The sequence below is a fragment of the Notolabrus celidotus genome, unplaced genomic scaffold (genome assembly GCF_009762535.1).
Source record: "Notolabrus celidotus isolate fNotCel1 unplaced genomic scaffold, fNotCel1.pri scaffold_205_arrow_ctg1, whole genome shotgun sequence".
Classification (NCBI taxonomy): domain Eukaryota; kingdom Metazoa; phylum Chordata; class Actinopteri; order Labriformes; family Labridae; genus Notolabrus; species Notolabrus celidotus.
In genome coordinates, this window is record NW_023260060.1 from 1 (window position 1) to 70404 (window position 70404).

The following is a 70404-nucleotide window of genomic DNA, read 5'->3' on the forward strand; positions in this document are numbered from 1 at the left end:
AAAAAGGGTCCCCGTAAACCACCTTCACCAGTCCGTACACACACACTGAGGGAAAAGGCTCATGAGAGCAAACACACTCAGAAGCAGAGAGCTAAAGAAGGAGGAAGGGACAGAACAAGAGCTTCTCTGGATGAAGCCAGAACCTATAGAGCGCCCCCTGCTGACTGGCTGCAGTATAGCACATGAAGCCCTCCTCCTCCATTGAAACAGATGGAACATGAGTCAAACTAGAAAATTAAAATACACATTAAATAAATGTTTCTCAATCATGGTTTCTGTCATTACAGTTAGCTCTTATCATGATGAGTTACGCCCCATTGTTCTTTCCTTTAGAAGTTTAGTTTAAATTATTTCTTCAATGTTAAAAAAATGATGCCATCGCTCACTAAAAGAAAAAAAAGAAGAAGTGGTAAAATTATAAAAAGCATGATTATAAATAAAATACTTAAAAAAAAATCAACACAGTTAAATTAAAACTATAAAATAAGTAAGAGTGGAAAGAAAAATTTAAAATAGGGTAGTGTTAACAAGATCAGATGAATACAAGAAATAAATAAGATAAATAAATGTTAAAGCAATGATTCAAATAATAATAAAAATAAGGAGTGTTTACTGTTCTTATAAAACTCAGAAAAACAAACAACTACCTTTAAAGTATGTCACAGTTTTAATATTTCAGTGCGTTATTCTTAAGTTAGTTTGAAACAGCTTGTTTCAACTCAAGTCCCGCCTCTGACAAGCAAATAGCCAATCAGAGCTCAGGGTTACTTCATGAGTGTTAGAGTGAGGATAATAACACTTTACTACTTTAAATACTTCTAAGTATATTTTCCTAACTACATGTGTGTCCTTCAGAGGGTCTGCTGACTTCTACATCAGATCCAAAGAGAGAAGAAATCACAGGAAGAGCTGCAGATTGAAGCAGTGAGTCACAGCGGCCACCAGGGGGCAGCACAGTGTCAGTGTAACAGCAGCTGGTATAATGTGATGGTGATGATGATGATGATGGACGTGAGAACAAATCAAACTTATATTATTGTGTCTTTGTCTCCTGAGAGGGGAAACCACGGAACACTTTTACCATTTCTGAAACAAATTAGCATTTCATTTTTAAGGAAAGGGAGTGTACCACAGGAAGTGATCCTGAAGTGATGGAGTGAGGGGTCATTTAGTTTGTTTTGATGGAGAGAAACCAAACAGATGGACATGGTTTACATATGTAGACATCCTTGGGTTTCAGAGAGAGGTGTTAGACCTCAGATGAAAAAGCATCATATCACCGCAAAACCTTCATCATGTGTCGGACTCCAGATGAGACGGCCTCAGACCAAACAGAGTCAGACTAAACGGTAAAAGTGTTTCATCTTTTGTAAAATTGTTTCCTTAAATGTAAATTTGTTTTGGTCTTGGTGAAAGTGTTTTGCTGATGTAATTTTGTTTTATAAAATGTAAAAAAATGTTCTCCAAAATGTAAATTTGTCTCCAACTTTGTAAAAGTGTTTCATCTTTTGTAAATGTGTTTCCTTAAATTTAAAATTGTTTCCTTAAATGTAAATGTAAATTTGTTTTGGCCTTGGTAAAAGTGTTTTGCTGATGTAATTTTGTTTACAATAAAATGTAAAAAAATGTTTTCCAAAATGTAAATTTGTCTCCAACTTTGTAAAAGTGTTTCATCTTTTGTAAATGTGTTTCCTTAAATTTAAAATTGTTTCCTTAAATGTAAATGTAAATTTGTTTTGGCCTTGTTAAAAGTGTTTTGCTGATGTAATTTTGTTTTATAAAATGTAAAAAATGTTTTCTAAAATGTAAATTTGTCTCCAACTTTGTAAAAGTGTGTCATCATTTGTAAATGTGTTTGTCCTTCAGGGCCACCGTAGTAAAGCACATTGAATTGCTCTTTGTATGAATGGTGCTTTATAAAAAAAATCTTGCCTTGCCTTTTACATAAAAGTAGATTTCTATTATTTTAGTTTCAATTTATTTTTTATTCACTAAAAACATTTTTTTTACATTTCATATGAACTTACTCCTTCCTTTAAGCATCTCTTAAATCTTCTAAATTATGAACATATTTTTTCTTTTTGTTACATTCTTGTGTTTATCATTTGTTTGTTTATTTGTTTGTTTATTTGTTTGTTTGTCTCTCAGGTCTTAATCACTGAATCACAGCCGTGTTCCTGGAACTTCCCCCCCTGCATCATTTACAGTCAGCACGGACCACCTTCTTCCGCCCGCCTCCGCGAAACGAAATAGTCCCCATGTTTCACGCGTGATTTCGCTCCCTTTGTGGACCAGTTGTTTTTAAAAGTGGCTCATGCTTATCAAAGGGACATTAGGTTATTTATCAGACTGATTTTAACACCTTAAAGGGGGTTTTATGTGTACTACGTAGCTCACATTTGGCGCCAAAACAGAGTAGTGCGGATGGATATGAAAGAGGCAGGAGCTGCAGTTTTAAATGTCCCCTCAGCTGCAGCAGCTGGTGGAGCTGATTCACTCTGAGCAGGCAACACATCACCATCAGAGGGGTGGACAGTGAAGCTTCTTACATTACTCACGGATCATCCACTAAGACTTTAGACTTATTCAGTTTTATAAACTCCACTCTGAAGATTTCTCCTCCTCTCATCATCACTGCAGGCTCCCTCTGTACCTCTCATCACGGTGAGTTCACGGTCTCTCGTCTTTTTCAGCTTTCTTCACTTCTCCTCGGGACACTTTGATCCACATCACTCTGAAAGCTGTGCCGAATTGTTCCCTGGACTCACCTTTAACTATTCCTAACACTTTATTAAGATATCTGAAACTGAACATGGTGAATTTAAGCTGTAAATATAAAACTGCATATTTTCATAATGGGATTTGGTGGCTGTGGCTCCACCTGTCAGTGTTAGAGCAAACTTTAACTTGACACTGTATCATCACATTCAAACATGATATTAACATTATGTGTAACATACTAAGTGTCATGTTTTATTTACATTCAGAGGTTTTATTTTGCACATCACTTGAGTCTTCGCCTGGAGCTGTACACAGCTCCAGCAGCTTATCAGATGTGTTTTGGTTATTCAAACAAACTTTGTAAAGAGTTATTGTGTGCCGAATTGTTGACCCTTGTGTTCAAATGTTAAATCTTCATATTTTAGTGTAATTTTTTTGTATTTAACATTGACTACCACCACAAGAGCTCTTAATGTTCTGTTTCTTGCATGAGGTTTGGTCTGGCTGGATTTATAGATGTTATTTTACTTCATGTGTAAAGCTGAGCTTTGTTCACTTTAAAAACTGGATGAATGAAGTTAACTCAAAGGTCAAACTGCATCCTGAGAGGTGACATGAAGGTTTTAAAGTGACCTTTGTGTGTGTGTCAGTAATGTGACGGTGTTCATGTGAAGTTGTTTTATGATGAGAGTTGTGATATTGATCCCTGATGGTGGCTTTAAAAGTGATCCTGATGTTTTGTCCCCTCACAGGCAGCCTGATGCCGCCGGTGTTAACCATGCCCAGCATGAACTATGATTACGACTATGACACGGTTCAGCCATACTTCCTGCTGGATGGTGAGGAGGAGGACTTCTACCCGCCCCCTCGCTCCCAGCTCCTCCCAGGCCCCGGTGAGGACATCTGGAAGAAGTTTGAGCTCCTGCCGACGCCCCCCCTGTCGCCGAGGCGCAGATCCTCCTTCTGTGAAGTCCCGCTGTCCGCCGCTGAACACCTGGAGGCGGTGTCTGACCTGCTGGATGACGACTGCGACCCCTCAGCTGCCCTTCTCCAGTCCTTCATCATCCAGGACTGCATGTGGAGCAGCAGCTTCGCGGCGGCCGCCAAGCTGGAGCGGGTGGTGTCCAAGAGGCTGGCCGCGCTGCAGGCCCGGCGAGACTCCTCCACAGACCGAGCAGCCGCTGATGAGCAGGTGTGCAGCTCTCAGGTGAACTCAGAGTACCTGCAGGATTTCCACACGGCAGCGACGGACTGTATCGACCCCTCCGTGGTGTTTCCGTGTTCCACGCTGAGCGAGAGGAGCGAGGGGAGCGAGGACGGGGCAGACGTGGAGGTGACATCAGAGCTGTGTCTGGACACGCCGCCTCTCAGCAGCAGTGACAGCGAATCAGGTGAGACACGGGCTTTTATTCTGAAAAGTTATCACTGACTTTAATGAGATCTTATTCTGACAGTTTGAGTTTAGAGTCAGTTATTTAAAGGGACATGCCAACAATTCAAAGTAAAAACATCTCCTTCATTTTACCCTCAGAAGAAGAAGAAGATGAAGAGGAGGAAGGCGAGGAGGATGGCGAGGAGGATGAAGAGATCGACGTGGTGACGGTGGACAGGCGGAAGTTGTCCCAGCGGTCAGACGGCGGCAGCAAACCGAGCCCGTCCCCTCTGGTCCTGAAGCGCTCTCACATCGACGTCCACCAGCACAACTACGCCGCCGCCCCCCAGCAGCCTGCGGGGAAACGCTTCAAGCCCCAAGGCGTCTGCTCGCCGCTGAGGCAGACCCGCAAGTGCCACAGTCCTCGGTCGGACGGCGAGGACAACGAGGACAAACGCAGGACTCACAACGTGCTGGAGAGGCAGCGCAGGAACGAGCTGAAGAGGAGCTTCCTGGCTCTGAGGGACCAGATCCCGGCGCTCGCCAACAACCAGAAAGCCTCCAAGGTGGTGATCCTGAAGAGGGCGACGGAGTTCGTGGAGGAGGTGAGGGAGGACGAGAGGAGGCTGCTGACGATGAAGGACGAGCTGAGGAAGAGGAGCAGAGAGCTGAGGCACAGACTGAAGCAGCTGAGGACTTTACCGTGACACCGGAGCTGCTGCTGACTTCTTTAATGAAGAATCTGAAAAATATTTATTAAAGTAAATATGAAAATAAAGACTCACCTGAACGCTGGAACTACAAGGACCATGATGCACTGCTCCACAGGCTCTATACTCTGTCACACTGTGTGTGTGTGTGTGTGTGTGTGTGTGTAAATATTGATGTTATGACAGTTTTTGCACTATTCCTCTAAAAACTGATTTATTTAAGTTTACACAGAATATGAATACTGAGGAGTCGGTGTGTTTCATCCTCCGGCTGACTGTAATCATGTCCATCAATAATTTAATCATAGTTTAACATTCCCGAAGGCGTGGACCTGTTATTGTATTTTTATATTTTTGTATTGCCTCCTTTATCAGAAGTGTTTCAAACCCTTCAAAATAAAAGCCCTTCTTCCAAAGGAGGTCCTTCAATCTCATGACAGAATGAAACATGTCTTTATTTATGAACAGTCCACGATCAACAAAGACCCAACATCAAGACCGGATCAGATCCAGTCCCATCTTCCAGACAGGACTCAGTCTGATCTCATCTTAATCCACCATGAGCAGAGCACTTTGCAGCATTTAGCAAGTTACAGTGGCAAGGACAAACTTCCTTTAACAGGCAGAAACCTCCAGCAGGACCAGACTCATGTTAGACACACATCTGCTGAGACCGTGTTGGAGAGAGGGATAGAGGGAGATGAAGAGAGAGAGAGAGATGATAGTGGGGAGACGGATAGTAGTAGTTGTAGCAGCTGGAGTCTGGACCACGTCCACAGCAGCAGAGATCCAGAGGAACCTACGAGACAAGGGAGCTCAGGGACTCCAGAAAGGTCTAAGAAAAGAGAGAAGAGAGGGAGACCAGAAGAAAGAAAAAGGAGAATACATGGGGAAGGAAAGGACGGAAGGAAAGGATGGGATAAGGAAAGGAGACAGGAAAGAAGGAATGAAAGAATAAAGGAAAGAAAGAAAGAAAGAAAGAAAGAAAGAAAGAAGGAAGGAATGAAAGGAAAAAGGAATGAAAGAAAGAGAAGGAAGGAAGGAAGGAAAGAAAGAAGGAATAAAAAAGAAAGAAGTAAAGAAAGAAAGGATGAATAACAGACCCCCAAAAAGGAATCTACAGCAGAGATCCAGAGGAACCTACGAGACAAGGGAGCTCAGGGACTCCAGAAAGGTCTATGGTTAGTAACTTTAATGGGACAGGAAGAGTTAAAGTGAGAGACAGACAGAGAGAGGAGAGAGAGGGAAAGACAGGATCCCAGTGTGTCAGTCTAAGCCTATAGCAGCAGAACTAAGACCCGGTCCAAGCCTGATCCAGCTCTAACTATAAGCTTCATCAAAAAGGAAAGTTTGAAGCCTACTCTTAAAAGTGGAGAGGGTGTCTGCCTCCCGGACCCTGACTGGTAGATGATTCCAAAGGAGAGGGGCCTGATAACTGAAGGCTCTACCTCCCATACTACTTTTAGAGACTTTAGGTACGATGAGCAGGCCTGCATGTTGGGAGCGTAGAGGTCTAGAGGGGTAACAGGACACGATGAGGTCTTTAAGATATGAAGGTGTCTGATCATTCAGAGCTTTGAAGGATTTTAAATTCTTGTCATTTAGAAAAGATCCTCAGACATCAGTCAGAGGACAGTTAGAGGACGTCTCCCTCTCATGCTCGCCTCAGTTAAAGTTCTTGTTCTGGTCTCTAAGAGTCGGACAGAAAGGATCCCTACAGAGAGAGAGCTTTCTGAGGATGAGGATGACCGCCTGTTTCACTCCCACTACCTCCAATATTTCTCTCTCATCCCAAAAAAAGAAAGAAAAGAAAGAAATGGAAAAGAATCTGATGAGTCACAGATTCTCTGCTGAGTCATGCACAGACCATGCGGACCATCCAAGACAGTGAGTGAGTTAGAGCCGAGGGATTTCCTGTTTCTGCTGTCACCGTCACTGTTTCCAAAATCATCATCACAGAGTTAGGAGAGGAGTTCAGGGATTTAAAGGAGAGCCAGGTGATTGTCCACAGGTCATCATGGACACCAAAGACTCACAGGGGATCTCAGGCTGCTGTCTTTAAAACCTTCATTCCAGCTACTGTCTCTTTAAAGGGATATTTCAGTGTTTTTGAAGTGGGGTCGTATGAGTTACAGTACACTAGTGCTCCTGGTAGCCACAATGAGTGCCGGTGAGCTCTTCCCCTTTAAGGAGAAAACTCCCAGAGGTAAGCTAGGATATTATCTCAAGAGGATCCCTCTATGAACCAGAGTTTACAGAGGAAGAACTCCAGATGCAGACCCAACGTACCAACGAAGAAGAGAGGGGAGAAAGTTCTGTGCTAACGAGTGAGCAGGAGAGATCCCACGTTACCTGGTGGTGCCGGTGTGTAAACTGTGAGCCCATGCCAACCAACCCAGAGAGCTTCTGCTGTCAGGAGAGGGACTTAGTGACAACTACAGGACCTTTCTGAATCAGAGGATCCCAGCGGCTCACATGAGGCTCCAGTCTGCATCACTCATCATCCAGAGTTCCCTGCCTTACAGGAGGTCTGCTTGTTTGAACAGCCGGGATAAAGACAGGAACGTCTCCATCTTTTAAATGTGCAGAAAAGTGAGTTTAATTCACTCTAAAGACCGAGACCGCTACTTGATCCTGCTACGTGCTTGTTGATCCAAACAGCTGATCGGCGTGTATCTGTGCTCATGCAGCGGAAGAACACCGGTCTACGAGGTGCGTCTGAAAATAGTCCCAAAACAGAGACTGACAGCAAACTGAAGAGCTTCATGTTTTCTACTGGTGCATGCATTTGCACCGTGATGAGTGCCTGGACCATATTTTCTTAACTTTAGTGAAATCACGTGAAATAGGCGACCCCGTCTGCAGAGAATTGTAGCCTAGCTTACCTGCCGGTCCTCTGGGAATGTTCTCATTAAAGGGGAAGAGCTCAGCGGCACTCATTGTGGCTACCAGGAGCACTAGTGTACTGTAACTCATACGACCCCACTTCAAAAACACTGAACTATCCCTTTAAGGCCCTCTGGAAGCCTCCTCTAATGTTGCCATGATAGAAAGTGACCCGCTGTTTCTCTTTTTAGGACCAAACCCATTGAATTTTCTGCTAACTAAGCGTCGGACGTTTCCATGTTGGATCCTGTTCATCAACATGATGAAGGAGCAGGTGAGAGAAACTGTAGGTTAGTGATCTTAGGTCAGCAGGTTCAAAGTTGTGCCATGAGTTTCTTTTTAAAGGTGTGTGAACCTCAGAGCTCAGAGAAGAAGGAGAACTGATTCTTCAATATTCTGAGTTTAAATTACCCGTAGCTTCAACTCTGAGTGCCGATCAAAATAGACTTTGTCGAAACCTCAGAACTGATCTTTCTCACTGAGGTTCACGTCTGTACTCTCCCCACACAACCTGCTAACCCCCCCCCCCCATGGGACGCCATGATGGTCTCCCCCTTTAACACCACCCACTCTGCACCCTGCCTCCCCTCTCTCGGCGTGTCTGCCGCAGGGTTTCCCCTCGCGTCGACTTCCTCCCACGCCGAGCGGAAAGAGAAACTGGTTCCTCTGCAGACCCCGAGAGAGACGAGCTGCAGACCACGGAGCATCACGGCGCATCACGGCGCATCACGGCGCTCACTTTCCAGACGGCTGACGGGGAAGCGAGCGAACGGGAGACGGCTGGACAGGAACTTTAAATGTTGTGTGTGTTTATGTTTCCTACATAAAGCTACTCCATGATAATGTCTCTGTTCATGCAGAGTAACTGTGCATGCAGATGAGCTCTGTGATGATTATTTGCAGTCGTGCATGCGGCTAACGCTACGGCCAAACGGGCCGTTCAATAACGGTACGTCATGGCTAACGGTCCCGTCTGTGTAACGGCTGGACGTGCAGACAGGCCCTGAACTCTACCTGTAACATGTTATCTCATTAAAACCCTGTTTTCAAGACTTCATGCATGCCTCCATTTTGTGTCTGTACTGTGGGTCCTGACCTGGATTCATTATGCCAGTCTTAGAGGCCTTAAGAAATCCTTCTCCTCTAAAGAGAAGTTGTATTGTGTAAGAATCAGAGAAGGAAACAGACTGTCAGAACAATGAATGTTCAAAAAGGGAAACATAAAATCAAGTTAAAAAAAGAGGAATATAAAGCTGAGTTTGAAATAAAGGCCTGGTCCTCTACCAACCTGAGGCTCCAACAACATTTTCAGACTTCTTTAGAACAACAAAGAAGAAGAACACATGAAGAGGTGAAGTGTCTTTGATCGATCAGTGAAAGAAACGTCACAGATGGAGGATTTCTGTCAGTGGGAGGACGTGCGAGGGGACTTTCCCCCCCAGACAAAAAATAAACCTCAAGAGAAAAAAAAAGAACGTGCTGTAGAGTGTGGAAAGTTTAAAAGTGTCAGAAAACACAGAAGTGTGAGTCACCCTGTCAGATCCCTCTGTGCTCACCTCCATCCTGTCCTGCAGCTGGTCTGAAGACTCTCTGAACATCACTCTTGATTTGAGGCTCACGTCTTTAATAACTTCATCATGTTGGGGGTTTCAGGAGTTAGGTTCATGCATGAATAAAGCACTAAACACATATTTAGCCCTGATTATTATTTTATAAGATCTGAATTCAATCAAGAGTCTCCAGATGAAGGACTGACAGAAGAACCAGACTTGTCCATAGCGGTCCTTCAGGTATCACATGACGACACTTCGGCTTTTATCAAACAGGCGAACACACCGCTCTCAGTCGCCTCTCAGCACCAGCAGAAGTTGTTGGATTGCATTTTCAGTGAAACCCTGATCTTGTCTTCAGTCCTAATCAGTCATTTTGGGCTTAGACCAAAGCTGGGCAAAGGTCTGCTTCTACCTGAGGTCTGTAATGACGGCCAAATTCCACCAGATCTGTGTCCGATCCGTCACAGCTCCGGATCTGATAGGTTTCTATTCTAGTCAATGTGTTAACTTCCACTGGATCCGCTCCGTTGTGTTCTGGCTGCGTCTCTGATCCGGCAGGTCGGAGTCCTCCGGATCAGATACACAAGACTTTGATCTTTGACCATTACTAGAAACCTCAACGGCAGGCCTTCATACTCCTACGAGGACACAGACTGAAGCAGATTTAATTTCAGTTTCTATAAGTGTTCCACAAAGAGTCACAAACTGACCTGATAGCCAAAAGTTTGCATGACACTAAGCATGCACAAATAAAAGCCCATAATTCAGGTCAAAAGAAAGAACACGCCGACTTTTAAGCATCATGAAAAACACGGACACCAGCTGGTTCTCGGGTACGTGTGAATACGGACACACCAAACTTTGAAAGAAGCAGGATGTACGAATGAAACTGTCTGCATTGAAGCAACAATATTAGATCTGTGTTTGGTCCATCTCTAGGTCTCTATTCTAGTCAATGTGTTAACTTCCACTGGATCCGCTCCGTTGTGTTCCGGCTGCGTCTCTGATCCGGAGGACTCTGACCTGCCGGATCAGATACACAAGACTTCTATTGTTCCCGGATGCCGGAGCACAACGCATCAATCTCAAGAGTGTTTGGGCTTGAAATGCTAACCTAGTATTTGAACGTCTCTGGTGTTGAATCCAATGCAACATGAGTTAGGGACAAATTCCACCAGATTTGTGTCTAGTCCGTCTCCGATCCGTCACAGCTCTGGATCTGATAGGTTTCTATTCTAGTCAATGTGTTAACTTCCACTGGATCCACTCCGTTGTGTTCCGGCTGCGTCTCTGATCCTGCAGGTCGGAGTCCTCCGGATCAGATACTCAAGACTTCTATTTGTGCCGGATGCCGGAGCACGACGCATCAATCTCAACAGAGCAGATGGAGCGGGACAGGAAGTCAGGTTTCACCAAAACCAAATGAAAACATCCGGTTAATTTTCAGAATAAAAGACTCTGTGTTATCACCAGATCGTATTTCACTTAACTACAACAACAAACCAAAGTCATGATGAGCGGAGCCAGGCCTGGAGTCAACAGGTCAGAGGTTTTCAGAGGACCAGAAAGACAACATGGATGAGGAGAGGAGGAGGAGGAGGATCCTTGATTCAGGGATTACAGAAGGGGAAACCTCGGTCACATGACTCCAGCTGTCCGGCGGTCCTGCTCCGTGCTGTGGAGACGGACCGGACACAGATCTGGTGGAAGTCCGGCGTGTTGTATCAAAACAGGTTCTAGCATTGTCTGATTTTCATTGGTATCATATTGACGTTCAAAATTCTGGCATCCTGACGCCCTGACTCGTCGACTCGAGTCATCAAACCTCAGGATGATTTAGTTTTATCACAGCTCAGGTCTCAGTTTGATATTCAAAGCTGGACCAGAAAGACAACATGGATGAGGAGAGGAGGAGGAGGAGGATCCGTGATTCAGGGATTACAGAAGGGGAAACCTCGGTCACATGACTCCAGCTGTCCGGAGGTCCTGGAAACTTAACCGGTGGGTGTTGACGGACGAGAGTGCACGGATCAGAGACGGACTGGACACGGATCTGGTGGAAGTCCCGTGTGAGTCCTGTAAGAGTTTGATTCAGTGGTGCAAAGTGAACAGAAGACTCAGTTCAGTTTTTGCGTCATGCATGATCACAGAGGCTGCAGCTTCAGGTTCTTCTCTTCTTCTTTCTTCTTCTCCTGCCAGCAGCAGGTGAAGAAAATGAAAGCCAGAAATGAAAGGTCATTGGGTTCAAGGACATCAAACAGAAGCTAAAAACACAGCAGCATGTCTTCAGCTTCAGCTTCAAACGCAGCACCTCGTGTTTTCTGAGAAGCGCGGCTGTCCTTTCACAGAAACGTCTCGGCTGTAGTTTCGGACGGAGACTCAGGTGGTTCTCAGGTGAGTCAGCCGACTGGAGGCTGTTTCCTTCAGCTGGTCGTGACAAAGATCATTCTCCTGACTCTCTGAGTCTGAGCCCGGCCACCATGAGGGTGGGAACATGGACTGGCGGCTCCTTCACCGCCTGTGGATCTCAGGATTCATTTTAACATATATCGACAGAATATAGAGTCCTAGATCTGTCCCCATCAAACGTTGGATTCCCTCGTGTTTGGTTGATTGCTTTGTTTCTGTGAAGTGTTTCAAAGCTTTCATCTGAAGCAGTGTGTCCCAGCTGTGAGCCGTGTGTCTGACAGACGTCAGTGCTTTGAACAGACAGACTTGTAGGTTTGAGCCTGGACATGAGGTTTGTTGACTTTAAGAAACAGAGGACTTGACCCTGATGAAGTACTTTAACAATAGTGCTGCAGGACTTCCAAATGAAATACATCCCGTCAGGAGACGGGAGTCAGCCTGAGTTAAAGCTGCATGTCTGCAGCAGAGGAAGCAGCAGTATTAGTTCTGTGGTAATCTAATCAGACAGCTGCCGTCTGGTTAACCATCAGAAGTAAAAGTAAAGCTCCACCTGTGACAGCTCAAACTGCTGAGCTGATAAGGCTTCAAGCGCGGCCCCTGTTTACCCACGATGCCAAGCGGCGTTATCAATTGAACAGAGGAGTGGCTTCCTGCTTCCTGATGGCAATAAACCTTCTGATCGAGGAGGAAGGAAGCACCTTATATGGGCAGGGGGTGTTAGTGTAACAGAGTAATGGTTCATGTTAAAAGGTATGTTTCAGATGATTCAGATTCAACAGGGTCCGTTCACAAAGATATGCAGTAAACAGGTCCTAAATAATGAGACTTCAGAGGTCCCAGAGTCTGTGCTCCAGCCCCCTGTGGATCATGACGGTACTGCAGGTGATCCATGAAGGTTATTTTACACTTATTTGGTTGCTTTTCAGAAACAAGTGAATAAAGAGTTCTTAATGTTCATGAAGAATGTCTCCATCAATCCACGGTTGATCTGAGCTGTGTGAAAATAAAGAGTTTATTTTTGGAGTGACGCTGTACGATTCAAACTTTTTAATGTACTGATAGAAATAAAGACAGTTTAAGTCTGCTCATATAAAAGTCATTTATTTAGAGTTACTTAGTTAGATTGATTAGAAGTCAGGTAGATATTATTCGTTATGTTAGTTAGTTAGTTAGATAGTTAGTTAGTTAGTTAGTTAGTTAGTTAGTTAGTTAGTTAGTTGGTTAGTTAGTTAGTTAGTTAGTTAGTTAGTTAGTTAGTTAGTTAGTTGGTTAGTTAGATTGATTGATAGTAAGTTAGCGAGTTAGTTAGCCACTTAGCTGTTCGGCCGGTAAGTGAGACAATAACTTTGTCTTTTTTTGTTTGTTTGTTTGTTCATTCGTTAGATTGATTGAGTTATCGTTCGTCTGCCAGTTAGTTAGCCACTAAGCTATTCAGCCCGTAAGTCGAACAATAACTTTGTTCATTAGTTTGTTCGTTCATTCATTAGCTAGTAAGTTAGCCACTTAGCTATTCAGCCAGTGAGTGAGACAATAACATTGTTGGTTGTTCGTTTGTTCGTTTGTTCGTTTGTTCCTTCTTTCTTTCCTTCATTTGTCATTCGTTCGTTTCTTTGTTTTATTGTTCGTCCATTAATTTGTTTGTGGGTTCATTAGTTAGTTAGTTAGATTGATAGTAAGTTAGCCAGTTAGTTAGCCACTCACAGCAAGTGAGACAATAACATCGTCCGTCCGTTCGATCGTCCGTCCGTCCGTCCGTCAGTCCGTCCGTCCGTTCGATCGTCCGTCCGTCCGTCCGTCCGTTCGATCGTCCGTCCGTCCGTCCGTTGGATCGTTTGTTTGTTCATTGGTTAAATTGATTGTTAGTCAGCGAGTTAGTTAGCCACTTAGCTATTCAGCCAGTGAGTGAGACAATAACATTGTTGGTTGTTCGTTTGTTCGTTTGTTCGTTTGTTCCTTCTTTCTTTCCTTCATTTGTCATTCGTTCGTTTCTTTGTTTTATTGTTCGTCCATTAATTTGTTTGTGGGTTCATTAGTTAGTTAGTTAGATTGATAGTAAGTTAGCCAGTTAGTTAGCCACTCACAGCAAGTGAGACAATAACATCGTTCGTCCGTCGGTCCTTCCGTCCGTTCGATCGTCCGTCCGTCTGTCCGTTGGATCGTTCGTTCGTTCGTTGGTTAAATTGATTGTTAGTCAGCTAGTTAGTTAGCCACTTAGCTATTCAGCCAGTAAGTGAGACAATAACTTTGTTCCTTTTGTTCATTTGTTTGTTTGTTTGTTTGTTTGTTTGTTTGTTTGTTTGTTTGTTTGTTTGTTTGTTTGTTTGTTTGTTCGTTTGTTGAGTTATTGAAAATCCGACAATTGTTTTGCCACTTAGCTATTCAGCCACTGAGCCGAACAATAACTTTGTTAGTAAGTATTTTTGTTTGTTTGTTTGTTTGTTTGTCTGACGCAACATTTTTCATTAATCTAATAATTTGATCTTTTAGTCAGAAAGAGATTATTTGAGATATTCAGTTAGTTACCTGGTTAGTGAGGTTTATAACGAGTTATCTGTTTGGTTGGTGTGTAATTTGTTTTTGAAGTTCTGAGTAATTTAAGGAAGTTAGCTCGATGGTTTGATGTTAGAGAGTTTAGTGATCAGTTCTTGTCAGGTGATTGAATCAGTAAGTTTGTTGATTCCTGATTGATCTGTTATTCTCATGAGTTAGTTAGGTAAAGGTAATTATTATTGATTGGTTAGTGGGTCAGTTATTTGGTATTAGTTAGTAAGTGATATGTTTGGTTATTCAGGCATGGACACTGACTGAAGTGAAGAGTCTGTTTTGTTTCTCTGATCAGTGGAGTCTGTTTCATGGAGTCCGACTCTAATAAAAGATAGTCAATCATTACAGATCAAAGAAACCTGTGATCTTTATATTCACCACCTTCACCAGATGCAGCACTGAGGGTTCGAGTACATCACACAGCTCGCTCTACATGACGAGGGTACGGTGGTCTGCAGGGACAAACAAAGTCAGTGAATCTTAGGATGAACACTCAGAATAACTCAAACAGGTCAGATAATATCACCACACAGGATCTCCTTCACCTGTGTCTGTTGGAAAAAACAAACTGTGCCTTTAATCTGACACACAGATAACTAAACCTTCACCCAGGTGGACCCCCTCACCGACTCTCCACTTCCTGTCACCTGCTCCAGATCCTTTAAATAAACACACAGCGGTTAATGTTCAGTGTTTAACGTGACCTCTTTCTTTCTCTCTCTCGCTCTGTCGTTCTCTTTATTCTTTCTTTATTGTTCGGTGGAGGAACAGCTCTGATGTGATGAATAATCTGCTGCAGCAGTAACTCAGTGTTTACTGTTTAAAGGATGTTATAGAATAATGACTCAGCAGCTAAAATACAGAAAGGTACAACAGTTAAAATACTCTGTTTGTAGAAAAGTTGAATTTATCATGGAGTATTAATGATGTTTGTTTGAAACGTTTACTGAGATATGCTGAAATAATTTAATTTTTAAGCATTTGTTTTATTTGAATCTACATGACTCATTAAATACGTATTTAAAAGAGTTCACATTATTTCTCACATCATTTTTTTTGTCTTTTCAAACATTTTTGTTCAAGTCTTTGAAGAGGAGGAAACTGTAGAACAATTATATTTCTTCATGCAGAGCAAAGGTCTTTATGATAATATTTGAAATGATTGTGTTTGAATCCAGTGCTGCATGGAAGGCCCCAATACTGGACCTGGACTTACTTGAAACCCACATTAACCAATCTTAGTGTCATAATGGACGATGATTTTAAATCAGATAAACAGATCAATGAAAAAGCTAGCAAAGCTACACTCCCGCAAGGTCTCTCAGGTCTACTCGTCACAACTTATTTTATTATTATTTTTTTTTTTTTTTATTAATTATTTAATTATTTAATTATTTTTATTTTTTTTAAATTTATTTAATTATTTATTTAATTTTTTTATTTATTTATTTATTTTTATTTATTTTAAATTATTTATTTATTTATTTAATTTTATTTATTTATTAATTTTTTTATTAATTTATTAATTAATTTATTTATTTATTTAACCAGATGAGACCCATTGAGATCATGACCTCTTTTAAAGGGCGACCTGGCCAAAAGGTCAACACACGTGAAAATAAATAGTACAGTTCAATAGAATGGAGCATATATGCAGACAGTGGATATATATATATATTATTTTTTTTATTAGTACTTGATTTTTAGTGTCTGTCTGTTTATGTTTGTACAGGGAGTACACAAAAAAAAGTCAAATTCTTAGTATTCTTGAGCTACATTGTGAATAAAGTTCTTTCTGATTCTGATTCAGTGTGTAGAAACAATCAATAACTTAAAGTGTAATTCATAAACACAAAACAGCATGTTTTAAAAACACAGACGTGTTCTGTGGTCTGTCTTTCTTTTAAGGTGGAGCCCTAAGACCAGGCTGAATACCAGGGGTGGTGGTGCCTTCTCGGGCAGTGGCCCCCAAACTCCTTGGCTTTTAACCCCAGAGCTGTGTGGTCTCTGTCTCTGTCTTATCTTTTATTGGATATTTATTTGCTCTTACTGTTTTTTTTAATGATTTATTATTATTGTTATTTTTATTTTCTTTATTCTATTTTTTGTGTGTTTTTTAACTATTTTTTAAAAAGTGTTTTATGTGTTTTTATAGGATTATTTTTATTTTATTCTATTTTATGTTCTGTGTGTTTTAACTTGTTTTACCTCACTGTGCAGCACTTTGCTAAATTTGATTGTTTTTTAAATGTGCTGTTTATAAATAAAGTGGATTGGATGAAAACTTAATGTTTCTGATGAACTTAAAATCATTGGAGAACAATAAACGGCACATTAGTATTTTATTTTTCCCTATTGGCCTCAAAACAGTAAAAAAAAACAAAGCCACAAAAACACCATTTCTCTGAGTTGTCCGCCTTGTTGTGATAAAGCTCGGACAGACTCTGAGCGTCATCAGCAGGACGTGGGCGAGCGGTCGTTACAGCAGGTGACATTGTTAAAGAAAAGCTCCGCCCCCAGCTTCCTTTGATCTCAGGTGAGACACACCTGTCCCATAGATCTGTCAGTGAGACACACTGCAGGAATCCAACACACTCACACACTCACAGAGTTCCCGCTCCGTTTATGGCAGCGTGGACGTAACTTTCACAAACTTATAAAGATAAGATTGACCTTCAGATGTCCCAGTCATGATAAGATGAAACACCTTCAGATCTTAAAGAGCTCATAGTCCCTGTTACCCCTCTAGAACTCTACGCTCCCAACATGCAGGCCTGCTCATCGTACCTAGAGTCTCTAAAAGTAGTATGTAACACACACACTGTGAAACACACACTGTGAAACACACACTGTGAAACACACACTAACACACACTGACACAAACACACACACACACACACACACAGTCCTCTGATTCTTTGGAAGTGAGTAACGTCAGGGAAAACATCTGACAGGAAGCATCAGACTCCCTCCAGTGTGTGTGAAAATGGAAAGTTCTCCATGTGTTATCTCAAACCTCGGGGTGTTTGCTATCTTAGTGAGGACCGATTCCAGTTTGGTGGGAGTTGGCATCCAGATACCATCGTGTCGGCTCCACTCTCGCCTCCACACCGAGAGTAACCTCAGCATTCAGAAATTTGGGATTCCCTGTCACAAAGCCGACCCAAAGCTACTTCTGGTTTGCTCTCTCGTCCGTCAACACCCACCGGTTAAGTTTCCAGGACCTCCGGACAGCTGGAGTCATGTGACCCAGGTTTCCCCTTCTGTAATCCCTGAATCAAGGATCCTCCTCCTCCTCTCCTCATCCATGTTGTCTTTCTGGTCCTCTGAAAACCTCTGACCTGTTGACTCCAGGCCTGGCTCCGCTCATCATGACTTTGGTTTGTTGTTGTAGTTAAGTGAAATACGATCTGGTGATAACACAGAGTGTTTGATTCTGAAAATTAACCGGATGTTTTCATTTGGTTTTGGTGAAACCTGACTTCCTGTCCCGCTCCATCTGCTCTGTTGAGATTGATGCGTCGTGCTCCGGCATCCGGGAACAAATAGATGTCTCGGGTATCTGAGTGGATCCAGTGGAAGTTAACACATTGACTAGAATAGAGACCTATCAGATCCGGAGCTGTGACGGATCGGAGATGGACTAGACACAAATCTGGTGGAATTTGTCCCTAACTCGTGTTGCAGTGGATTCAACACCAGAGACGTTCAAATACTAGGTTAGCATTTCAAGCCCAAACACTCCTCGATCGTCACAGGCATCTAATCGGTGATTATTCAGAATCAAGCCTCCTCTAGTCTCCACCTTTATGTCGGTGTTTCTGAATCTCACACCACTACACACGTATTTCCAGAGACTGTCTCTGAAGTTTTCTTCTTCTTCTTCTTCTTCTTCTTCTTCTGTTACTTAAAGCTGCTGTGAGGAACTTTTGATTTGTATAGGTTCTGGCGCCCCCTTGTGGACAAAGTGATACCTCTTATCTCTTGTCCTAAATATGCAAAAGTAGTGTTTTCAACAAAAACCTCATCCTGTTGTCTTTTAACAGTCAACATTATCAGGCAGTGTGATTATTTTCAATGAAAACAGTCAAATAAAGGCTGATTCTGAAGCAAGAGGTCTATCATGTGGTCTGACACCGACCCCCCTCAGGGCGGCTTCAGGCATTACAAATGACAACAGAGAAGGTGTCAGTGTTGCTGCTGATGGTCTTGTTTGCTACTGAAGGTCATAAAGAGGCATCAGGATCCTTTTCAGTCTGTTTCTCAGACAGTTCAAAACTCCTCACAGGGCCTTTAAGGCGGTTAGCATCAGCTTTAAGACGCTCTTTAGCCACCCTATGGCGGAATAACGTATTACAACCAGGCACCGGGAAAAACAATGAAAAACTGTACTTTAAAAAGAGATTATATTCACATTAACTCTTTGGTGGAATTTGGCCGTAACTTGTGTTACATCGGATTCAACAGTACGCAATCGTCACTGGCATCTATTCACCGATTATTCGTAATCAAGCCCCCGTCTAGTCTCGGCCTTTACGTCCGTACACACGTATTTCCAGAGACTGTCTCTAAACGTTCTTCTTTCTTGCTGTTTAATGAAGTTAGCATTCTTCTTCTTCTGTTACTTAAGGCGGTTAGCAATCAGCTTTAAGACGCTCTTTAGCCACCCTATGGCGGAATAGCGTATTAAAACCAGGCACCGGTTAAAACCATGAAAAACTGTATTTTTAAAGAGATAATATTCACTAATCTTGTGTATCTGACCCGGAGGACTCCGACCTGCCGGATCAGAGACGTAGCCAGAACGCGACGGAGTGGATCCAGAGGAAGCTTTTTTTCGTGTTGTGAAATAAAACACCAACATACTGGATACTTGGAAGGACATTGGCAATCTTTTGGACACCGTGTACGATCCACTCTCCCCGTGCCACGTTTTTTTAATATGAGTTTTGAGTTTTGTAAAGTTGACCAAGTCACTACAGAGACTACAGACTCGTGCTATGACCTACGGCGTCCCTCCTCAGATCTAAAACCACAATCAGATTTATAAATAAACACACAGAGTCAGCAGAGACAGCAGACAGAGTCCAAACAATCAGTCACAGAACATCGTGTCTGTGTGGAAAAGAAGAAGTGAAACAATGAGTGTAAATAAAGTTTAAAATACCAACATGAGGAAGAGCTGACGACCACAACTGTTCCACAGGAACAACAGAACACTGATCGATGGTGTCAGGTGACCAGTCAGGAAAAACAAACAGAGACAGAGTTCTTTCTTAAAAATGTAAAAACTTTATTTGGCCAACACAGACATCATTAAAGAACACTTAATGCCGTACACTCCCTGACGCTGCAGCTTCCACACCACAAACTAAAAGCTTTGATTCCAGTCAGCAGTCCCACTGATCACATCCAACGCCAGCCTCTCCTATCAGTACCGTTTCTCTACGCCTCCTCGCCAAGATTCAAATATCACTCCACGAGTCTTCAGATCCACAAAGGAAATGTAAGACAGAAACAGGAAGGTTAAAAAATGCTTTGACGTTTTACTCTGTTTCATTTCCCAAAGCACTGCCGCTTTAAGAAGTTAAATAACATCGGACTTTTAGAAAACAGGGCCCAGAGGTTCACAAAGTTACTAACCCAGATTACATGAGCTCTGAATGAGACGACGTAATGCATGCTGTGTCCAGAGGGGGCGCCAGAATCCACGCAAAGTGACAGTTTTACGAAACACGGTTCAAATGTAATATTTACGTTATCATTCGGATTATTTTACGTGGACTTAAACCCTGAAGTCGTTCTTCTAACGTCTACTTTATGACTTTAAAGTAACGTCACAACTAGAGTAAGTTATAATAATGTGATCATTTAAACATCCGGATGCCGATAAAGAGGAGCAGGAAACGTTTTGGTCGTTGATTTATACGTTAACGGCGTTTTTCTGAAAATGGCGCCCCTCCTGTCGCCGTGTTAACTAGCAAAACGTGGACACTGAAAACGATGACATCACAGCACCATTCGCACGAGCATCTGCTGTTCTTAAAAAGGTATACCGCCACCTACAGGCCTGGCATGCTTACTGCAGCTTTTTGTAATCACGAAAAGAACAATTTTCAGTTCTTAACAGGGACGTTATTTTTGTTTTTGGATCAGTTATCCTTAAAATGTTTTGATCAGGTTTAAAAACTTTACATAACTTAATCTAATTTTACTCTACGATCTCTTTTTCGCCCGAACCTGATGTAACTTTTTTTTTTAATCGTCATTTCACGACTTTTAATGCATCAAAGTTGAATACTTGACTCTGATTGGTCACAGTTCCATAACAACAAATCCTGGACAGCCTGATCACATATGTCCAATCAAACCAGATTAGAAAGTAGTCCGACACGTTTCACATCTGCCCGTTGACACTGAGGCAAAAACGATCTCTGGGGACTTTTTTTTCGGTCGGTTAAAAACGTCATTTTTAGCCACAAAATCATCTTTAAATTTAAGTTGTTGATTTTAATCTTAGCAAGTTTCTCCTTCTAGTGGACAGTGTGAAAACGATGACACCACAGCCCTTATTCGTTGTTAAAGATCGCCTTCATGCACGGGCATCTGCTGTTCTCCAGAAGTTACACCGCCACCTACAGGCCTGGCATGCTTACTGCAGCTTCTTGGAATGACCAAAAGAACAATTTTCAGTTCTTAACAGGGGACGTTTTTTTTGTTTTTGGATCAGTTATCCTTAAAATGTTCTGATCAAGTTTAAAAACTTACTTAACCTCAATTTAATCTACGATCTCTTTTTCGCCCGAATAACCTGATGTAACTTTTTTTTTTATCGTCATTTCACGACTATTAATGCATCAAAGTTGTGTTGAATACTTGACTCTGATTGGTCACAGTCCCATAACAACAAAGATAAATCCTGGACAGCTAAGAGTTTCCAGGAACAACCCGATAACCTGATTAGAAAGTAGCACGGCGTATTTCACCTCTGCCTGTTGACACTGTGGCAAAAACGAAGCGTTTAAATCAGAGGGGACTTTTTTTCAGTTGGTTAAAATTGTCATTTTTAGCATCTTTAAATCAATATTTTGTGCCGACTTGTTCATAAAGTTGTTGATTTTAACCTCCTGCTCATATAAAGGGTATTTCACCTGATCACACGTCTGTAATCCAATCAGATCACTTTTGAAAACCTGGGCCCCGTACTTTAAAGATCAATCAGTGACGTTCAGCTGTGTACCCTCTGCCACAGAGACTGTAATCTGAGGTAGGATCTGCAGCAGAGGAATCAAACCAGAACAAGGTTCCTTAAGCGATGATCTATCAAACACTGAAACAAACGACAGCGAACACATCAGTGCTTCTTAAAAATCCTCCACGCTGCGTTCACGTCACATCAGAGGACAAATAAACCCTGTCCCAGAACGGTCAGATCAAAGCAGACCCAGCTGCTCCTGATGTTCGTACTCCGGTGAGGAACAGGACCGGACAGATCTGAAACACGCCTGACCTGAACTCCTGAAAACTCCCGACGTCATTTCATGGATCAGGTTTGTGTTTTTGTGAATCTGACGCCACGTGAAAGCAGCTCAAGCAACTCTCTCTTGGATCAACCAACCAAACGTTTCCTCTTTTTTAAACAACAAAAAACAGCTTTTCTTAAAATCAGAGTTTGAAAAAACAACAAAAAACAACTGAGGTTAAAGACAAATTATTATAGCTACAAGTATGTTCAGTAGTTCTTTGGAAATTTGGACCACAACACTCTCTCTTGTCTCCCTGTATCGCTCCAGTTCCAGTCTGAAGAAGCGGGGAGTTAATTCGGCTGCAGCATGCTCTTGATCTGCTTGGAGGTCGCCTCATCGTTCAGATGTTTGGTCGTATACCTGCAGGGGCAGAGCGGGACGTTTAGGAACTACAGTGTGTGTGTGTGTGTGTGTGTGTGTGTGTGTGTGTGTGTGTGTGTGTGTGTGTGTGTGTCACATACCTGAGAGCATTGAGTAACCCCTCCACACTGCTCGGCGGCTGCTCCTTCAGCACTCTGATGCAGCCTTTCATCTGAAAACGACCAATCACAGAGTTCACAGTCAGACATGACTCTGTAGTGGAAGTCACTGCATTAAACACAGACATGACTCTGTAGTGGAAGTCACTGCATTAAACACAGACATGACTCTGTAGTGGAAGTCACTGCATTAAACACAGACATGACTCTGTAGTGGAAGTCACTGCATTATAAACAGACATGACTCTGTAGTGGAAGTCACTGCATTAAACACAGACATGACTCTGTAGTGGAAGTCACTGCATTAAACACAGACATGACTCTGTAGTGGAAGTCACTGCATTAAACACAGACATGACTCTGTAGTGGAAGTCACTGCATTAAAAACAGACATGACTCTGTAGTGGAAGTCACTGCATTAAAAACAGACATGACTCTGTAGTGGAAGTCACTGCATTAAACACAGACATGACTCTGTAGTGGAAGTCACTGCATTAAACACAGACATGACTCTGTAGTGGAAGTCACTGCATTAAACACAGACATGACTCTGTAGTGGAAGTCACTGCATTAAACACAGACATGACTCTGTAGTGGAAGTCACTGCATTAAACACAGACATGACTCTGTAGTGGAAGTCACTGCATTAAAAATAGACATGACTCTGTAGTGGAAGTCACTGCATTATAAACAGACATGACTCTGTAGTGGAAGTCACTGCATTAAACACAGACATGACTCTGTAGTGGAAGTCACTGCATTAAACACAGACATGACTATGTAGTGGAAGTCACTGCATTAAACACAGACATGACTCTGTAGTGGAAGTCACTGCATTATAAACAGACATGACTCTGTAGTGGAAGTCACTGCATTAAACACAGACATGACTCTGTAGTGGAAGTCACTGCATTAAACACAGACATGACTCTGTAGTGGAAGTCACTGCATTAAACACAGACATGACTCTGTAGTGGAAGTCACTGCATTAAACACAGACATGACTCTGTAGTGGAAGTCACTGCATTAAACACAGACATGACTCTGTAGTGGAAGTCACTGCATTAAACACAGACATGACTCTGTAGTGGAAGTCACTGCATTAAACACAGACATGACTCTGTAGTGGAAGTCACTGCATTAAAAATAGACATGACTCTGTAGTGGAAGTCACTGCATTATAAACAGACATGACTCTGTAGTGGAAGTCACTGCATTAAACACAGACATGACTCTGTAGTGGAAGTCACTGCATTAAAAACAGACATGACTCTGTAGTGGAAGTCACTGCATTATAAACAGACATGACTCTGTAGTGGAAGTCACTGCATTATAAACAGACATGACTCTGTAGTGGAAGTCACTGCATTAAACACAGACATGACTCTGTAGTGGAAGTCACTGCATTAAACACAGACATGACTATGTAGTGGAAGTCACTGCATTAAACACAGACATGACTCTGTAGTGGAAGTCACTGCATTATAAACAGACATGACTCTGTAGTGGAAGTCACTGCATTAAACACAGACATGACTCTGTAGTGGAAGTCACTGCATTAAACACAGACATGACTCTGTAGTGGAAGTCACTGCATTATAAACAGACATGACTCTGTAGTGGAAGTCACTGCATTAAACACAGACATGACTCTGTAGTGGAAGTCACTGCATTAAACACAGACATGACTCTGTAGTGGAAGGCACTGCATTAAACACAGACATGACTCTGTAGTGGAAGTCACTGCATTAAAAACACTAACATGACTCTGTAGTGGAAGTCACTGCATTAAAAACAGACATGACTCTGTAGTGGAAGTCACTGCATTAAACACAGACATGACTCTGTAGTGGAAGTCACTGCATTATAAACAGACATGACTCTGTAGTGGAAGTCACTGCATTAAAAACAGACCTGACCTGGAAGTGTGTGTGTGTGTGTGTGTGTGTGTGTGTGTGTGTGTGTGTGTGTGTGTGTGTGTGTGTGTGTGTGTGTGTGTGTGTGTGTGTGTGTGTGTGTGTGTGTGTGTGTGTTGCTAACATACGTCTATATTGGCGGTCTTAACGAAGGCTCCAGCCGGATGAACGTGGTCGTACAGGATGATAACCCCGACCATCACTCGGAGGCAGAACAGCACCGTCTCCTCACTGGTGAAACGACTGCGGTACTCCCTGCACACACACACACACACACACACACACACACACACACACACACACACACACACACACACACACACACACACACACACACACACACACACACACAGTGTTAGTTCATGTTTGTTTATGCAGGTGGTTGTGATGGTGCATTCAGGGGCGCGTCAGGACTCACGGTGTTTCCAGCATCACTTTACAAACGCTGGCCATCGTGCTCAGACAGTCTGTCGTGTTTTCAGTCGGGGTCTCCGGATTCTACGACAACAAAAACCGGACAATGAAGCTTCATCCAGAACCACAACAACTCACACTACATGATCCTAAACCCAACAGAGCAGGGTTTACTTTTGATAGTTTATGAAATTATTACAAAAATCCTGCAGTAACTTTTTTGCTCAGGAAAAATCCCGTTCATCAAAGTCCAAATATGTAAAATTCTCCTTTTTAAAAAGAGATTTATCATTTGTGACGGCTTGAAGAGGAGATGTGGACTTATTGCGCTCTGTTTATATCTTTGTAAGAAGAGGATTTATTTTTATCTGCAGACTTACAGGACTACTTTAAGAACTCTAGAGTTCATCAAACTCTGGGAGCATTGTAATAAAAGCAGGCGAGGGCGCCCTCTGCTGGAGCTTCATGTAGAAACAAGAAAGACTATCACTGCTGACCTCTGCTGGCTGAAATATGTATTACACTTATAACATATTTTTACACTACACTACACACTGATAACTTTCCTCCCTTCTTTTGTTTCTTGCATATTTTAAAAGCGTCACGAGAAGACCAAAATTAAACATATTCATAATTTCTTCACATCCGCAAGTAACACAGAAATAAAATATTGAAATATAGAGACTGATATAAAAAATATTTGGGACTGATTGAAACCCAATTAAATGTATTTACATATAAAGAATTTTCTAAATGAATCCAAAATAACCATTTCATTGTATTCATATATATCTATGTATTTTTAACATTTAAGGTTTAAATTATTTTAAATATTTTTGCACTTTATTGTCTGCTCAGCATTTGAAGGAAAAACCACCCACACCAGCTGATTGAACAAAAAAGAGAGAAGAGATAAAATGAAGAAGAAGAAGAAGAAAAGGATGAAGGGATTCATTTTCGGTTATTAAAATTGAATACATTATTAAATAAAAACATTATTTAAAACTTAAAAAAAAAACTAATGCATTTATAAAAATATATACATACTCTTTTAAATACTTAAAAAAATATATACATAATTAAAAATAACTAAATAAACAAAAATAAATCTGCATTTTATTTATTTATTAAATAACTTTTATTTATGGAATTATTTTTCAATAACTTATTTTCTATGTATTTTTTTTTGAATAATCCTAAACTTAACCTTTTAAGAACAATTTAAGTGCACAAAAAATGTTATAATATTGTCAAAATTTATATTTTTTCTTAAATTTCTACACTCATTTAAAGAAAATATTTTTATTTCCACAAATTATATTTTTCTTTTTACTTAAAAAAAACATTTGTTCATGTGAATGTTTTAATTTATTGTATGAATGTTTGATTGGTGTTTTTTCTTAAATAAATAAATATTTTATTTATTTATTAAATTCTTTTTTATCATTATTATTTAAAAATTCAAGTTTTTTGTTCTATTTTTAAATCATCCTAAACTTAATTTTTTGAGAACATTTTATGTACATTAAAAAAATAATAATAATATTGTACATTTTTATATTTTTCTTAAATTTCTACACTCATTTTTCAAAAATCTTTTTATTTCCACAAATTATTTTTTAATTTTTACGATGAAAAAACATTTGTTCATGTAAATGTTTTAATTTATTATATTAATGTTTGATTGTTGAATTTTTTAAATGCCTAAATAACAGGGTATATTAAATAATTGTAAACATGATATAAATCTCCGTCTGGACTCACATCTGAGACGAACTTCGACGTAGCATCACTTAACGTCTTCAGCATCGGCGTGGCGCTGGCGTAAAATAGAGACATCCGATTGGCCAGTTCGTTGTTGACCTCATTTCCTGCGTCGGCCTTCAAACAGAAACATGAGACCAGGTTTTATCGGGACTCTTCTGCCCTCAGAGGAGACGTTTAAAAACAGAAGAACATAACGTACAGAGAGGTTGTTGATCCGCATCCGGCTGATCGTTCGTCTGTAGTAACTGAAGTCGTTCTGGATCGCCGGGTTCGTCATCTGGAACAGAGAGAAGAGGGACGTGAAGAGGAGGAGGAGAAAGAGATGGAGAACACGGAGGGGGGGAACAGTGAGGAGGAAGTGAAGGTGGTGCAGGAGAGGGGGAACAGTGAGGAGGAAGTGAAGGTGGTGCAGGAGAGGGAGAACAGTGAGGAGGAAGTGAAGGTGGTGCAGGAGAGGGAGAACAGTGAGGAGGAAGTGAAGGCAGTGCAGGAGAGGAGGAACAGTGAGGAGGAAGTGAAGGTGGTGCAGGAGAGGGAGAACAGTGAGGAGGAAGTGAAGGTGGTGCAGGAGAGGGAGAACAGTGAGGAGGAAGTGAAGGTGGTGCAGGAGAGGGAGAACAGTGAGGAGGAAGTGAAGGCAGTGCAGGAGAGGAGGAACAGTGAGGAGGAAGTGAAGGTGGTGCAGGAGAGGGAGAACAGTGAGGAGGAAGTGAAGGTGGTACGGGAGAGGGAGAACAGTGAGGAGGAAGTGAAGGTGGTACGGGAGAGGGAGAACAGTGAGGAGGAAGTGAAGGTGGTGCAGGAGAGGGAGAACAGTGAGGAGGAAGTGAAGGTGGTGCAGGAGAGGGGGAACAGTGAGGAAGAAGTGAAGGTGGTGCAGGAGAGGGAGAACAGTGAGGAGGAAGTGAAGGTGGTACGGGAGAGGGAGAACAGTGAGGAGGAAGTGAAGGTGGTACGGGAGAGGGAGAACAGTGAGGAGGAAGTGAAGGTGGTGCAGGAGAGGGAGAACAGTGAGGAGGAAGTGAAGGTGGTGCAGGAGAGGGAGAACAGTGAGGAGGAAGTGAAGGTGGTGCAGGAGAGGGAGGAACAGTGAGGAGGAAATGAAGGTGGTGCAGGAGAGGGGGGAACAGTGAGGAGGAAGTGAAGGTGGTGCAGGAGAGGGAGAACAGTGAGGAGGAAGTGAAGGTGGTGCAGGAGAGGGAGAACAGTGAGGAGGAAGTGAAGGTGGTGCAGGAGAGGAGGAACAGTGAGGAGGAAGTGAAGGTGGTGCAGGGGAGGGAGAACAGTGAGGAGGAAGTGAAGGTGGTGCAGGGGAGGGAGAACAGTGAGGAGGAAGTGAAGGTGGTGCAGGAGAGGGAGAACAGTAAGGAGGAAGTGAAGGTGGTGCAGGAGAGGAGGAACAGTAAGGAGGAAGTGAAGGTGGTGCAGGAGAGGAGGAACAGTAAGGAGGAAGTGAAGGTGGTGCAGGAGAGGGGGGAACAGTAAGGAGGAAGTGAAGGTGGTGCAGGAGAGGGAGAACAGTGAGGAGGAAGTGAAGGTGGTGCAGGAGAGGAGGAACAGTAAGGAGGAAGTGAAGGTGGTGCAGGAGAGGGAGAACAGTGAGGAGGAAGTGAAGGTGGTGCAGGAGAGGAGGAACAGTAAGGAGGAAGTGAAGGTGGTGCAGGAGAGGGAGGAACAGTGAGGAGGAAGTGAAGGTGGTGCAGGAGAGGGAGTCCTGTGGGCAGACCTTGAGCTCGTCGAAGCGCAGCGTGAAGTGCATGATGTGGGCGAACTGACGAGCCAGAGCCTGTTTCTGCTCCAGGTGCTGAGTGGGAGTCGAGGAGCTGGTAAGGACGACCAGGAGACGCCCCAGACTGGACTCTGACGTGGGGAGGAAAACAACCGTCACTGAAGAGATCTCCATAGACCTGGACCGCTGCTGGCCCCCTCTGGAGGCCGCAGCAGGTACTACAACATGTTTAAAGGAGCTTAGAGCGACTAAAGTGAGCGCCTTACCGAGTTTCTGAGAGAACTCGTAGAAGGATTTGAGTTTGGCGACGAGGGGGACGACGGCAGCCCAGGCCTTCTCCTGAACCCCCTCCACACCTGGACTCTGGATGGCCTGAGGACACACACACACACACACACACACACACACACACAGAAACATGAGTATGTGAAGGTGCCGAAGCAGACAGTTAAAGGAGGGAAGAGTCTTCACCTGTCGGATCTCCTCTCCGGCTCCTCTGTACGACTGCAGGTCTTCCAGGATGACCTGAGCCTCCGTCAGGACCTGGTTCACCTCCTCCCACACCTCCGACTCTGACTGCGAGGGCTGAGCGTCTGCAGGAGGACACACAGAGGTCAAAGGTTAAACACGTGTGTGTGTGTGTGTGTGTGTGTGTGTGTGTGTGTGTGTGTGTGTGTGTGTGTGTGTGTGTTTCTTACTCTCAAAGTCCAGGAAGAAGTTTCCTCCATTGTTGTCGATGTCTCTGGTTAACACCTTGATCAGGTTCCCCATGCTGCACACACAGATCGATGAGCAGAGTTATTAAAGAGAACAAAACAGACGCTTCTCTTTGTTCTCCTCCATCCACTCGGCTGATTACATCTCTTTAATCTGCTCTGCCTGCCTTCTCCTGCTGCTCCCCCTGCAGACCTCTTCACCTCCTCCGTGTCTCATGTATCGTCACTGATGCTCGCTCTGTTCTGTACCCCGGGGGGCCTTTACTGCTGCTCTCCCTGCCTCGGCTTTTTATGCATGCACATGAAAGAGAAGCATGGACAAAGTTTGGCAAGTGGACTGGTGGCTGGAGAGGTGCTGGTTCACTTGCATGGGCACTGCCGAGGTGCCCTTGAGCAAGGCACCAAATCCCCAACTGTTCGGGGTGCGCTGGTTGATGGCAGCATCCTCACTCTGACATCTCTCCCTAAGTGCATGTCCACTGCATGTGTGTGCATGAAATTATAGATACACCAAACTGTGCGTGCAGCATGACCAAAACATATAACACGAGTGGAAAAATTGAATTTCCCCCCTGGGGATTGATAAAGTACATTTCTTTCTTTCTTTGTGCTGTTTTTGATCGAGCTTCATAGCAGATGGATTCACTGAATCAACACTTGGAAGGAGCGCAAACAGCGAAGTGGATTCAAAACGTTGAAACACTTGACTTAAAGAAGACATGTTTTAAAAGCCGTGATCGCAGAGATCGGCCCGTGTTTCGGTTTAAACAGCGACCCTGTTAACTGGAGACTCTCAGCCGGATGCATCCCTCATAAACGTCTTTAGACCATCATTAAATATCTGATGAGGATATTTTGAAATCTTAATAAAAACTAAACTAGTTTGCATTCCCAGGAACTCCCTCTGTGTTTCAACAGCTGTGTAAACTCCACAAACACTGACACGTTCAGCTGAAGGTCTCCAGTTTACAGGGTCACTTTTAAAAGCGGAACACCGGGAGGAGAGACACATTCACGGTGGGCTGAGAGAAGACTACTGTTACAAGCTGCTAAATCAAGAGAATCACAGCTTCTTCTTTTGAAAAGTACACACACATACAAAAAAGATAGAACAAATAAAAACTAATGAAAGAAAGAGAAATCAAGAGAATCACAGATGGAAAAAACAATGACTGTGAATGGTTTTTGGAAAAAATTGAAAAAAAGATTGAAAAAAAAAAATTTGAAATTTTTTTTTTTTTTTGAAAGATAATTGAAAACAATTTTTAGAAAAAAATGTTTTGTTTTTTTTTAAAAAATCGAAAAAAAAAGTTTGACAAAAAAGAATGTCAATTTTTTTTTTGACCAATTTTTTTTTTTTAAATAAAATTTGACAAAAAAAAATTTGACAAAAAAGTTGACCCTGTCCAAAAAGATTTTTTTTCCTCAAACTTGAAATTGTGCTCCAAAAGCAGAAAAACATGAAGTGAAAATGTTGTGCCTGCGGTTAAAAACATGGAAAAAGCAATGAATGAATCAACACAAACACTGACACGTTCAGCTGAAGGTCTCCAGTTTACAGGGTCACTTTTAAAACCGGAACACCGGGAGGAGAGACGCATTCACGGTGGGCTGAGAGAAGACTACTGTTACAAGCTGCTAAATCAAGAGAATCACAGCTTCTTCTTTTGAAAAGTACACACACATACAAACAAGATAGAAGGTCTCCAGTTTACAGGGTCACTCTCCAGACTGGAACACCGGGAGAGACGCATTCACACTGTCTGGCTCAGATGAGACCGATGTTCAGGAGTTATTAAACCAGGTGAATCCCAGGTGGAATAAAAACACTGAGGCGTTCAGCACTGCAGGCCCCGCCCCCTGAAGTACTGCCCTCTGAGCAGAGACTTTTCAGGGGGAGATTAACTACCCAGGAACTAAACTTAGACTCTGGTTCCTGCTGTTGAAATGCACATAGTTCCTCAAAAGTCCCTAGTTCCTGTTGAAGAGCACTTAATCAGACACACCCAGGAGGCCTTATCTCCACGCTCTGGACTTTGCTCAGGTGAGGACTAAACGTTGGCTGCAGGTCAGAAACAGGAGTCAAAGTCTGGTTACTCAGAGCATGCAGATAAACTGTGCACAGTTTAAATATCAGCACTGACGGTTTGATGTGAGGGATGACTTATTGTAGGTTTTTACTCTTCGTCAACATTCAAACCAAGAGGACTGGACTGTCTGCAGATTACTGATCGAGCAGGCGCAGCTCTCTCCGGTTAGTGAGCTGCAAACTGAAGTGACAGCAGCGTCTTCTGGTGAAAAACAGTGAAAAGAAAAGAGGAAGTGGAGTCTCTGAAAGTTTGGCCTAAATTTAAAACAGAGGAAGTGAAGCAGACCGAGCTCAGATCAGGTAAGACAGAATGAGAGTAACAACCCCAAAACACGCAGAGCTTCGTCTGTACGATCACACGCTCAGAAAAAACCTCTCTCAACGTCTGAGCCGTCACCGCTTCTAAAAGTGAACTCTCAGAGAGTCTGAGGAGAGAGAGGAGGAAACCTCACGTACAACTGAGACATCACTCTGCTTTTAGAACAACTGCAGCAGAACACGCACGTTATTTTAGCTTTGAAAGGTTAAGAACAGAACGTCTCATCATGGCCTCGAAGTGTGTCCCTGACAGGCTCAGGTTGCTGCTCTACCTCCACCTCTCTCTTTCTGTGTTTGGCTACTCTTAAAGGCTGCACACATACTGTTCAATCTAACAGACCAGTTAAAGTCCAGCTGTGACAGTAACAAAACAAACCATCAGACTAGCAACTCCTTTGTGGATAAAGACTGGTGTCAGGGACGAAAAGACCATTTGGAACATTAAAGTCACAATAAGGAATAAACAAACGAACAGATCAAGGTCAGGGTGGATCAGCAACTCCTGTTTCTGTGAAGGAAACATGCTGAACAAGGTGACATGAAGTCATGTTCCTTATTAATATAACAGAAGGGATCCATCTGTAGTGATAAGGAGTCAAGAACTGCTAGTCTACCACTCCCCTTCATTTTGTTGCGTACTTGCTTGGACCAGGTCTTAGTTCTGCTGCTATAGGCTTAGACTGACACACTGGGATCCTGTCTTTCCCTCTCTCTCCTCTCTCTGCCTGTCTCTCACTTTAACTCTTCCTGTCCCATTAAAGTTACTAACCATAGACCTTTCTGGAGTCCCTGAGCTCCCTTGTCTCGTAGGTTCCTCTGGATCTCTGCTGTAGATTCCTTTTTTGGGGTCTGTTATTCATCCTTTCTTTCTTTACTTCTTTCTTTCTTTCTTTCTTTCTTTCTTTCTTTCTTTCTTTCTTTCCTTCATTCCTTTTTTCTTTCATTCCTTTCCTTCTTTTTCTTTCTCTCTCTCTTAGTTCTCTCCATGTTTCTTCATCCTTTACGTCTCCTTTTCTTATCCCCTTCCTTTCCTTCTGTCTTTCCTTCACCATTTATTCTCTTCTCTTCTTTTTCTTTCTTCTGGTCTCCCTCTCTTCTCTCTTTTCTTAGACCTTTCTGGAGTCCCTGAGCTCCCTTGTCTCGTAGGTTCCTCTGGATCTCTGCTGCTGTGGACGTGGTCCAGACTCCAGCTGCTACAACTACTACTATCCGTCTCCCCACTATCATCTCTCTCTCTCTCTCTTCATCTCCCTCTATCCCTCTCTCCAACACGGTCTCAGCAGATGTGTGTCTAACATGAGTCTGGTCCTGCTGGAGGTTTCTGCCTGTTAAAGGAAGTTTGTCTTTGCCACTGTAACTTGCTAAATGCTGCAAAGTGCTCTGCTCATGGTGGATTAAGATGAGATCAGACTGAGTCCTGTCTGGAAGAGGGGACTGGATCTGATCCGGTCTTGATGTTGGGTCTTTGTTAATAATAGAACATAGAGTTGGGATTTGTAACTAACCAGTGGAGGCGGTCGTAGATAACCTGAGACTGTCAGGGACCAAAACAAGACCTCTTAGAGGACCCACTTCTTGATTTGATTCAGTTTATCTCTCCACACACTTCAGGAGGATCACATTTCCTGCTTCCTTAGGAGATTCACTGAGTCAGACTTTGTCGATGTGACTTATGATGCAAGAGCTCAATCAGTGTCACGCTGTAAGTCCCGGAAACTTCCACTTCTTTCCCTTTCTGTTCTTCAGTAAGCTTCTGACTGACCGATTCAGTCGGTTTAATATCAGTCAGCAGTTTATTATCCTCTGTGTTTATTTGAGTCCTTTAAAGCTCCTGTGAGATTAATATTTCTGCCTCCTTATGACCTCAAAAAGTAAACAAGGCCTTCATAAAGGAAAGTGAGTGCTTCTACACAGACTTATTTTTATATCTGAACCCCCTGGTGAAGGGTAGGTTTTAGATTAAGAGATTAACAGCTTTTACACTAACCAAAAGTTACCTACTGTAGCTTTAATAACAAGTCTTTCACAACCAACTGTCCCTGGAGGGGTTAATCCAGCTGTTTGATTTGAGTTGATTGTATCTAACAGACATAGAAACTGTGCTCGAGTCTTTACTTTAGTTAAAGTGCACGACTGTTCGACAGTCATCTCTTCTGCAGAGTTTGACTGATAAAGAACTTTAGAGCGTTCACTGTTAAAGTTCCTCTTCCACTTTGAAGAGACTTCAGAGGAGGAAGGAAGGAGGATTTATTTTTTGCCTTCCGAGAAGAAAGTCCACATTTCAAGATTTCCAGAAGTTGAATTTCTGGTTCAAGTGAGGCAGAAGGATGATTTAAAAAAATCCCCAAAGCATTTGTAATCTTATACGTGTCGTTCTGTCGCTGAAGGAAAAACACTACAGTCTTTATTTGAAAAGGAATTTACCAGTGATTTTCAAAATAAAAGAAGCCTGTAATTAGAAAATACGCAACAGCCGGGAAACTAATATATATTTGACATTCAAATATTTAGATTCAAACTTCCTGACAATCACAGATATATCTGATTTGGAATTTCAAAATAAAACCATTAGAAATTTTGGATGAATTCAAAGTGAGATTATGAACAAAACCTCAGTTTCCGCTGACTCGTTATAGTTCACACTAAGAGTGATCAACCTCATAGTGTAATCCAGCCAATCACAGGTCATTTCCATATCCTGTATAATAAATGGACGTAGTCTCCGTGACGTCGCCCCTGTGTTTTGAAGCCGATCGGCGGCGGCAGCCATATTGGAAATGCTGAACTCAACCTAACTTCTGTGGAGCTACAGTTTTCCGGCCTGTCAATCAAGTCAGTCACGCCCTTATTTGGGCAAAACTCGGAAGTTTAATCTCTTCGAAAAATAACAAGTTATAATAAATTCACCCCGTACAGTGTGACCCGACCTGAACTGTTTTTTGAACCAGGCTGTAAACATGTTTATTTCTGCTGTAAAGATCGTCTTCTTTGAATGGGTGTGTATGTGGTTTCCTGTTACTGCAGCCAGCCTCTAGTGGACGCTCGAGGAACTGCAGCTTTTAGCACTTCCGCATGAGCTTCATATTTTAAGACCGAAGGTTGCCGCTTAGTTATTTCAAAATAAAAGCAACTTGAAATAAGAAGAAATAGCAACAATTCTGGATATTTTCAATCATTGATCTTTTTAAATTTTTCACCATGTTGTTGAGTTGATATTGTCTGCCTGTGTTCTGTTAGTCTTGATATTGTCTGCCTGTGTTTAGTTAGTCTTGATATTGTCTGCCTGTGTTTTGTTAGTCTTGATATTGTCTGCCTGTGTTCTGTTAGTCTTGATATTGTCTGCCTGTGTTTAGTCTTGATTTTGTCTGCCTGTGTTCTGTTAGTCTTGATGTTGTCTGCCTGTGTTTAGTTAGTCTTGATATTGTCTGCCTGTGTTTTGTTAGTCTTGATATTGTCTGCCTGTGTTTTGTTAGTCTTGATATTGTCTGCCTGTGTTTTGTTAGTCTTGATTTTGTCTGCCTGTGTTTTGTTAGTCTTGATTTTGTCTGCCTGTGTTTTGTTAGTCTTGATATTGTCTGCCTGTGTTTTGTTAGTCCTGATATTGTCTGCCTGTGTTTTGTTAGTCTTGATATTGTCTGCCTGTGTTTTGTTAGTCTTGATATTGTCTGCCTGTGTTTTGTTAGTCTTGATTTTGTCTGCCTGTTTTGTTAGTCTTGATATTGTCTGTCTGTATTTTGTTAGTCTTAATATTGTCTGCCTGTGTTCTGTTAGTCTTGATATTGTCTGCCTGTGTTTTGTTAGTCTTGATATTGTCTGCCTGTGTTTAGTTAGTCTTGATATTGTCTGCCTGTGTTCTGTTAGTCTTGATATTGTCTGCCTGTGTTTTGTTAGTCTTGATATTGTCTGCCTGTGTTTTGTTAGTCTTGATATTGTCTGCCTGTGTTTTGTTAGTCTTGATATTGTCTGCCTGTGTTCTGTTAGTCTTGATATTGTCTGCCTGTGTTTAGTCTTGATTTTGTCTGCCTGTGTTCTGTTAGTCTTGATGTTGTCTGCCTGTGTTTAGTTAGTCTTGATATTGTCTGCCTGTGTTTTGTTAGTCTTGATATTGTCTGCCTGTGTTTAGTTAGTCTTGATATTGTCTGCCTGTGTTTTGTTAGTCTTGATATTGTCTGCCTGTGTTCTGTTAGTCTTGATATTGTCTGCCTGTGTTTAGTCTTGATTTTGTCTGCCTGTGTTCTGTTAGTCTTGATGTTGTCTGCCTGTGTTTAGTTAGTCTTGATATTGTCTGCCTGTGTTTTGTTAGTCTTGATATTGTCTGCCTGTGTTTTGTTAGTCTTGATATTGTCTGCCTGTGTTTTGTTAGTCTTGATGTTGTCTGCCTGTGTTTTGTTAGTCTTGATATTGTCTGCCTGTGTTTTGTTAGTCTTGATATTGTCTGCCTGTGTTTTGTTAGTCTTGATATTGTCTGCCTGTGTTCTGTTAGTCTTGATATTGTCTGCCTGTGTTTAGTCTTGATTTTGTCTGCCTGTGTTCTGTTAGTCTTGATGTTGTCTGCCTGTGTTTAGTTAGTCTTGATATTGTCTGCCTGTGTTTTGTTAGTCTTGATATTGTCTGCCTGTGTTTAGTTAGTCTTGATATTGTCTGCCTGTGTTTTGTTAGTCTTGATATTGTCTGCCTGTGTTTTGTTAGTCTTGATATTGTCTGTCTGTGTTTTGTTAGTCTTGATATTGTCTGCCTGTGTTTTGTTAGTCTTGATGTTGTCTGTCTGTGTTTAGTTAGTCTTGATATTGTCTGCCTGTGTTTTGTTAGTCTTGATATTGTCTGCCTGTGTTTTGTTAGTCTTGATATTGTCTGCCTGTATTTTGTTAGTCTTGATTTGTCTGCCTGTGTTTTGTTAGTCTTGATATTGTCTGCCTGTGTTTTGTTAGTCTTGATATTGTCTGCCTGTGTTTTGTTAGTCTTGATATTATCTGCCTGTGTTTTGTTAGTCTTGATATTGTCTGCCTGTGTTTTGTTAGTCTTGATATTGTCTGCCTGTGTTCTGTTAGTCTTGATTTTGTCTGCCTGTGTTTTGTTAGTCTTGATATTGTCTGCCTGTGTTTTGTTAGTCTTGATGTTGTCTGCCTGTGTTTAGTTAGTCTTGATATTGTCTGCCTGTGTTTTGTTAGTCTTGATTTTGTCTGCCTGTGTTTTGTTAGTCTTGATGTTGTCTGCCTGTGTTTTGTTAGTCTTGATATTGTCTGCCTGTGTTTTGTTAGTCTTGATGTTGTCTGTCTGTGTTTTGTTAGTCTTGATATTGTCTGCCTGTGTTTTGTTAGTCTTGATATTGTCTGCCTGTGTTTTGTTAGTCTTGATGTTGTCTGCCTGTGTTTTGTTAGTCTTGATATTGTCTGTCTGTGTTTTGTTAGTCTTGATATTGTCTGCCTGTGTTTTGTTAGTCTTGATGTTGTCTGTCTGTGTTTTGTCAGTCTTGATATTGTCTGCCTGTGTTTTGTTAGTCTTGATATTGTCTGCCTGTGTTTTGTTAGTCTTGATTTTGTCTGCCTGTGTTTAGTTAGTCTTGATGTTGTCTGCCTGTGTTTTGTTAGTCTTGATATTGTCTGCCTGTGTTCTGTTAGTCTTGATATTGTCTGCCTGTGTTCTGTTAGTCTTGATGTTGTCTGCCTGTGTTCTGTTAGTCTTGATGTTGTCTGCCTGTGTTTTGTTAGTCTTGATTTTGTCTGCCTGTGTTCTGTTAGTCTTGATTTTGTCTGCCTGTGTTTTGTTTTGTAGCTGTGAGGTTTTAAAGTCTTACTGTGTCCGTGTTGTGTAGGTACCTGCCTTGGGACTACAGATGAAATTTAGCATCTGTGCTAAGTCCGGTGCATTTACATTGATGCTCAATGCATTAATGTTGATCAATGTGCATTGTCCCAACTCAATAAATAAATACATGTAATGAGAGAATCATTGTAATATGCTTATTCCTAGTGGTTTTATTTTGAAATTCCAAATCAGACATAGCTGTGATTGGCAGGAACACATTTTGAAGTGTTCTCTTATCAGCCTGAATCAAAACATCTGAATATATACAGGGTTAATGTCAAATATTTATCAATTCCATAGACTGTTGCACATTTATATATTACAGATGTCTTTTATTTTGAAAATCCTTGGTGCATTCCTTTACTGTCAGAATCTGCCGTTTGTACATTTGTTTTCTTAAATGTTAATTTGTTTGCATCTTGGTTAAAGTGTTTTATAAAATGTTAATTTGTCTCCAACTTTGTAGAAGTGTTAAATTTACATTGCACTGTACTTTCTTCCTGAGATGAAGCAGAGAATAAATAAAGTAATGTAACGTGTGAATACTTTGAAGCTCATATATCTGGATTCAAACACAGGGAAAGTTTACAGGAGAGTAAAATCAGTCTGTTAAATTAAGCAGAATGATTCCTAATCACAGAAACACTGTAAATAAAATGTATGGATGCATGGCCACTTTGGGCTTCCGTACCAGATCAGTGCTGGGGATGTTTTTGTATTAAATAATAATTCTTTAAGCATGGATCAGATCTGAGTTTAGAAACCTGCAGCTGAGTGAAACCCTGAAGTCTGACTGAGGATTGAAGCAGCAGAAGTTCACCCCTGCAGGCTACATGTTTCAGGTTTTCCTCCTCAGCTCGGTCGGTTAGTCTGTGTCGGTACATACCTTCAGGGAACCTCCGGGGTCTCGATGCCTCAATAAGACCAGAATCTAACCCTGAAGTGTGGCCCCTGGACCCGGGACCTCAGTCTGATCACAAACGGAATAAAAGCAGAGTAAGAAGTTGAAGCTTGGAGTTTGTTCCTGGTGAGTCTGCAGCAGCTCTCTGCAGGACCTGACATGTCTGATCTGAGACCAGGATCCACCCAGAGAGGACTCATCCCCCCCACCCCCCCTTCTGCTGAGACCTCAAACCCCCTCAGACCCGGAACACAGCCCCTCTCCTGCTCCTCACCTTCACTGATCAACAGCTGATCGATGTGTGATGGATCGATGTGGTGAATCCGGACTCCGGAGTGTCCGCGGTGGTCCAGGTGTCCCTGAGGTCCGCCTCCTCTACATGCTGAGTGAGTCTGAACCCGGAACACAGCAGCTCGGCTCTCCGTTAACTATAAAAGGAGTGATTTCCTCAGGAGGAACTGAGCAGGGAGCCAATCAGAGAGCAGAGAGGGAGCAACTGTGACTGCAACCTCACTGACAACTGATACAGGCAACCTGAACTGAGCAGGGAGCCAATCAGAGAGCAGAGAGAGGGCAACTGTTACTGCAACCTCACTGACAACAGATACAAGCAACCTGAACTGAGCAATGAGCCAATCAGAGAGCAGAGAGGGAGCAACTGTGACTGCAACCTCACTGACAACAGATACAGGCAACCTGAACTGAGCAGGGAGCCAATCAGAGAGCAGAGAGGGGGCAACTGTTACTGCAACCAATTCATGCAACCTGAACTGAGCAGGGAGCCAATCAGAGAGCAGAGAGGGGGCAACTGTGACTGCAACCTCACTGACAACAGATACAGGCAACCTGAACTGAGCAGGGAGCCAATCAGAGAGCAGAGAGGGGGCAACTGTTACTGCAACCAATTCATGCAACCTGAACTGAGCAGGGAGCCAATCAGAGAGCAGAGAGGGGGCAACTGTTACTGCAACCAATTCAGGCGAACTGAACTAAGCAGGGAGCCAATCAGAGAGCAGAGAGGGGCCAACTTTGACTGCAACCTCACTGACAACAGATACAGGCAACCTGAACTGAGCAGGGAGCCAATCAGAGAGCAGAGAGGGAGCAACTGTTACTGCAACCGATACAGGCAACCTGAACTGAGCTGGGAGCCAATCAGAGAGCAGAGAGGGGCCAACTTTGACTGCAACCTCACTGACAACAGATACAGGCAACCTGAACTGTGCAGGGAGCCAATCAGAGAGCAGAGAGGGAGCAACTGTGACTGCAACCTCACTGACAACAGATACAAGCAACCTGAACTGTGCAGGGAGCCAATCAGAGAGCAGAGAGGGAGCAACTGTGACTGCAACCTCACTGACAACAGATACAGGCAACCTGAACTGAGCAGAGAGCCAATCAGAGAGCAGAGAGGGAGCAACTGTGACTGCAACCTCACTGACAACAGATACAAGCAACCTGAACTGAGCAGGGAGCCAATCAGAGAGCAGAGAGGGGGCAACTTTGACTGCAACCTCACTGACAACAGATACAGGCAACCTGAACTGAGCAGGGAGCCAATCAGAGAGCAGAGAGGGGGCAACTGTGACTGCAACCTCACTGACAACTGATACAGGCAACCTGAACTGAGCAGGGAGCCAATCTAAGAGCAGAGAGGGGGCAACTTTGACTGCAACCTCACTGACAACAGATACAGGCAACCTGAACTGAGCAGGGAGCCAATCAGAGAGCAGAGAGGGGGCAACTGTTACTGCAACCAATACAGGCAACCTGAACTGAGCAGGGAGCCAATCAGAGAGCAGAGAGGGGCCAACTTTGACTGCAACCTCACTGACAACAGATACAGGCAACCTGAACTGAGCAGGGAGCCAATCAGAGAGCAGAGAGGGGGCAACTGTGACTGCAACCTCACTGACAAAAGATACAGGCAACCTGAACTGAGCAGGGAGCCAATCAGAGAGCAGAGAGGGGGCAACTTTGACTGCAACCTCACTGACAACAGATACAGGCAACCTGAACTGAGCAGGGAGCCAATCAGAGAGCAGAGAGAGAGCAACTGTGACTGCAACCTCACTGACAACAGATACAGGCAACCTGAACTGAGCAGGGAGCAAATCAGAGAGCAGAGAGGGGGCAACTTTGACTGGAACCTCACTGACAACAGATGCAGGCAACCTGAACTGAGCAGGGAGCCAATCAGAGAGCAGAGAGGGAGCAACTGAGACTGCAACCTCACTGACAACAGATACAAGCAACCTGAACTGAGCAGTGAGCCAATCAGAGAGCAGAGAGGGAGCAACTGAGACTGCAACCTCACTGACAACTGATACAAGCAACCTGAACTGAGCAGGGAGCCAATTAGAGAGCAGAGAGGGGGCAACTGTTACTGCAACCAATACAGGCAACCTGAACTGAGCAGGGAGCCAATCAGAGAGCAGAGAGGGAGCAACTGTGACTGCAACCTCACTGACAACCTGAACTGAGCAGGGAGCCAATCAGAGAGCAGAGAGGGGGCAACTTTGACTGCAACCTCACTGACAACAGATACAGGCAACCTGAACTGAGCAGGGAGCCAATCAGAGAGCAGAGAGGGAGCAACTGTGACTGCAACCTCACTGACAACTGATACAGGCAACCTGAACTGAGCAGGGAGCCAATCAGAGAGCAGAGAGGGGGCAACTGTTACTGCAACCAATACAGGCAACCTGAACTGAGCAGGGAGCCAATCAGAGAGCAGAGATGGAGCAACTGTTACTGCAACCAATACAGGCAACCTGAACTGAGCAGGGAGCCAATCAGAGAGCAGAGAGGGGGCAACTTTGACTGCAACCTCACTGACAACCAATACAGGCAACCTGAACTGAGCAGGGAGCCAATCAGAGAGCAGAGAGGGGGCAACTGTTACTGCAACCAATACAGGCAACCTGAACTGAGCAGGGAGCCAATCAGAGAGCAGAGAGGGAGCAACTGTTACTGCAACCTCACTGACAACAGATACAGGCAACCTGAACTGAACAGGGAGCCAATCAGAGAGCAGAGAGGGAGCAACTGTTACTGCAACCAATACAGGCAACCTGAACTGAGCAGGGAGCCAATCAGAGAGCAGAGAGGGGCCAACTGAGACTGCAACCTCACTGACAACTGATACAGGCAACCTGAACTGAGCAGGGAGCCAATCAGAGAGCAGAGAGGGGGCAACTGTTACTGCAACCTCACTGACAACAGATACAAGCAACCTGAACTGAGCAATTACTGAAAAATTTAAGCCAAAGCAGAAGTGCAAAAACTGCAGTACCTGGAGTATCCTCTAGAGGCTGTCTCCAATGTTGAGTCAAGTTCCATAGAGCCTTGTGTTAAGACTGACTACCATGTTTCACGCCGTATATCGACTGTATATACGCCGTCAAACGACCGTATACGAACCGTAAACCGATGTGTGTCCGCCATGCATCAAGTGTATATCAGCTGTACATCAACGGTATATCCCCCATACATCGTCCATATATCAGCTGTTTATCGACCATATGTCCGCCGTACATTGACAGTATATAAACTGTACATTGACAGTATTTCCGTCGTAAAATCTATCGTATATTGGCTGTACATCGACCATAAGTCCACTGTGCATCAACTGTATATCCGCCATACATCAAAGATATATCAGCTGTACATGAACTGTAAATCCGCTGTACATCCATTGTTTATAAGCCGTACATCTACCATATGTCCAGCATACATTGACAGTATATCATCCGTATATCCACTGTAAATCAGCTGTACAACATCCGTCTATACACCGTCCATCGTCCATACTACAGCAGAAACAAACATGTTGACAGCCTGGTTCAAACACAGTCTGTGTCTCTGTAGCTCATATCTGTATTTGTCCACAGTGTACAGAGGGTGAACTTTGAATAACTCTTCTGTTTTGATTACATTACGGTTTAAAAGCTCTACATAAATTCAGCACTTGTGGACTAACTTTTGAATCAGAAGTTAGTTTGAGTCTGCAGTCAGTAGGGCGATCTCTTCAGGCTTCATAACGCCTCTTCAAACCCAAAAGCTGACATCATTAAGACTACGCCTATGTTTAACACATCTAACACCTACTTTTCACCAGCATTGTAAAAAAAAAACACAGCTGCAGCAACTTCCTGTTCTGGCCTTGGCATGGTTTAACAGACTCTATTATTCAAGATAATTCAGTGAGAGCAAAACACAGTGTCACACAGTGTCACACAGTGTCCCAGTGGATCAGTGTGTCGGGGGGGAAACCTTCAAAAACAGAACAGCAGAATGCAGTTGAATGCATTTATCATTTCACAGTTTGTTTGTTTGTTTCTGAATGGGGACAGAAGAATGTGGGAAGGTGTGGTTGACCACTTGCTCGTCTTTGGTATATTACAGCAGATATAGAGCATGTAGATGTGTCTCTATGTTCTTTATGACGGCACACAGCCCTGTGATATTAATGTAAAAGCCTATCTGCGTGTGTTTGTGTCATAGACTGTATAATTAATGGACGTAGTATCCGTGACGTCACCTGTCTGTTTGTGAAGCGCTGTTTTGAGGCCAATCGGCGGCGGCAGCCATATTGCTGCTGTCAAGCGATTGTGACGTAAAGAGGCGGGCTTTGAGCCTCCTAGCCAACAGCTGCAGTGTTCCCGCCTGTCCATCAAGTCAGTCAGTGAACTGCAGTTTTTAGCCTTTCCGCATTGGACTCATATTTTTAGACCGGAGTGTGTTGTTCATTGAAACTAAAGAATAAATCTGTATTTTGTCTTGTCACGAACATGCTCATTTATTTCAGTGTGTACAACATGCCGCCCGGTACTCTTGTTCTTATTAAAAACCTTTAACATGCATATGTATTCCTACTCAGAAACTGTTACTGCCACTTTGTGGCCAACTGCATTAGCAGCGGATCATCACACAGAGGTTGCCGCTTGGTCATTTCAAAATAAAAGCAACTTGAAATTAGCAGTAATAGCAATAATTCTGGACATTTTCAGTCTCAGAATTATTTAAATATACTTATTCTCAATGGCTATTAATTCCCATGCTGTTGCACATTTTCATAGTACAGACATCTTTTATTTTGAAAATCATTGGTGCATTCCTTCTCAAACGATGAGGCCCATGTGGAAGTGTTATAAACTGCAATACATCGAGAATCCGCTTGAGGCTGGCTGCAGAAACACAGGAGACCACATAGACACCCATTCAAAGAAGACGATCTTTGCAGCATCAATAAAGAATGTTTACAGCCTGGTTCAAAAAACGGCTTGGCTCTACGAAGCTAATCTCTCTAATGGCACACACTGTACGGGGGGGGGGGGGGGTTTATTTCTAACGTGACGGTTCAGAAGATATTAAGATTTCAAGTTTTTGCCCAAATAAGGACATGACTGACGTGACTCCCGGTCGGGAACACATAGCTATTGGCTAGGAGGCTCACACTACGTCACACTCTGCCTGGATGAGTTCCGCATTTCCAATATGGCTGCCGCCGTCGATTGGCTTCAAAACAGCGCTCAGGAACAGACGGGTGACGTCACGGATACTACGTCCATATTTTAAACAGTCTATGGCTGTTGCACATTTTGATAGCACAGACGTCTTTTATTTTGAAAATCATTGGTGCATTCCTTTACCGTCAGAATCTGCCGTTTGTAAATGTATTTTCTTGAATGTTAATTTGTTTTGTTCTTGGTTAAAGTGTTTAATGTCATTGTACTAAAAGGGATTTTATTTTTTATTTTATTTTATTTAACTTTTTTTTTTGAATCTTTTATTTTGCTTTTCAAATTTAAACACGTAGACAGAAAATAGACTCATACAAATGACATACAGGAAGAGAAGGAAGCCTACTGTATGAGAAGAGTTAATATTACAGACAAAATACAGACAATAGGTAGTTCCAAAATAACGATTAAAATCAATAGAAAAACAAAAAACAAAAAATTAAAAAAAAAAATGTAAATATTTATTTTCTACTGTAAAATGTGAAATAGTGTCAGCATGATAGTTTTCAAATATTGAAGTACCCTCATCAATATTAAAGTAAACATCCCTCATCAGTTAACATGATACTCCACTACATTTCCCATGCTGCCCCTCGACACGGAAGTGCGTCATCACGCGTGACCTTGGTGTTCCTCTTCACTTGGTTTTCTAACAGACGGAGAGGACAAGCATGGCGAATAAGGAGCCCGGTGTGAGTGTATTTCTACCTTTAAAAACTCTTTCATGATTTTTGTGACATTTTCTCCTCCATGTTGGTCTCACCGTGCTCCTGTTTCCCGCTCTTTCTGCTCCTCTTCGTGACATCAGCTTTATTTTAACTCTGAAACGCACGTGAGGCTGACTCTGATGTAAGCTAATGTTAGCTGACAGGTAAAGGTAGTGAGAAGTTAGCTGTGCTTTGACAACTTTAAGGAACACATTGAGGTAAAAGCTGAACATGGAGGGTTTGTTGAAGTTATATTGTATATTATATTATGAGTGAATGTTAGGTAGCTGAATCTAAAGGAACTGTTTTGCTGCGTAGAGGAGGGAACCAGCTCCTGTCTGGAAAAACAACAAATTAACCTTCTTCGCAAATTGGAACACCTAATCACATGACTGAATTAATATATCAGAGTTAATTAACCTCTATATAGCCTCTTCTTCAATTTGGCTTTCATTTAATGTAGCTACAGTGTGTCTGGATCCTCAGAGGTGCATCAGATGTGCAGAAAGTCGCACTTTGCTGACATATGTTGAGATGAGCAGTTGACTTCCGGTTGCACCTGAGCAAACAAATGCAAAGTGGATTTTCTGTTAAACTGCTTCAGGTTTCTTTGGTTGTCTGTAAGCCGAATTTAAGATGGGGTGCATATGTTTAAAAATAGATCATTAATTATATCTAACTCTGCTTTAAAACTGCTTTTGCACTGCTACATAACTAATCTGCACATTTTTGAATGAGGTTCTGTTTTGGTTTTAACACATGGTATAAGATAAGATATTACTTCATTGTTACAGCAACCCAAACATAAGTACAATCAAGAAGAAGTAAATATAAGTAAGAAAAATAAATTAAATTAAATAAAAATAAAATAAAAAGGTAAAAATAGATAAATTAAGCTAGAATACTATTTAGATATATACAATATATTGGTATGATTTTGCAGTGCTGTCATGTGATAGATAGATAGATTTTTATTTGTCCTTAATAAGGAGATTTGTTGCCACCGTCTCTACAGGAATACATGTATAAACACAATAAACAATAAACATCCACCCAGCCTCACAGTAATGGTGCACCTCATCCCACATATGTACACACCGGACACATATGAACACATTGGACACATATGAACACACCGGACACATATGAACACATTGGACACATATGAACACACCGGACACATATGAACACATTGGACACATATAAACACATTGCACACATATGAACACATTGGACACATATAAACACACCGGACACATATGAACACACCAAACACATTACAATGGCATTCTATTTAGCAGTGCAATGGCCGATGGGACAAAGCTTCTGCCAAACCAGGCTCGCCTACAGTATGGGGATCTGTATCTGCGACCAGATGGTAGTAGTGTGAAGACTGAGTAGAGGGGGTGTTGGGGGTCCAGCGTTGCAGTCCGTGCTCTGCGTATGATGGTGTGATGATGTGTGACCATAAGTCTGTAGTAGTGTTGATATTTGGTGCTCATGGTATTTTTTTGTCTCCCTTTGTGTTGCAGGGTTTTCTGCAGCAGCTGCGGCAGATCGCAGGCAGGATGTCATCCGGACCTCGAGGAGCAGGACTGGGTCTGAAACTGCTGATCGGTGCTGGAGCTGTGGCCTACGGACTGAAGGAGGCGACATACACAGGTGGTTAACCGCACCTTCTTACTGTGTTTTACATACGACCTCACCTGGGGCCTGAAGCAGGATTTGGGGGGGTCAGCGTGGACAGTGAAGGGTTAACTGTTGGTTGTCAGCAGCAGCTGATGAGATGACGCTCAGGACGAGAGATTAACGTTTATAAAACCATTGTCTACTTACCAATCAGGTTCATTGATCCTGGAGCTCCGTCAGAGGGTCAACCAGAGTCTACGCTTAATTGCTTGATTTGGTCTTACCCGTCTCTCTCCTCCGCTCAGACGTCTTTAGGAGAAAGGGTCACCAGTTTATGACTTCTCATGCTGCCGCTAATGACATTGACGAGGCTTACGTAGATGACTGTTAATCGGCTGAGGAAGACTCAGACTGTGACAGAAGAAGATGTCAGACAGAGGTGAAAGAAGTTAAGAAGAAGTGAAAGATGCAAACTAGTTAAGTTTTTATTAAGATTTCAAAATATCCTCATCAGATATTTAATGATCGTCTAAAGACGTTTATGAGGGATGCATCCTGCTGAGAGTCTCCAGTTAACAGGGTCGCTCTTTCAACTGGAACACCGGTCCATCTCTGACATGGCTTTTTAAATATGTCTTCTTTAAGTTGAGCATTTCGGGCTGTTTGAATCTGCTGCTACACGTGCTCATCTCCTTCGAAGTGTTTGATTTGTTTTGCAATAAGGCTCGATCAAAAACAGCACATTGGATTTCCCTTCATGCTAACAGGCTAACTGTTGTGTCACACATGATGATGCCGCCCTGTCTGACTCCTTCTTTGTTCCTGGAACTAAAAGTCCCTGGTACTTCTGGTGGAAGAAGACCTTAATAGGTGCATTTGGACCAAGAGTTCCTGGGTCTTTTAGCCCCCATAACTACTTCCTCCTGAACTAAAAGGTTCCTGGTCCCCCATTGTTGTCTGCGTTTCGACCGCGGGCTGAAGTCCTGGGTAGTTTGTGTAAATCAGGCCAGTGACATTTGGAGAAATCATCACAGATGACACCATAGAAGCAGACGGACAGGCAGGTATCATTCTGAGCAACACAACAGTTAGCCTGTTAGCATGAAGAGACTCAGCTGGTCTGTTTTAGATGGTGCTATATTTCATCACAGATGGATTCACTGAATCAACACGTGAGAGGAGATAAGCGCGAGTAGCAAAGACGTTTCAACACGGCTTTAAAATACTTTGACACATCACCAGACCAGTAGAGGGCAGTAAAACAGAGACGAACGCCATTCATCACAGATGGAAAAAACAATGACTGTGAATGGTTTTTAGAAAAATTTTGAAAAAAAAAATGAAAATAATGTTTTGAATTTTTTTTAAAAACTTAAAAAAAAAAATTGAAAAAAATTTGAAAAAAAATGTTTGATTTTTTTTTGAAAAATATTTTTTGAAAACATAAAATTTTGAATTAAAAAAATTAGAAAAAGAAATTTGGAAACAAAATTTGACAAAAAAAAATGACAAAAAAAAGTTGACAAAAAAGTTGACCTGGAGCCTGTCAAAAAAATAAATTTTCCTCAAATTTAAAATTGTGCTCCAAAAGCAGTAAAACATGAAAAAAAGTGAAAATTTTGCGCCTGCGGTTAAAAACATGTAAAAAGCAATGAATGAATCAACACAACAGTTAGCCTGTTAGCATGAAGAGACTCAGCTGGTCTGTTTTAGATGGTGCTATATTTCATCACAGATGGATTCACTGAATCAACACGTGAGAGGAGATAAGCGCGAGTAGCAAAGACGTTTCAACACGGCTTTAAAATCCTTTTGAACTCAAAAAGCCGTGATCGCAGAGATCGGCCGGTGTTTTGGTTTAAACGGCGACCCTGTTAACTGGAGACTCTCAGCCGGATGCATCCCTCATAAACGTCTTTAGACCATCATTAAATATCTGATGAGGATATTTTGAAATCTTAATAAAAACTAAACTAGTTTGCATTCCCAGGAACTCCCTCTGTGTTTCAACAGCTGTGTAAACTCCACAAACACTGACACGTTCAGCTGAAGGTCTCCAGTTTACAGGGTCACTTTTAAAACCGGAACACCGGGAGGAGAGACGCATTCACGGTGGGCTGAGAGAAGACTACTGTTACAAGCTGCTAAATCAAGAGAATCACAGCTTCTTCTTTTGAAAAGTACACACACATACAAAAAAGATAGAACAAATAAAAACTAATGAAAGAAAGAGAAATCAAGAGAATCACAGATGTGTGTGATGTTATTGTGGACGGAGGGAGGAATAAAAACACTGAGGTTAATCTACCAATCAGACACGTTCAGCATTGCAGGCCCCGCCCCTGAAAGTCCCGGGACCTTTGAAAAGTACTACCCCCCTAGCAGGGGCTTTTTAGGGGGGAGATTATCTACCCCTGAACTAAATTTAGACCCTGGGTCCACCGGTCCAAACACACGTAGTTCAGGGGTAAAGTTCCTCCGGTGGAAAAACGCCTTTACTTTAAATCCAGACTTAAAGAGCCGTGTTCGATGGAAGAGACTGACTCCACACTTCTCCTTGCACAGCACTGATCTTGTTGTTGCCCTAAAACACAAGGAGCCGATCAGCTGATGCCATCATAAGGTGATGATGTCTCAGTTCTCCAAAAGCAGTTGCCTTGTTCCTCTCGTCCCTTCTCGGAACCTCGTGCTGCCTCTTTGCTATATGAGGTGCAAAGAGGAAGGGAGCAAAGTTGGAATGAGCAGATTTAAAGATGTTTTTCAGGATTTTTTTTTTCTTTCCAGTTTGAACCCCAAAGATGTGACTTGACTCTGTAAGCTGCTCTGAGCTCATCTGAATAAGTTCACAGGGTGTTTTAAAGGCGGTGTGTGTGCGTCTCAGACGGTCCTGATGTGAGTGTGTGTTTCTTGCAGTTGAAGGAGGACAGAGAGCGATCGTCTTCAACAGGATCGGAGGGATGCAGATGGACACGGTCCTTTCTGAGGGACTCCACTTCAGGTAAGCTTGACCAGAGGAAGTCATTGAGTGTGTATGAAGATGGATGACATGTCCTCACATCCTCATGTTGTACAGAAGTGAAGCCAAAAACATTCACCTTTAGATTCTTGTGTGGGTTTGAAGCAGACTCTCACGGTTATGGTGCGTTCAATGACCCTTGTGTTAGTAGTTGTTACATTTCCTCTCACTGTTCCGGTGCACACAGCGCTGCAGGAGCCTCATTGGTCAACACAGCTATCAATCATGACCTTGATGATGTTAGAGGTTAAGGGACACTGACTTTTTATAGAAGTCCGACCATTAGAATTCTGTCTATGATCTAATTCTGGCTTTGAATTTAACAGCAGAAAAGTGAGATCAGAGGCAGAATTCTAGAATTCTGAGATCAGAGGCAGAATTCTAGAATTCTGAGATCAGAGGCAGAATTCTTGAATCCTAAGATCAGAGGCAGAATTCTAAGATCAAAGGCAGAATTCTAGAATCCTAAGATCAAAGGCAGAATTCTAGAATCCTAAGATCAAAGGCAGAATTCTAGAATCCTAAGATCATAGGCAGAATTCTAGAATCCTAAGATCATATGCAGAATTCTAAGATCAAAGGCAGAATTCTAGAATCTTAAGATCATAGGCAGAATTCTAAGATCAAAGGCAGAATTCTAGAATCCTAACATCATAGGCAGAATTCTAAGATCATAGGCAGAATTCTAGAATCCTAAGATCATAGGCAGAATTCTAAGATCAAAGGCAGAATTCTAGAATCCTAAGATCATAGGCAGAATTCTAGAATCCTAAGATCAAAGGCAGAATTCTAGAATCCTAAGATCATAGGCAGAATTCTAAGATCAAAGGCAGAATTCTAGAATCCTAAGATAATAGGCAGAATTCTAAGATCATAGGCAGAATTCTAGAATCCTAAGATAATAGGCAGAATCCTAAGATCATAGGCAGAATTCTAGAATCCTAAGATCATAGGCAGAATTCTAGAATCCTAAGATCATAGGCAGAATTCTAAGATCAAAGGCAGAATTCTAGAATCTTAAGATCATAGGCAGAATTCTAAGATCAAAGGCAGAATTCTAGAATCCTAACATCATAGGCAGAATTCTAAGATCATAGGCAGAATTCTAGAATCCTAAGATCATAGGCAGAATTCTAAGATCAAAGGCAGAATTCTAGAATCCTAAGATCATAGGCAGAATTCTGGAATCCTAAGATCAAAGGCAGAATTCTAGAATCCTAAGATCATAGGCAGAATTCTAAGATCAAAGGCAGAATTCTAGAATCCTAAGATAATAGGCAGAATTCTAAGATCATAGGCAGAATTCTAGAATCCTAAGATAATAGGCAGAATCCTAAGATCATAGGCAGAATTCTAAGATCAAAGGCAGAATTCTAGAATCCTAAGATCATAGGCAGAATTCTAGAATCCTAAGATCATAGGCAGAATTCTAAGATCAAAGGCAGAATTCTAGAATCTTAAGATCATAGGCAGAATTCTAAGATCAAAGGCAGAATTCTAGAATCCTAACATCATAGGCAGAATTCTAAGATCATAGGCAGAATTCTAGAATCCTAAGATCATAGGCAGAATTCTAAGATCAAAGGCAGAATTCTAGAATCCTAAGATCATAGGCAGAATTCTAGAATCCTAAGATCATAGGCAGAATTCTAAGATCAAATGCAGAATTCTAGAATCTTAAGATCATAGGCAGAATTCTAAGATCAAAGGCAGAATTCTTGAATCCTAACACCATAGGCAGAATTCTAAGATCATAGGCAGAATTCTAGAATCCTAAGATCATAGGCAGAATTCTAAGATCAAAGGCAGAATTCTAGAATCCTAAGATCATAGGCAGAATTCTAGAATCCTAAGATCAAAGGCAGAATTCTAGAATCCTAAGATCATAGGCAGAATTCTAAGATCAAAGGCAGAATTCTAGAATCCTAAGATCATAGGCAGAATTCTAAGATCATAGGCAGAATTCTAGAATCCTAAGATCATAGGCAGAATTCTAAGATCATAGGCAGAATTCTAGAATCCTAAGATCATAGGCAGAATTCTAGAATCCTAAGATCATAGGCAGAATTCTAAGATCAAAGGCAGAATTCTAGAATTCTAAGATCAAAGGCAGAATTCTAGAATCCTCAGATCAGAGGTAGAATTTAAGAATCCTAAGATCAGAGGCAGAATTAATAAATCCTAAGATCAGAGACTGAATTCTGGAATCCTAAGATCAGAGGCTGAATTCTGGTATCCAAAGATCAGAGGCAGAATCCTGAGATCAGAGGCAGAATTCTAGAATTCTAAGATCATAGGCAGAATTCTAAGATCAGAGGCAGAATTCTTGAATCCTTAGATCAAAGGCAGAATTCTGAGATCAGAGGTAGAATTCCAGAATCCTTAGATCAGAGGCAGAATTCTAGAATTCTAAGATCTTGGGCAGAATTCTAGAATTCTAAGATCTAAGGCAGAATTCTAGAATCCTAAGATCAGAGGCAGAATTCTAGAATTCTGGCCTTTGATCTCATAATTCCGAGAGAAGATTCAAAATTCTGAAGAAAAGTAGAATCTAAAAAAGAAATATCCCCTGCCCCTCCCCTCTTTCCTACTTTATACCTCTTTTTATATCATCCAATAATGGTTTCCAAGTAAACTAGTCAGAAACATGAACACTGAGGCATAAATCAACATGATAAGAACTAGCTATGATGACAGAAACCATGTTTGACAAACATTTATTTGACCTGTATTTGGATTTTACAGCTTGACTCATGTCCCATCTGTTAACATGGAGGAGGCTGTCTCCACTCTACTTACCTTTGGCTTCACTTCATGTTGTTGTTGTTGTTGTTGTTGTCTTCAGGATGCCCTGGTTCCAGTATCCCATCATCTACGACATCCGAGCCAGACCGAGAAAGATCTCCTCTCTCACCGGAAGCAAAGGTCAGAGACTCGAAACACAAACTTCAAACCCTCCGAAACAAACCATTACAAACAAGCGGAACCTTGATAGAAACATTTAAAGCCTGTTTTGATCATCCTTTAATCTCACCGTTACTTCCTACTGGTTATGAACTTACAGTTAACTCAGATTGTCCATCGCACTGAGCATGCTCACAGAAAAGGGGGCGTTTCTTCTGACACGTGACGCCTCTTTATCCCAAAAAGGAGCTATCGCCAACATAACTTCGACAGTAAATCCACAGTTTTCATTCTTGATCCTTGTGGGTCGGTTACTGCTCGTCAGAGAGAAAGTGTTCGCTGCAAAGATCTCCTCTTTCCAGTCGTCTATCTCTTTTTTTAAACGTGCAAATAAAAGATAACAACGGTACTGAAATAAGTTCAACACGTCTTATCATGCAGGGTTCCTTTAAAGGCACAGCAGCCGTTACTGTCTGGTTTAATCCGTGTTTATTATGAAGAATACGTTCACCTTTAAGAATAATAAACACAAACATCAATAGATGTTAAAGTATCAGAGTGATGTCATTAATGTCAGCTGTTAAATAAACACAGATCTTTAGGTGTTATGAAGGCCGTTTGTCCACCAGAGGGCGCAGTCCAGCTGATTATAACTCTGAAATGAACAGGCCTGTTTAATCCAGCTCGGGCTCGAATCAGCTGATGTAAACAGATCTCCTCTCTCTGGATCCTCTCAGATCTTCAGATGGTGAACATCGCTCTGAGGGTTCTGTCCCGGCCGCTGGCGTCCAACCTGCCCCACCTCTACCAGCACCTGGGTCAGGACTACGACGAGCGCGTGCTGCCGTCCATCGTCAACGAGGTGCTGAAGAGCGTGGTGGCCAAGTTCAACGCCTCACAGCTCATCACGCAGAGAGCTCAGGTAAGGCACGCCCACCGGTTTACAAACAAGGAACTGTGAAGGAAAAGATGGAAGTAAGGAGGGAGGATGGAAGGAAAGGAAATTAAATGAAGAAAAGGAGAGAATCCATAAAGGAAGGAAGGAAAGAAAAAAGAGAGGGCAGGTGTAAAAAGAAGGGAGGAAGGAATAAAAGAGAATCAAGGAAGGACAAAAAGTAGGAAGGAGGAAAAGAAGGAATGAATGCAGAGGGAAGGGAACAAGAAACTGTGAAGGAAAGATGGAAGGGAAGAAAAAAGACAGAGGACAGATAGAAAGAAGGGAGGGAGGAGAATTAAGGAAGGAGTAGACGGTAATGAAAGGTAGGAAAGAAAGAAAAAGACAGGGTAGGCAGAAAGAAGGAGGGAAGGAATAAAAAAAGATAATGAAGGAAGGAAATAAAGAAATGTCAGGAAGATGAGAAAGTAAGAAAGGTAAGAAGGAGAGAATGCAGAAGGAAGGAAACAAGTAACTGTAAAGGAAAGCTGGAAGTAAGGATGGAGGGTGGAAGGAGGGAAGGAATAAAAAAAAGGAAAGGAAAAAGAGGGCAAGTGTAGAAAGATTGAAGGAAGGAATGAAAGAGATTTGAGGAAGGACAAAAAATAGGAAGGAAAGAAGGAAATAATGCAGAGGGAAAAACTGAAGGAAAGATGGATTGAAGGAGGAAGGAAGGAGAGAAGGGAAGAAAAAAGAGGGGGCAGGTATGAAGAAGGACAAATTGAATTAGAATGAAGGAAGGAATAAGAGTAGGCAGGAAGGAAGAAAACAGAGAGGGAAGCAATGCAAAAGATAATGAAGATGGAGAAAGAAGGAAGGAATGAAAGACAATTAAGGAAGGATGAAAAGTAGGAAAGAAGGAATGAATGAAGAGGGAAGGGAACAAGAAACTGAAGGAATGATGGATTTAAGCAGAAAGGAAGGAAGAGAAAAGAGGATAGGAATGAAGGGGAAGGAAGAATTGAAAGAGAATGAAGGAAGGAAAGAGAAGGGTAGACAGAAGCAAGGAAGAAAGGTGACAAGGAAAGGATGCAGTGGTAGGAAACCTCAGGACGATGGACGTGTTTACCGTAAAACTTTTAGTTAATACCAGGGCCTTCGTTTGTTAAAACCTGTCCTTCCTCCTCCTCTTCCTCCTCCCTCCTCCTCCTCCTCCTCCTCCCTCCTCCTCCTCCTCTCCTCCAGGTATCCCTGCTGATCCGCAGAGAGCTGTTCGAGCGAGCCAAAGACTTCAACATCATTCTGGACGACGTGGCCATCACCGAGCTGAGCTTCAGCCGGGAGTACACCGCCGCCGTCGAGGCCAAACAAGTCGGTGGGTCACAAGTGGAGGGGTCCATTTTTATTTGGCACTCTCCCCTCTCTCCTCTCTCTCCTCTCTCTCTCTCTCTCTCTCTCTCTCTCTCTCTCTCTCTCTCTCTCTCTCTCTCTCTCTCTCTCTCTCTCTCTCTCTCTCTCTTTCTCTCTCTCTCTTTCTCTCTCTGTCTCTCTCTCTCTCTCTCTCTCTCTCTCTCTCTCTCTCTCTCTACATCTATCTTTGAGCTGAATGGACTTAAAGGAGTAGAAGTGACTGTTGTGTGTGTGTGTTTGTTCCTCTCCAGCCCAGCAGGAGGCGCAGCGAGCTCAGTTTTACGTTGAGAAGGCCAAACAGGACCAGAGACAGAAGATCATCCAGGCTGAGGGAGAGGCTGAGGCTGCAAAGATGGTGAGCTGTTTGTGTTTATCCTCCTGACAGCAGAAGGTCACAGCCGACATGTTGCCGCCGCCGTCGTCCTCGGGGGGGGGGGTCTGTTAGTCTGAGCAGAAGGTTTACATGTCTGTGATCGTCCAGACGGCGCTGAAGTCTCCTTCAAACGCCCTTCATTACAAGAGTTACCTTTAAGACCAGGGAGATGACAGCGGGTTAAACTTAGGGATGTGACACACGGCACACAGGCGTGAAGCAGACATGGAGACACTCTTCAGATGATGGCTTCAGTGAGAGAAACTTTTTAATCTGTAGAAACAGATTATTTGTGAAGACGCCAACAGAAGGTCAGGATTGCAGGTTAATTACGCCCCACAGCTCATTCCTGACGTGCAGGGCGTGAGTGCTCTGCAAGGAGATGATGATGGAGGAACACAGAGAATCATCCTCTGAGGGTTCAAATGAAGAATAACTTTATTTATATAGCGCCAATTCACAACAAACGTTCTCCTCAGACTCTTTCCAAACAGAGCCGGTCTAGACCGTACTCTATGTTCTAGTATTAACAAAGACCCAACATCAAGACAGGATCAGATCCAGTCCCATCTTCCAAACAGGACTCAGTCTGATCTCATCTTAATCCACCATGAGCAGAGCACTTTGCAGCATTTAGCAAGTTACAGTGGCAAGGACAAACTTCCTTTAACAGGCAGAAACCTTCAGCAGGACCAGACTCATGTTAGACACACATCTGAATCTGAGACCGTGTTGGAGAGAGGGATAGAGGGAGATGAAGAGAGAGAGAGATGATAGTGAGGAGACGAATAGTAGTAGTTGTAGCAGCGGGAGTCTGGCACGTCCACAGCAGCAGAGATCCAGAGGAACCTACGAGACAAGGGAGCTCAGGGACTCCAGAAAGGTCTAAGAAAAGAGAGAAGAGAGGGAGACCAGAAGAAAGAAAGAGAGGAGAATAAATGGGGAAGGAAAGACAGAAGGACAGGACGGGATAAGAAAATGAGACAAAGAAAGAAAGAAAGAAGGAATGAAAGAGAAAGAGAGAAGGAAGGAAGGAATAAAAGAGAAGGAATAAAAGAAAGAAAGAAGGAGTGAAAGGAAAAAGGAATAAAAGAAAGAAGGAAAGAAGGAATGATAGAGACAAGGAAGGAATAAAGGAGAGAAAGAAGGAAGGAATGAAAGACAGAAGGAATAAAAGAAAGAAAGAAGGAATGAAAGGAAAAAGGAATGAAAGAGAAGGAAGGAATAAAAGAAAGAAGGAAAGGAAGGAAGGAATAAAAGAGAGAAAGAAGGAATTAAAGAAAGAAGGAATGAAAGAAAGGACAGACAGACAGACTGAAAGAAAGAAAGAAAGAAAGGATGAATAACAGACCCCAAAAAAAGAATCTCCAGCAGAGATCCAGAGGAACCTACGAGACAAGGGAGCTCAGGGACTCCAGAAAGGTCTATGGTTAGTAACTTTAATGGGACAGGAAGAGTTAAAGTGAGAGACAGGCAGAGAGAGGAGAGAGAGGGAAAGACAGGATCCCAGTGTGTCAGTCTAAGCCTATAGCAGCATAACTAAGACCTGGTCCAAGCCTGATCCAGCTCTAACTATAAGCTTTATCAAAAAGGAAAGTTTGAAGCCTACTCTTAAAAGTAGAGAGGGTGTCTGCCTCCCAGACCCTGACTGGTAGATGATTCCAAAGAAGAGGGGCCTGATAACACCGTTCTTTGGTTTTACTGACGTTTACCTCCAGAGCGCTCAGCAGACACCCGACCTGAACAGACGTCACATGCTCTCTCTCCTACAGAGTCCTCTACTCACGAGGAGGCCGCATCATCAGCGTGTTTATGGAGGCTTAAATCTGAGTCTAAACATTTGAGAAGACATAAGACATAACATAAGGTCTGTCACTGTCATTTTTAACTCAGGTGACAATCGCCTCCTGCGTCTGCACGCGTGAAGAGACGTGTAAAAGTTAATGAGTTGTCTGATTTAACGAGGTGTGTTGTGTCTGCAGACTCCGTGTTGGCTCTGTGGTGATTAAACTTGATTTATGGCTTCTTAATTAATCCTGTAAAACCTCCTCTAGATCCTGGTCTCTGATAAAGCTCTGTCCCGAGGTGAACCGCCTGGGCCCCGCCTCGTTTCTGAAACACTTAGACAAACACTTCATCCAAATATGTGCTCATTATCTCCCGGCCTGCCAACATGCGTGAGAATATCAAAGCTGAGCGGCGACACGCCCGCAGCTTTGACGGTGGAGAGACCGGCTCGTCCTGCTGCCGCTCTGCCTCGGGTCCGACCGTGTGTAAGGTGTGTAACAGTAATCTCCTGTGGATACACTAACTGTTTAAATGTGTGTGTGTGTTTGTGTGTGTCAGCTGGGTGAGGCCGTGACGAAGAACCCCGGCTACCTGAAACTCAGGAAGATCAGGGCGGCACAGACCATCGCCAAGACGGTAAGAAACTTTCACCTGAAGCTCCCTGCACGGCTTCCTTTCTTCTTCTTCTTCTTCTTCTTCTTCTTCTTCTTCTTCTTCTTCTTCTTCTCCTTCTTCTCCTTCTTCTCCTTCTTCTCCTACTTCTACTTCTACTACTTCTACATCTTCTTCTTCTTCTTCTTCTTCTTCTACTTCTACTTCTACTTCTTCTACTTCTCCTTCTACAACTTCTTCTTCTACATCTACTTCTCCTTCTTCTACTTCTTCTTCTACATCTACTTCTACCTTTCCTTCTACTTCTTCTTTTTCTTCTACTTCTTCTGCAGATTTGTTTATTAAAATGTTCAAAAGCACGCTAACAGGTCAGCTACACCGCAAAGAGATTAATGTCACAACACACGTCAGTCACCTGCAGCCGAAAGTACCAGGATGTTGCTGCACACCTACACGATTTATCTCGTCCTTCTGACCCACAATCCTTTGCAGCAGACGGAGAGTTAGGGACAAGAAAACGAAGAATACACGTTTAACTTCAGCGTCAGGAAGGAAGGATAGAGAGACAGCAGGAAATAAAGAAGGATAGAGAGTAAAGGAAATAAGATAGGAGAGAAAAGGTAAGAAGGAAAGGATACAGAGGGAAGGAAATAAGAAACTGTGAAGGAAAGATGGAAAATGGAGAATAAAGGAGGAAGGGTGGATGGCAGGAAGGAAAGGAAAGAAAATGAAGGAAGGACAAGAGGAACCAGGTAGGAAGGAAAGAAGGAATGAATGCAGAGGGTAGGAAACAAAAACAGTGAAGGAGAGATGGAACGAAGGAGAAATAGAGGAAGGAAGGAAGGAAGGAAGGACAGGACAGGTAAAATACAGGTCAGGGCAGGTAGAAGGAGGAAAGAGAATGAAGGAAGGACAAAGAGTAGGCAGGAAGGAAAGGCAATGGAAGGTAGAGAGGAATCAGGAAGGAAGGAAAAGATGGTAAGAAAAAAGCAAGGAAGAAATGTAAGATGGAATAAAAGAGAGAGGATGGAAGGCGGGAAAGAAAGTAAATGGAGAGGAACAAGGAAGGTAGGAAAGAAGGGAAGAAAAAAGAAGTAAGGAAAGATTGAAAGAGAATGAAAGGAGGAAAGACGGGTAGGCAGGTAGGAAATAAAGAAAAGGCAGGGAGGAAGAATAGGAACCAGAAGGGAAGGAAAGAAGAAAAAGTTTTGAAAAAATCGAATTAAGGAGGAAGACAGGAACCAGGAAGGAAGGAAGGGAAGAAAAAAAAGATGGAGGGCATGTAGAAAGAATGGAGAAGAGAAAGAAGTAGGGATGGAATAAAAGAACAAAGGAAGGACTAAGGGTAGGCAGGAAGGAAACAAGAAGGAAAGAGTCAACAGAGGGAATGCAAGAAAATGAGGGAAAGAGAAGGAATGAAATAAAGAGTGCAGAAAGGAAACCAGGAAAGGTAATGAGGACGAATTGAGGGTCAAATTGAAGAGTTCATACAAACTCCTAAGACGTCCTGAAACCATCAGGCGGCCTCTAAAGGGTCTAGAGCCACAGCCGGGTGCAGTTCACAGTGAAGCCACTAGAGGGCGCCAGCTGAACATGAATATCAGAGAGGAACCACCAGCTCATCTTCAAACTGACGAGGTCATCCGGATCTTTAAGCTGCTTTAATTTAAGTTTGTTACATTTATTGTACATTTAAGATCTGGAACGTTTAGTTTTGATGATATCTGGAGCATGAAGATTAAAATGATGCTCAGATTTAAGAAGAACGCAGATTTTTATCATGTTGGATCCAAAACAAGACCTGTTCGTGGACACACTTTGATCCATCATACAGAGAAACACCAAGACTTTCTCATCAGTCATTTAGACCCATGAATATGTGAAGAAGAAGGTCCCATGTGAAGAAGTCGTTGCCCTTTAAATAAGATTTGAGTCTGAACTATAATAACCCCTGTGTTGAAACATCCATAATTCAAGTGTAACAACAGAGCTCTTTATAACACGCATGAATACATCCTCTCTCGTATCATGTAGCATTTATCCAGATTCACCCTCAGCTCAGTCTCTGGGGACGTTAAGAGAGCTGAAGTAGATACAGCTGATGTGTCATCAAGCATTACTTACAACAACACAACCTGTTTTAAAAGTTTCACTCGTAAACCGGCTTATTTAAGAATGTAGAAACACAAAGAAGAAGCCAAACTAAACGGTTGAAACGTCATGAGAAGATTCATATCTAACATGAGACTCAGCAGCTACCTGCAGCAGGTGTGAAGGGGCGGAGAGCGAGGGAGATTGCACAGTAGTGTTATTGATTTGAGGTGGCGATCTTTCTGCTTTACAGGGCGGTGTTAAGCCTCAAATAAATAAACCTTCTGTCTTCTACCTGTGACGTCTCTGCTGCTTGAACATGTTTGTTGTTGTTGTGTTCGGCTCTGTTTCTCCGAACATTGACTCTTATCTTTGTGCTCAAAGTTTGGAGGAACCTGTCCCCCAGTGTTTCCTCATGCCGAGTGCTCCTAATTCCTCGACCTCGCAGCGTGACCTCGCAGCAGAGTGTAACGCCTCTCTGTCTTTAGCTCACAGTCACGTCATCTGAGCCTGGCGGTGGCGTGTGTGTTTCCTGTACGCACGGCGAGCGAGCGGGCCTCACCGCTCCGTGAATCAGCTCAGTGTTGAAGCTCTGACAATGTTCCCATTGTGCTCGGCCGCAGTCCGGCCTGCACACTGAGAAACTTCCCACCTGTGTGTTCTCCCTCTCTCTCTCACTCTGTAAATCTGTGTTTGTGTGTGTTTGACCTGCAGGTGGCGCAGTCCCAAAACAAAGTGTACCTGAATGCCGACAGCCTGGTGCTCAACCTGCAGGACAGAGACAGCTTCAAGTGAGTGCAACAGAGAAAGTTTGGTGTCACAGACGTGTTCGGTCACGACCGCAGCAGATGTTTAACCCCTGAGACCTCTGAGGCTCTGTGTGAACAAACATTTCATCTCAAAAACACAGTTTCATCTTTAGTTTGAGACTGAACATGTGACAGTTTAATCTCTAAAGACAGTTATGGTCAAAACTTTAAAAAACAACAAAAACATGAAGAGCTTTGGAAAAAGGTTTAAATTAAAAACATTAAAGATTGAAATCAATACATAAGAATAGAAAAAAAGGTGATAGATAACGTGGGAAAGAACATTACTTTAAGGAGTAAAGTTTTAAATACTAATTTATAATTTTACTGTCACAATAACTCACTTTATTAACTACTTTCTTTTCCTTATCATAAATTTACTTCCTTATTTTCATACTTAAATAAAAGCAGAATAATCATGTACTTACTTTTTTTACACGCATACTAATTTACATATTTGCTTTTTGGATAACTTTCTAATTCACTAGTTTTGTAACTTGATCATTTCTTGACTTAATTGCTTCCTACCTCGCTTGCTTACTTGAGTTCCTACCTACATCCTAATTTCCTTACTCGTTTGTGTACTTACCTAGGACCTGATTTAATGACTTTCTGACCTACTTACTCAATAGTTTTGTAACTAACTCAAGTTTTTACAAACATATTTAATAAGTGCTTATTTACATACCAACTTACTTCCATACTTACTTCCTTGCTTCCTAATTTTCTTAGATTCTCACTCAATCACTTACTTCCCATCTTGATAAACTTAATTCCTTACCTAAATGCTTCCTTTCTTATTTACTTCCCTGCTATCTTCCTAACCAATCACTTCCCTGCTTTTTGGATATCTTTCTAATTTTCTAGCTTTGTAATTTGCTGACTTCTTGACTTAGTTACTTCCCTATTACCTCATTTACCACCTTTCTAACTTTCCTACTTAGTTACTTCCTTACTCCCTTGCATAAGTACCTAATTCCTATTTTTCTAATTTATTGGCTTCCTCACTTGCTTGTTTACTTTATTACCTATTACCTTATTTCCTAACTCTCCTACCTAGTAAATTGCGTAATAGGTAACTAAGAAAGTAAGGAAGTTATTACATTTCTAACCTGCTTAGTCACTACTTTTGTAACTAACTCATGTACTTACATACATACATACTTATTAACTTCCTTACTTGTGTACTTCCTAATTTACTAACTTTCTAATTTTAAAACTTACTAACCTCCTTGCTCACTTGCTAATGTGTTTACTTACATACTTGCTCATTAGCATACTTCCTTACTTACTAGCTTCCTTACTTGCTTCCTAGTTCGCTAACATTTTAACTTTCTAACTCAGTTGCTGACTTATTAGGTTACCTACTTATGTACGTACCTTATTTTCTCACTTCCTTACTTGCTTCCTAATTTTCTTAGACTGTTACTAAATTACTTACTTCCTAACTTAAAAGCCTACTTGCTTACTTTCTCATTTACTTCCCTTCTATCTTCCTAACTAATCACTAACTTGCTTTTTGGGTAACTTTATAATTTACTAGCTTTGTAGTTTGCTAATTTCTTGACCTAATTGCCTCCTCACTTGCTCACTTGCATACTTACCTATTACCTTATTTCCTAACTCCTACTTAATAAATTAGGTAGTAGGTAAAAAAAAAGCAAGTAAGGAAGGAAGTTAACAACTTACTAACTTCATTGTTTTCTTGTTTGCTAACTAACTTACTCGTGTACTTCAGTAGAAACATATACACTTCCTTAGTCACTTGCATACTTACCTACTTTCTAATTTACTAACTTTCACATTTTAAAACTTACTCATCTCCTTACATACTTGCTCATGTACTTACATGCATACTAGCTGATTTGCATACTTCCTTACTCAGTAGCTTCCTTACTTCCTCCCTTCCTAGTACACTAACATTTTAGACTACTTATTTTCTCACTTCCTTTCTTACATTGTAACCAAATGACATATTTCCTACCTTGATATACTTACTTCCTTACTCACTGGTTTACTTACTTGCATACTAGCTGACTTGCATACTTCCTTACTTCCTCCCTAGTACACTAACATTTTAACTTTAGTAACTCAGTTGTTGACTACTTATTTTCTTTCTTCCTTTCTTACATTGTAACTAAATGACATACTTCCTACCTTGATATACTTACCTCCTTACTCACTGGTTTACTTACTTGCATACTTGCATACCTACTTGGTTACTTGCTTACTCGACTGACTTCCACCCCAGGTGACTTAACCTGCATCCAAAGCCACACAATAACTCAGCGTACTCTCCGACACACTTCATTATTCTTAGCTACTTTTATTTTACGTACTTGGTTATTTACTTCCTGACTAACTTCCTTGTTAAGGTTACTTACTCACTCAAATACTAACTGAACTTCAGACGATAATATGACACGGTTTACTCTGAAACATCAAACTGACGATGACGTAACTTTAAATCTCTGTTTCTTCCAGTTTGTCGTTGAAGTAAGAAGACGTCTCTGTCGGTTTGTCGTCATTCCCGCCCCGCTCCGTTTCTACAGAAGGAAACCGTCTGTAACTCTCTCACCTTTCCTCGACCCTCCGTCAGGTTTTCTTTCAGGCTGTGAGTCTGCCTCGTTTACCGACCACGAACAGAGACTCAGACCTGCAGATTCTTACAGCCAGCAGCTGTTTGACTGGACATTCCCACAGCTGAGGAGTGCTGTGTAGCACACGGGACCTTGACTCACCTTTTCACCAACTTTTTAAAGCCTTTGTTTCAGTCCATGAAGGCTTCCTGCTGCTCCGTCTGTCCAGCTTGATGGACACATGAGCTGTTAAATAACATGTTCTGTTGGGTTGTGCTGCAGCTCGTTACGCTAATTATGTCAAATTCAGACATTTAGGAGACTTAAAATGAAGAGTGTCAGAAATAAAGCAGACGTTATCTGACTTCTACCAACACTAGAGAGATCTTTTAAAGTCTCAGTCCCTGATAAATGCTGAAGACATTAAATATTAACATTAATGGGTGTGTTCAGGCCGCACTGTGAGAAACATGGAGCTGAAGTCGTCGTATTATAAAGAAAACAGTGTGAAATGTTGTGAAAGTGTTTACCGCTATTGTTCTTGTTGGTTCTTTAACATTAAGTTTAACTTTATTCATAAAATAGTACGACTTCTTTTAGTTAAATCTCACACAGGCTGTACCAATATGATTATTTACATCACAAATATAATCTGTCTCTTGTTTTCTTCATAAATTGTTTATTGTTTGTTCTAATAAAAAACAACAGTTACTGGAAAAGCTTGTTAAAAGTTCCTGAACTTTGTAGATATGTTCTTTCAAGCGCTGGAGTTTGGTCTTAAAGCTCCTGTGAGGAACTTTAAATGTGTGTTGACTTTGGCGCCCCCTGTGGACAAAGCGGCACTCCTTCTCCCAACTCATATTTTTTTAATACAAAACGTCATCCTGCCTACTTTTAACCATCAAACATACTTAACGCTAATCCTTGCTGTGCTAAACGTTAGCAAAGGCTGTCCAGCAGTTTGCAGTTATGAGTGGTTTAAAGCTCCAGTGTGCAACTTTACCCCGGAACTACGTGCGTTTCAACCGGTGGACCCAGGGTCTAAATTTAGTTCAGGGGTAGATAATCTAAAAAGCCCCTGCTAGGGGGGTAGTACTTTTCACAGGTACCAGGAATTTTGGGAGGCGGGGCCTGCAATACTGAACGTGTCTGATTGGTAGATTAACCTCAGTGTTTTTATTCCTCCCTCCGTCCACAATAACATCACACACATCTGTGATTCTCTTGATTTCTCTTTCTTTCATTAGTTTTTATTTGTTCTATCTTTTTTGTATGTGTGTGTACTTTTCAAAAGAAGAAGCTGTGATTCTCTTGATTTAGCAGCTTGTAACAGTAGTCTTCTCTCAGCCCACCGTGAATGCGTCTCTCCTCCCGGTGTTCCGGTTTTAAAAGTGACCCTGTAAACTGGAGACCTTCAGCTGAACGTGTCAGTGTTTGTGGAGTTTACACAGCTGTTGAAACACAGAGGGAGTTCCTGGGAATGCAAACTAGTTTAGTTTTTATTAAGATTTCAAAATATCCTCATCAGATATTTAATGATGGTCTAAAGACGTTTATGAGGGATGCATCCGGCTGAGAGTCTTGGTTTTTAAAGTGACCCTGTAAACTGGAGACCTTCAGCTGAAAGTGTCAGTGTTTGTGTTGATTCATTCGTTGCTTTTTCCATGTTTTTAACCGCAGGCACAACATTTTCTTTTTTTTTTTTCATGTTTTTCTGCTTTTGGAGCACAATTTCAAGTTTAAGAAAAATTTATTTTTTCGACAGGGTCAACTTTTTTGTCATTTTTTTTTTTTTTTAAATTAAAAAAAAAAAAAAAAAAATTGTCAAAAAAAAAAAATTATTTGTCAAAAAAAAAAAAACATTTTTTCTCAAAAAAAAAAAATTTGTCAAAAGATTTTGTCAAAAAATTTTTGGCTCATTTTTTTCAATTTTCTTTTTCAAATTTTTTTTTGCAATTTTTTTGTCAATTTTTTTTTTGCAATTTTTTTTCCAAAAACCATTCACAGTCATTGTTTTTTCCAGTCTCCAGTTAACAGGGTCGTTGTTTAATCCAAAACACCGGCCGATCTCTGCGATCACGGCTTTTTGAGTTCAAAAGGATTTTAAAGCCGTGTTGAAACGTCTTTGCTACTCGCGCTTATCTCCTCTCACGTGTTGATTCAGTGAATCCATCTGTGATGAAATATAGCACCATCTAAAACAGACCAGCTGAGTCTCTTCATGCTAACAGGCTAACTGTTGTGTTGCTCAGAATGATACCTGCCTCTACCTCTTATCATACCTGGATCATAAGAGTCCATTTAGGATGAAGACCTCTTCACTCAAACTTCTTGTTTCTATCAGTGACTTCAAATAAAGACAGGGTGCAGGTTTCCTCTGATGAATAATGTGTCCTACTCTGAGGGAAGATGTCACATGGAAACCTGTCTCTTTATAGACATCACTGGTCCAAAGACTCGGTCGTGTCTGAACGTGTTGTCTCGTGGGAGCAGTAAGGCCGCAGCTCTGACTCAGATTGATTTCTCCCATCTGGTCTGGCACCCACTCCTGTGGCTCCTCCTGTAAACACAGCCCGGGACGTGTTAGACGCTTGTTGTGTCAGAGCCTCCTTATAGACCGGGCAGATCTCATCACAGCATCACGAGAGGCTGGTGTCCTCTAGCTCAGTTTAGACTCTGGTCTAAGATATGATATAACACTTAATCTAATGCTAACAGGTGGTAGTATACTATATATGTTGTGTATAAATTCAGACATACAGTGAAGAGAGAAATGAGCTATAGTGAGAGTTTTCACCACAGTGTCAACAGGCAGAGGGGACATGTCGTCCCTGGTGTCTCTGTTTTTGTCTACAATTAATCACTGTTGTTATTCTCCTTTGATCTGTTCCATTCCACTCTCCTTTGATCTGTTCCATTCCACTGTCCTTTGATCTGTTCATTCTATTTTCCTTTGATCTGTTCCATTCTATTCTCCTTTGATCTGTTCCATTCTATTCTCCTTTGATCTGTTCCATTCTATTCTCCTTTGATCTGTTCATTCCACTCTCCTTTGATCTGTTCCATTCCACTGTCCTTTGATCTGTTCATTCTATTCTCCTTTGATCTGTTCTATTCCACTCTCCTTTGATCTGTTCATTCTATTCTCCTTTGATCTGTTCCATTCTATTCTCCTTTGATCTGTTCCATTCTATTCTCCTTTGATCTGTTCCATTCTATTCTCCTTTGATCTGTTCCATTCTATTCTCCTTTGATCTGTTCCATTCTATTCTCCTTTGATCTGTTCCATTCAATGCTATTCTCCTTTGATCTGTTCCATTCTATTCTCCTTTGATCTGTTCCATTCAATGCTATTCTCCTTTGATCTGTTCCATTCTATTCTCCTTTGATCTGTTACATTCCACTCTCAAAATGAGCTCTAGAGACCCAAACTGATTTTGTACCAGGCTGTAAACATGTTTATTTCTGCTGTAACATTTAACATGGGGATCTATGGGGACTGACTCACTGCAGGAGACACACTCTAGTGGACACTGGAGGAACTGCAGGAGACACACTCTAGTGGACACTGGAGGAACTGCAGGAGACACACTCTAGCGGACACTGGAGGAACTGCAGGTTTTGGGACTTTGTTTCTTGGCCTTGTTTGATGCGTAAGACTTGAGCCCTGTTGGATTTCTGTAATGAGCTCTGGTTTGTGAAACTCCAGGAAATATTCGGTCCTGCTGTGAAACTGTAAGCCGTCGTTTTGTAAAGACTCTTTTAAGAAACTCGGGTCATTTCACTGAAAGTCTCGAACACAGGAGTGGCTGTGTTTCTCAGGCTGCAGGGTAAACCCGAACACTTCCTCACTCTGTCTGTTTCACACGGATCAGGTGAGGAATGCTGCGTCTGTGCAGCCCAGAAAAACATCTGTGAGCTGTGGAGCGTCGTCAGCAGGTGACTCAGTTCGTGTGTTTTATAACACTTCAGTAAGCGTTTCATGGAGTAAAGCCTCAGACTAAATCTGAACACTGGAGAGTCGTGATCGTTAATACCAGCGGGTATTTGTGAAGCAACACACACACACACACACACACACACACACACACACACACACACACACACACACACACACACACACACACACACACACACACACACACTTTGTTTCTGTTCCAGCTACACATGACAAAAGTCTAAAGGCTTTAGCACCAACAGCTGCAGGCCTCTGGAGCTCAGGGGCAGATATTTCAGTCTGACCTGGTGAACTTCAGCTCATTAACAACCATAACCAATCAAATATTAACCATCTGATTCATCTTTAATATTTACTGATGGAATATATTTTTAAAGCCACAAATTAACAAGAAAAATGTATTAAAGAAGCCTAAAAAGAGTCATCAATATACAAGACTTTAATTGTAAATCAACAAGATGAAATTCACACAAAATTGAATATTTAAGTTAGAAATTAAATAGATTAAAGTTGTAAATCATAGAAAACACTACAACATTTACACCAAAAAATCAGAAAATAACTTGAAAAAGTTCTCAAAATAAAAATAATCAACTTTGTAAATAAGAAAAAGTCTAAAGATAAATGTAATAAAAATTCAAGAGATTAATGTCAGAAATTAATAAAATATAAGTTGTAAAATTTTAAGAATACAATCCTAAATTTCTAAGAAAAGTTGAAGCTTTATAAAAAAAATAATTTGTCAATATAAATAAATGAAAGTCTTAATTTCCTTTGTGTATATGTAAATAAAAATATTTGTGCTATCTGATTGAATTTAAAGATTTTTGTTTTTTTCTCATTTCAATTTTTTTAAAACATGTTCATTCACAAGAATTAATTTCTCAATTTGCAAGAAAAATCTTAAAATTCTGAGAATAAAATCGCAAATGAACAATAATAAACTCAAGAATCTAAACTTCCTTTTTAAACGACTGAAATAAGAAAATATTGTTCTTTTTTTAGAACAAAGTCAGAATCATGGATCTTGTTTTATACTCATATTTTATTGTTTAAAAAAATACAAATTAAAATCCCATATTTGCATTTATATATACTTCCAAATAATCCTTGATCTTTGAGTTAGATAACCTTCAGGCTGATTTCAGAGGAGCTGCCTGCTCTCACATGAGGAGCGGCTCTGACTTCCTGTTAGGCTCTCATTCTTTAAATCAGTTCATTGCAACCTTTACTAAAGTTTAACTTCACAGGATGCTCCGCGTTCCTCTTGCCGGCTGCTCTTCTGACCTTCCCCTTCAAAATAAAATAGAAGTCGACTAAAGACTAAAACTCATTTGTTCTCATAAATCTACATCTGTGTTCTTTTGAAGTTATCACTACATTTTCAAAATCCAATATTCCTCCTGTGACCGGTCCCCGAACCTCCATCAGATACAACCACTCTGAGATCAACGAGAGATTCAAGTGTTTTTCACCATTTAGATTTATTTATTTATGTATTTATTTGTTTGTTTGTTTGTTTGTTAATTTATTTATTTATTTGTTTATTTATTAGTTTGTTTATTTATTTAATTATGTATTTATGTATCGATTTATTTATTTATGTATTTATTTATTTGTTTATTTATTTATTTGTTTATTTATTTGTTTGTTTATTCATTTATTTATTTGTTTATTTATTTATTTATTCATTTATTTATTTGTTTATTTATTTATTTGTTTATTTATTAGTTTGTTTATTTATTTAATTATGTATTTGTTTATTTATTTATTTGTTTATTTATTTATTTTATTGTGTATTTATTTATTTATTTATTTATTTGTTTGTGTATTTATTAATTTATTTGTTTATTTATTTATTCATTTATTTATTTGTTTATTTATTTGTTTATTTATTAGTTTGTTTATTTATTTAATTATGTATTTATGTATCTATTTATTTATTTATGTATTTGTTAGTTTGTTTATTTATTAGTTTGTTTATTTATTTGTTTATTTATTAGTTTGTTTATTTATTAGTTTGTTTATTTAATTATGTATTTATGTATCTATTTATTTATTTATGTATTTATTTATTTGTTTATTTATTTATTTATTTGTTTATTTATTAGTTTGTTTATTAGTTTGTTTATTTATTTAATTATGTATTTATGTATCTATTTATTTATTTATGTATTTATTTATTTGTTTATTTATTAGTTTGTTTATTTATTTGTTTATTTATTTAATTATGTATTTATGTATCTATTTATTTATTTATGTATTTATTTATTTGTTTATTTATTAGTTTGTTTATTTATTTGTTTATTTATTTAATTATGTATTTATGTATCTATTTATTTATGTATTTATTTATTTGTTTATTTATTTATTTTATTGTGTATTTATTTTATTGTGTATTTATTTTATAGTGTATTTATTTATTTATTTATTTTATTGAAAATTTATTTATTTATTTATTTATTGCACATATAAAAGAACAAAACAAACATTTTTGTTCAATAACATGATCCAAGATATAACAGGTAAATTCAATAATCAAACTGACCTCTAACATGTGGTGTGTTTGTGGAGTGGCCCTCCTAAAGAAGACCATCAACACAAAGATGAAGCATCAATGAAGAACAGAATATCTACAAACAAATAAAAACAAAACAAAAACAGATTAATATTTAAAACAATGATGAAGAGAAAGAGAGATAAATATAGATTCATAAGTTCTGAAAGTAGGGAGAGTATGTGTTTGTAAAGATGCATTAACATCAGTATCATGTTGTGTTACTGAACTCACCTCATAGACAGAGTCTGTTTGTTTCTTCAACGAGTTTAAATTTGCGTTCCTCGTTTTATGAGCGGGTCAAATGTTCCATCAGTGAGGGCGTCTGTATCTGATGGAACACTAGAGAACAGGTCGTCCTAAAGAAAGATGGAGGGAGTTTGTTTGCAGACCTTGATGGTAAAGATGGATCTGAGAGCTGTGAATGTATTGAAAGACAAGAATATGAATCTGTAGACGGTGAGGATCAAAGATGGAGGGAGTGTGATCGTTCTGAATTTAACCTGAAGTAAGATCTGTTTTCAGGATGAAGCGTGCAGCAGCATCCAGTAATGCTCGTCCTTACTGTGCTGCAGGTGTGTGAAACAGACACGAGGTCACCTTAGCTGTGACTGTTTCCTCCTCCATCACACACACACACACACACACACACACACACTTCTCATGGCGTTGTGTTTTCTTTAAACTTGAGACGCGTACGATCATCTCTGTGCACCTTCAGCGTCCTCCTTGCTGACGCTGTCGGTGTGTCTTTAAATTTAAAACCTCCACTAATGTTGTAATCCTAACGCCTCACGAGTCTCTAATAAATCACGCATTGTTCCTTTAACGGCTCACTGTGAGATCCGAGGCCTCAGACTAATTCTGTCGGTCATGTGACCCTCATCATATCAGTCCTCCTCCTCCTCCTCCTCAGCAGAAAAAAGAAAAAGATAAGATGGCCGCCGAGTTATTTATAGCCCGAGCTGAGAGGCTGCAGCTCAGAGCGAGCTGCTGCACTGCAACCCCAAATCTGCAGAGGGAGGGAGGGAGAGGGGGGAGGAGAGGAGGGAGGAGAGGAGGGAGGAGAGGGGGGGGTGTTGGGAGTCCATTGTGTTTGTGACACAAAGCAAGCTGCCGTCCCTCCATGTTGCGAGAGGCTGCTGTTCTTCTTCTACATAAGAAAGAGGAAGGAGGGGGAGGAGGAGGGGGAGGGTGCAGATTTAAATCTCAGAGGGGAGGATTTTTTTATTCAGGGAGGAGGAGGAGGAGGAGGAGGAAGGAGGGAGGGAGGGAGGGAGGAGGGGAGGAAGGTACAGGCGGGTGAATATTCATGGCAGGTTTTTAAAAAAAAGAAAAGAGGAAAAAAGAGGGAGGGAGGGGAGGCTGGAGAGGGAGGAAGCACCGGATTGGCTGCATCTCCACGCCCCCTCACACCAAGCCTGTCAGCCCAGCCAATCAGGACGCTGTGCATGGTTTGAAAGATGCCAGAGAGAAAGAGAGGAAGAGGAGGAAGAAGAAGAGGAGGAGGAGGAGGAGAGAGAGAGAGAAAGAGGAGTCAGAGATGATGAATGTGCTGCTGGTGTCGACCTGCAGCGGCTGCACTTTGTAAAAACAGAATCACGTTTCTCTCAATTCTCCTCGTTTCACGCCTCGGAGCGGCAGAGTGATGGCGGCGGCGGCAACATGGCGGCGGCGGCAACATGGCGGCGGCTCCACTGGCTCCGGGGTCCGCCAT

The 70404-nt window shown here is 41.5% G+C and overlaps 3 protein-coding genes and 1 long non-coding RNA gene across 10 annotated transcripts; 3 read left to right on the forward strand and 1 right to left on the reverse strand.

Moving 5' to 3' along the window:
* Positions 1 to 2450: 2450 nt before the first annotated feature.
* Positions 2451 to 5237, forward strand: LOC117809026 (transcriptional regulator Myc-like). Of its 2 annotated transcripts, none has more exons than XM_034678700.1 (3): positions 2451 to 2664; positions 3474 to 4112; positions 4253 to 5237. In XM_034678700.1, the coding sequence occupies exons 2-3, from the start codon at positions 3482 to 3484 to the stop codon at positions 4798 to 4800; spliced, it is 1179 nt and encodes a 392-aa protein (XP_034534591.1). In that variant the 5' UTR covers positions 2451 to 2664; positions 3474 to 3481; the 3' UTR covers positions 4801 to 5237. The 2 variants fall into 2 exon arrangements, with proteins under 2 accessions (XP_034534591.1, XP_034534590.1); XM_034678699.1 differs by having other exon boundaries at positions 4256 to 5237.
* A 2577-nt stretch (positions 5238 to 7814) lies between these two features.
* LOC117809028 lies at positions 7815 to 8739 on the forward strand. Its single transcript, XR_004630426.1, has 2 exons — positions 7815 to 7963; positions 8300 to 8739. It is a non-coding gene; the product is annotated as an uncharacterized LOC117809028 (long non-coding RNA).
* A 10725-nt stretch (positions 8740 to 19464) lies between these two features.
* Positions 19465 to 38526, reverse strand: LOC117809021 (CYFIP-related Rac1 interactor B-like). Of its 4 annotated transcripts, XR_004630423.1 has the most exons (13): positions 38130 to 38361; positions 37841 to 37924; positions 28725 to 28798; positions 28498 to 28619; positions 28293 to 28398; positions 28024 to 28157; positions 26497 to 26574; positions 26295 to 26411; positions 24535 to 24614; positions 24245 to 24371; positions 22183 to 22253; positions 20969 to 22081; positions 19465 to 20400 (listed from the first exon to the last, which is right to left on the reverse strand). XR_004630423.1 is itself a non-coding variant. In XM_034678690.1 (12 exons), exons 3-12 carry the CDS (start codon positions 28795 to 28797, stop codon positions 22012 to 22014), a joined length of 978 nt encoding a protein of 325 aa, XP_034534581.1. In that variant the 5' UTR covers position 28798; positions 37841 to 37924; positions 38130 to 38526; the 3' UTR covers positions 19465 to 22011. The 4 variants fall into 4 exon arrangements, 3 of the variants coding, with proteins under 3 accessions (XP_034534581.1, XP_034534580.1, XP_034534582.1); XM_034678690.1 differs by having other exon boundaries at positions 19465 to 22081; positions 38130 to 38526; XM_034678689.1 differs by having other exon boundaries at positions 19465 to 22081; positions 28293 to 28619; positions 38130 to 38372.
* A 5435-nt stretch (positions 38527 to 43961) lies between these two features.
* Positions 43962 to 62818, forward strand: LOC117809024 (prohibitin-2-like). Of its 3 annotated transcripts, none has more exons than XM_034678696.1 (10): positions 43962 to 44072; positions 45620 to 45749; positions 48630 to 48714; positions 51578 to 51657; positions 52374 to 52558; positions 53756 to 53885; positions 54172 to 54275; positions 56640 to 56717; positions 59499 to 59575; positions 62078 to 62818. In XM_034678696.1, exons 1-10 carry the CDS (start codon positions 44052 to 44054, stop codon positions 62091 to 62093), a joined length of 906 nt encoding a protein of 301 aa, XP_034534587.1. In that variant the 5' UTR covers positions 43962 to 44051; the 3' UTR covers positions 62094 to 62818. The 3 variants fall into 3 exon arrangements, with proteins under 3 accessions (XP_034534587.1, XP_034534588.1, XP_034534589.1); XM_034678697.1 differs by lacking the exon at positions 43962 to 44072 and adding an exon at positions 44184 to 44305; XM_034678698.1 differs by lacking the exon at positions 43962 to 44072 and adding an exon at positions 44211 to 44229.
* The last annotated feature ends 7586 nt before the right edge of the window (positions 62819 to 70404 follow it).

Bases quoted from the DNA above. Each gene is read 5' to 3' on its own strand.
- LOC117809026 (XM_034678700.1), top strand. From the start codon at position 3,482: ATGCCGCCGGTGTTAACCATGCCCAGCATGAACTATGATTACGACTAT. The intron at 4,113-4,252 runs GTGAGACACGGG...TTTTACCCTCAG, and splicing joins CAGCAGTGACAGCGAATCAG to AAGAAGAAGAAGATGAAGAG.
- LOC117809021 (XM_034678689.1), bottom strand. From the start codon at position 28,797: ATGGGGAACCTGATCAAGGTGTTAACCAGAGACATCGACAACAATGGA. The intron at 26,575-28,023 runs GTCTGCCCACAG...TCTCTGTTCCAG, and splicing joins TGCGCTTCGACGAGCTCAAG to ATGACGAACCCGGCGATCCA. The intron at 22,254-24,244 runs GTATGTTAGCAA...GGTCGTTTTCAG, and splicing joins TTAAGACCGCCAATATAGAC to ATGAAAGGCTGCATCAGAGT.
- LOC117809024 (XM_034678696.1), top strand. From the start codon at position 44,052: ATGGCGAATAAGGAGCCCGGT. The intron at 44,073-45,619 runs GTGAGTGTATTT...TTTGTGTTGCAG, and splicing joins TGGCGAATAAGGAGCCCGGT to GGTTTTCTGCAGCAGCTGCG. The intron at 48,715-51,577 runs GTAAGCTTGACC...TGTTGTCTTCAG, and splicing joins TCTGAGGGACTCCACTTCAG to GATGCCCTGGTTCCAGTATC.